Here is a 69723-nt window from a genome sequence, read left to right on the forward strand (position 1 = left end):
GCAGCCATCAGCAGCTCACTGGCAACAAGACGTGAAAGATTAAACGTCTTGATTCCTTGACGGCACAATGAAACAAGCTGCTGATTCATCTCTTTCAACTAATCAAACTTGCTTAACTAATCTGTTTTCTTTCAACAAATCCACTTTCCCTCAGCCTAATCCATTTGTCCTAGTTAGCCAGCCAGCCTGTTAGCTAACTCCTGTTTTTCTTAATACGTCTCTCATCCATATGCCTGCAGCCTGCAAGCGCAAGGAGCAGGAGCAGAGCAAGCTGGAGCGCAACCAGGGCCCCAAGCGCACCAGGCTGGTGTTCACAGACCTGCAGCGGCGCACGCTCATGGCCATCTTCAGGGAGAACCACCGCCCCACCAAAGAGCTGCAGGTCACCATCTCCCAGCAGCTGGGCCTGGAGCTCTCCACCGTCAGCAATTTCTTCATGAATGCCCGCCGACGCAACCTCAACAAGTGGGCAGACGAGGGGCGCCCCTCCTCCACCGGCTCCTCGGGCTCCAGCGTTTCCTCCTCCGCAGTGTCTTGCAGCACTGCGTGACGACAGGCCGCCGAGGAGGTGCACTGGGGAGGGCACTGAAGGAGCAAGGGGGCACATAGACTGGTCTGGGTGGAGATCAGCAGTTACAAATGTCCTCCTCGTTATCAGAAGGAGCGACGGAGCCAGCAGTTAGAGATGATTTAACGAAGATGAAGCTTTGTTTTCCCCAAACCAAAGTCGATCGCCTCTTTGAAATAGAAAGAGGCGATGCCTAGAATGATACGAGTGCAGGATATGAGTTCCTGCTTGTATAGTCAAGGGTGCAGAGATGATTCGACTGAGAGAAGATCCACACCCGCACATAGGCCCATCGCATTGCATTATTTTGATTATGTAGGTTAGACACAATGAGGGTGTCACAAATCAGGAGGAAGCATATTTTGATGAACCTTCATGAACTTTTATTCTCATCTCTCCAAACGTGAAGAATCAAGAGGAGAAGTCTGCTCACACCTGGAGAGCTCCATTTGTAACCTTTTAATCAAAAGTGGTCACCATCATCCAAAGATGTTAATCTACCCCCTAATGTTCCCTTTTCCTCCTCGAGAATCAAGGAGGCAGAAAAGGCTTTCTTTTTTTTTAATTCCTGTTTTTTTATGTGAAGAAATCAATTCCCCTTTCTTAGCATGTGTTTCCATGGTGATGGTTCCCAGGACTGTTTGGTGCTGTTCGGAGCCTGGAATAATCAGGAGGGTTCTGTAGTGTCCGTAAACCCCCGACTGTCAATCACTAACCGTCAACAAGAGCATCTACGGCGTTTTGTCAAAATGGTCTCGCCTTGAATTAATCAGAGGTTTCAAGAGGGATCTACAGTTTGGTGCATCTCGACATACGCCGGGATAGAATCAATAAACACAAGTAGGACGCCCAAGCAGACTTGTTGATGCAACCGTTTAGCTTTAAGACTCTCGCCGAGCTTCCAGAGGAAAGCTCCACAGCCATTTTCGTTTACTCGAAACCAAGCCACAAAAAAAAAAAAAACCCCAGAAGGGAGCAAACCCGTCGGAACAGAGAGGTTTCTAGAGAAGACGTGTATAGTGACATTTAAGTATTTTTTTCCAAATCATTTCCAAACAACTGTACGCACCTCTGCTCCATTCTGAAGTCTTTTTTTACAGATGTCTAGAAAAATGGAGGAATGTGATTCTTTCTGCCCTTTTTGTACAGATTTCAAGCACATTGCTGTATTTATAGAAACACGTTGGAAGTGCGGGGCCGTTTGTTTCAGCCCCGCTGACGTTTAAGGTCGTTTTTATTTATTAATTTATTTTTTTTGGGTCCACAAAGGAAAGGCTTTAACACGCCTCCTTTTAGCCGGTAGATAAATCAAACCTTTCCAAATGCAATTACTGATCTGATCACCGTAATTATTTCTGCATTTGTGTATTTATTGTTTTCTCTTTTCCCTTCTGTATTTATTTGCTAATTTATTGATGCTATCTATATGCTGTAAGTATTTATTTAACACTGCTCCGTATGTCTGTGTGATACTGAAGACTTTTTTCTGATGGGCACTTTTAGCTGTAGAATCCCATCGTAATACCAAAGATTAACATTGCCTCCCTGAATGTACGGCCTGAATCCCCGACCCCTGATCCCGATCCCGACCCAATCCAACCACCCCGTGATGTTGAGTATCTCTCGATCTTATAGGCCTGGCCTTTCTCTTTTTGTTGTATTTTGTAGGTTATTGGGGAAGACTTGCAAATGTCTCTGCCGTCAGATCTTAATGCCAAGGCCAAAGCTTGTTTGAATGTTGTGATATTACTTATAATTAATAATCCTATGAATAGTAATGACGACAAAGATGGCGTGGCGACGCTTGGGCTTTAGAAGTTGTGAGGCTGGATTTGGAGCGATGCCATCTGGAGGAGTGTGCAAAGTGTCTGGGGACCCGCTTAGAGTCCTTCAGGGTCACATGCAAACGTGTGTGCTGCTGTTTGTCTGCTTGGCTAAACGTGCATGGTTGTGACAGCCCCCCCCCCCCCCCCCACGCCGTACCTGTGGAGTGTGGACACTCACGTCCAACTCAGTGTGGTCTCACTGTCTCCCCCGTCTTCATCTTAAGCTCTTCTGCCAGTTGTCTCAGTTCCACCAGGATGCCTCTTACCTTTCTTTGTTTGAGATATTGTTTAGATATGTTCCTCTGTTATTCTTAGAGGTGCACTAAAGCCAGTGTCTCTCCGGGGTGCGATTATGGACAGAACATTTCAAGAAAAGGTGCAAATTTTTGATTTCACTCATGCTGTTTTGGGAGTTTCCAGGTCACGTGGAGCATGTGACAAACTGAGAACCAACTGTAATATTCATGGAATGCTCATGCAGAAGTTTTTGCTAAAATTTTGCTGCAAAATGTCTTAATTATTTTTCAGTATGGTCAGAATTTACTCCTGAGTTCATTTTTTATGGGTTTTTTTGTTATACAGGGTAAAAGGAGCTCATTTTTACCTTAGCTAACATGTTCCAACGTCTACAGCCGCCATCGTCAGAGCTATCCCCGATATTGTTGGCGTCCCTTCCGTTTATCTGCGGGCAGCAGAGGACGATGTCGCCCTCCACTGCCTGCACCCCCTCCGCTGATCACAATGTCCCATGAGTATGCATACTCTAATCTCTAATCCATAATGGACTGGGAACAGAAATTCAAAAGATGGATCAGGAAGGCGATCGAGATAAGGAGATGTGGATCCAGAAGTATGAGCAGGGACAAAGGAGTATCCACGCTGGACTTCTCACGGGACATAGCGACCAACGGAGGAGACGCGGGCAGTAGTCCGCAGTTAAACGGAAGTGACGTCACTAACATCGGCAATAGCTCTGACAAAGGCGGCAGTAGACGTCGGAACATGTCAGCTAAGGTAAAAACAAGCTCCTCTTACTCTGTGTATAACAAAGAACCACAAAAAAATGATGTTACTCCTAAATTGTTTGACATTTCATAAGGAAACCCCAGATTTTTTTTTTGACGGAATTGTGTTTTTGTTCAGAAAAATATTGCCATCCACACGATTGAAACAAAAATGCTGAAGTACTCACACCACAATATTTCTTTAACAAACCATCAAAATACAGAGAAAAAAACATAGTTATGATAGTTTATTTTCATTACCGATGCCCATATGTAAAGGTCACGGTCAGCCGATGGCTGATATGTGCTGTCGATTGTTGTGGCCCATTTTCATAGCCGATATCTAGATGTTTTCCACCCTATTTGCATGTTAAAATGTCACTAATAACATCAGTTGATGTGCAGAATTTCTGACGACGAATCGGTTTTGGGCGTTGAATTTAAACAACTGTAAAAGTCAGATATTTAACTAAAGTTAGTCAAACAAATCAGTTAATGGAACCAAAAATGCATTTTAGTTAAACATTTAGAGCATTCATTATCCAAATGTTAGTCAGGAACGTAAATATACTTTTAAATTCAATTCTGCAGCAGCACCAGGGTGTCCAGGGATGTGCCTGACCTTAAATTGGTTTATTAAGGGGTACATCAGCCAACTGATAGATCGGTCTATCCCTAAATCTTAGCTTGACTAAAAACTTTTTTATTTCTTTCATAATATTGTTTACTCGTTTTCATTGCTGTCTTTTGAGTGATTTAAAAAATGGATTTGCATGAAAAAGCCTCCGTATCTCCCATCTACACTGATGCTTCACACTTTTATATCGCTACTTTGGAAGGGGTTTCTGAAAAAAAAAATTTTTTTTCAACAAAAATATCAGTTTATGTGTAGGAGAGAAGTAGTAAGTAAGGTAATTTCATTTATATAGCACTTATCACAGATATAGAATCACAAAGTGATTCACACAGATCAAAACTAAATAAAACTAAGTCATTAAATCATAACGATCACAATACAGAAATAGATCAGATCAGAAAAATAAAGTCATAAAATTATAAAATTTCATAAACAGATGAAAGATTACTAATTTGAGTTAAACATGAGAAAATGAAAGATTTAGGTAAAAGCAGCTTTAAATAAAAGGGTCTTTAGCTGTTTTTTAAGTGTCCAGACTGTCAATGCTACATAAGGATAAAGGAAGATCAAACACATCAGAAAATCCCAGTTTTAAGAAATATCTGCAGTAGTGTGGATTGAGATAATCGTGTACCTTTTTCAAGCATGTTAAAATAGCGTCAACAAGAGCGAGGCCCTGCAATTAAAGGGAGTGTCAAGTGTTTTGAGACAACTGGAGCTCGCCTCCCAGGTTCCAGTCAAAGTTTGCCGCCAACAGTCTCAGCCCAGTGAGATACTGGTTTGGATTTGAGTGTTTCTCTCCAGCCTTCTGTGCTATTGATGTTTAGATCTTCCTCTTTTTGGAGCCTTTAGTATCTAATATTTGTTTTGCACAGACATAAAGCACCAATCCTGATCATTTCGATCTCCTTGAATGCTTCCCCTAGTCCTTCGAGGTTCTCAGAGCAGCTTTGCGTAGCACAAATGTTTAGATTTTACGTTTTGTGTGATAGAAGCATAAATCAGGACCAAAGACCTTGCTCTCTGACTCTTGTGTAAATGTTTCCAAACAGTAACGAGGCTGACACGGCTGTATTCCACCCTCGCTCTCCGTCTCATTTTCTCTTCTCTTCAGCGTTAGAAGAGGCGGTTTGGTCTAGCCCCCTTCACAGCGTGCACTTGAAAGACGAGCGGTCATTAAAGAGGCCATCGACTTTTTCGCCGACTTCAAAGGGGAGGCTTTTTTTCCCCCCGTCTCCTCTCTGGGTCCGTGGGCCGAGGTCCGCTGTTGGCCAGACCTGTGGGCTTTAGGGGGGCATTCAAAAAGGGGTGGGCGGGGGTGGGTGGGTGGCTGGTGTGAGAGATCAGAGAGGAGGCAGAATCATCCAGAATGAGGATGGTAGTTGTGGTGTGTTTGTGTGTAGAAGGAGTAGAAATAGGAGGGGGTTGTTTGAGGAACAGGAGGTGTTGGAGTAGCGGGGCATGGAACTGGATTAAACTTTAATGAGTGACAATTGTAAGCATGCTGAGAGCTAAAGGGGGGTGCTGGAGAAGGGGTGAGGGTGGAGAAAAATTAAAAATAAAAGAGGTTGAAGGCCGACCCCTGTCAGGGTATCAAAGCTGAGGTGACACCTTTCAGGTCTCCCTTTGTCTCTCTGACCAGGAGCCTAAAATGGAGACAGAGCCACCTTCTGCTCTGTGTCAAGCAGGGAAGCTCATCCTTCTCTGAGCATAGGAGGCAGGAGGGAGGGGGGTGCTGCAGGTGAAACCGTTTGAGCCTGCAGCACCCCCTGGTGTCACGTCCAACCAAACCCTGAAGTCAGGAAACAAGCCAAATAGTTTCGAGTATCTTTCAACCAAAAAGGAAAACTACCAAAGAGGAACCGGTTGTTTTGAGCAGCTTCCTGTCAGAGCTGCAGTAGCACTCAGAGGACTTTCTGTGGGTAGAATCAGTATCATAGAGCTGGAACTGAGACACTGACACAAGGCCATGTCTTCAGATGGACGTCTTTAGACTGTAAGCCCCGGTGTCTCCGTGTCTGTCCCCATGCCTTTTCCCTTCGTGTCCACAAAGACTTTACCCATCTACCTCAACTGTGTGAGATGTTGTGTGAAAAAGATATTTCTTAACCAAAGAATCCATCCTGTCAGGGTGTCTGTCGATCTAAACTATCTGTCTCGTCTGTCCATCCGTCTCTTCTTCATCATGCCTTGAACTCCAAACCAAATGTGCTGGAATCAATCCAAAACAGGAGCCAAACGAGGCTCCCGTCCAGCCAAAGCTGAAGTCTAGTACGCTAGTGTCCCATCCATCCATGTTCTGTATATAAATCTAAAGTCATTCTCAAGACCAAAAAAACCAAAAAAGGAGGTGACAATCTAAGCAAGGAGGTTCTTGCTGTAATCAACGTTGCCTGTTCCTTGTTTTCCATAAAAAAAGGAATTAAGCCCAAGAGGCTCAAGAATCAAGCTCTCATCCTGAAATAAAAAAGGTCAAAGAAGACAAGAAGCTATTTTTCCACATTTGTAAGCCGCCCCCCACCCTTTCTCCCTCCCCCGTTATTTCCTGATGTTTAGTGTAGTAGAAATACTGTTTGATCCCACTGTTGTAAGTAGGAATTAATGAAATCCATACAAAAAGCTTTAAGTGAGGAAGAGCTAGTGTTTGGGTCCGAGCCCCCACCCCACCATGCTTTACCGTGCCATTCTTGTCCTTGTGTTAGACTTCCTCTTATGAATGTGGCTAACCAACCAAAGGCTTAAAGTAAAAATAGAAAAGATACACAACACTTTAAACATCAATCATGGTGGGACGTTTTGTATCAACAACTAAAGAAAATCCCTTTGAATACCTCATGTGAAAATTGTTTGTTGTGATGTTGCACTAAAAAATAAAAATGACTCATTTGTAACCCAACGCCATGACTCTGCTGATGTTATTTGGTCTGTTTTTGTAGAATTTGGAAACAAAGATTTGCAGGATTTTATTCTACTAAATGGAACATCGATCAATTCCGTTTTTGAAACAGACTTTAAAGCAGCAATCTGGAGATTTCCCCCTTTTGGGAATTGTGTGATTTTTTTAGTAACACTTTAGGGAACACAAATTAACCATTAAGTAGCTGCCAATTAATATGCATATTAGTGGACTGCTAAGTCTGAACTAGTCAATATTAAGCACTTATTAAGAGCTTATTATTAATGCCATAATTCTAACATTAACAGGCCCTAAATTAAGAGTTTTATCAAAATAAGCCATTCATAATGGTTTGCTAACTGAAAGTAAATGGTTTGTTGCTGATTAACACACATACTAATTAGCTCAAATCAATATGTGGCTTTTAACAAAGTAATTCACGGGGAACATATTCTTGCATTTAAGTGGTTAATTAATACTAAAGGTAATTAGGTATGAACAAAATCTGACTTTAGAATGGGGAACATATTCTTGCTTACAAGTGGTTAATCGATTGTTGCTAAGGCTCTATTAACATGTGGAGTTTGGTGTTTATTTACATAATACCAGAACATAATATTTTTGGTTATTAACTATTCCCCATGAATTACTTCTTTAAAAGCCACATGGATTTGAGCTAATTAGTATGTGTGTTAATCAGCAACAAACCATTTACTTTCAGTTAACAAACCATTATGAATGGCTTACTTTGATAAAATTCTTAATTTATGGCCTGTTAATATTAGAATTACAGCATTGGTAAAAAGAACCTAATTATAGCTAAATAATGACTAATTCAGACTTAGCAGTTCACTAATAAGCATATTAATTGGCAGCTAATTAATGGTTAATTTGTGACACACATTTTGTGTTCCCTAAAGTGTAACCAATTATTTTTTGCTAAGCCCGCCCCCGTTCCGTAGAGCACCATGTAATTTGATTTGAAAGTCGCTAAGCATTAGCCAATAGGGTTAGACACCTGTTTATGTACAGATGTCAATCACAGAGTGTGGCCAGGCATTTGAGGATGTAGACTAAAGCAGAGTCTGCAAATTTCATAGATAAGAGAGTGTCATAAAATATATATATACATATATATATATACATATATATATATATATATATATACATATATATATATATATATATATATATATATATATATATATATATATATATATATATATATATATATATATATATATATATATATGCATTTGCTGTGGCATTGTTTCAATAAGCTGCAAACCCAGATGATAACACTGCCCCCGCAGGCTTGTACAGTATGCACTAGGCATGATAGGTGCATCACTTCATCTGCCTCTCTTCTTACCCTGATGCACACATCACTCTGGAACAGGGTCCATCAAGACTCATCAGATCAGTTTCTAATAAAGAGTTGGACAGTTCTTAACCCAGTTTTAATCATTTCTATAATCTCCTTAGATGTTTTCTCTGCTTGATGCATGCTAATAATGTGAACCTTCTCAAACAGACTAACAGATTTTCCACGACTACCAGATGTGTCTTTCCACATGGTTGTTAAAGACGTGAGAAGCAACCCATTGCACCAGTTGTAGGTAAATAACTTGCTGCCATGCAGTAATTATCCAATGGGAGGCTTTTATATATTTGCTTAGTTAATCCAGAAGGTTAAGACCACAAAACAACAGTCAACACCTAGAAAATTCTTTTGATTTACTGTTTTAAATCTAAAGCATGTCCCATTTGTTTACATGGAGGCAAGACTTTACATTTATACTAGAGCCAGCCCAGTCAGGTGTCACACATAAATACAGGATCATTATAATTTTGTCTTCGCTCTTGATTTCATTCTAAGTTCCAGGATTACTAGTTGACTATAACCTCACATTTTTTACATTTATTAAAAATATCTCTGATGTGTCTTTCTGTAAGAGAAAAGTATAAATCTGCCACATATGATAACTGCAAGTGTGAATCACTGTCTCGGCAAAGAAATCAAGTAGTTTTTCAAAAGTAAAAATACTAAATTAAAACATTAACATTACTTAAATTTTAACTGTTGAGTTGCAGCTAAAAGAAAATGTTTCATCTAATTCAGTTTGGCTTCAGCTACATGATGGGGTAACATCCGTAAAGAGCGATGCCACACTGATTGTTCTGGTCGCGTGCCATCCGGATGTATCCCTGATCTCCAAAGGAAGTCCCCCAGCTGGAAGCACAGAGCAAAGGGGAACAAATTAACTGAAATATTGATGAATCAGTAAATTTGTCTATTATAGATGAAAATGCTGGATGTAGAACAACACAATGTTCCAACAAGTTCTCTTCAAGTAAAAACCCAATACTGACTACATCAGTATGTAACTTTAGATGAAATAGGGATTTAAAAATGATATATTTTAAATAAAGTAAAAAAAAAAGATTGGTGACACAGAATTAAGTAAACTGAAGGGGGAAATTAGAAATTAGAGGTCGACCAATGTTGGTTTTTCTATTGCCGATACCAATGGCGATAAGTAGGAGACATGGTCAGCCAATGGCTGATATGTACTGACGATTTTCATGGCCAATATCTAGATGTTTTCCACCTTCTTTTCATGCAAAAACATCACTAATAACCAGTTGATGCACAACATTTCTGAAGCTGAATCAGTTTTTCAACACTGAGTTTAACTTACTGTTAAATTTGAACTTTGAGCACTTCTCAGTAGGTTGCAGTTTTTGGCCGATCACTGATCTTGAAAAAAACCTTACTTGCCGATACCGCTTCTTGCCGATACCGATTTTTGTTGATACAGATTTTGTCTTGACTAGAAGCAGGTTAGGTAGTTGTTTCAATTTTCTTTTATTAAAAAAAAACCCCAATATGAATACTCGTGAAACAATACCAGTTTCAACTGGACACGAGGTAATGTTCTCAAATATAAATGAGCATATTAGCATTGCTGTTTGAAATACAAAATCATATTTGTTTCTTTAGACTTTCATTACACTTTCATTTTTCTAATTTTTAAAACAAAACTTTTGTACCCATTTTGACACACTTGTCCAAAAAATGTATTCTATAGCAATGATTTGCTTTAACATTAACTAGGGGTGCACCAATTGCAGTCTTTCGCCGATCACTGATCTTGGAAAAAAAAAAAAAAAAACAGAGATCGGGGCAGATAGATCAGAGCACCCCTACTTCTCAGTATTAAAGTCAGACACCTAAAGAAAGTTAATTTACAGTATTTATTATGCAGATTTTATTACTGAACATAAAAATGCATTTAAATTCGACCCTGCAACAGCATCGGGCTGCCCGAGGACTTTAAATCGGCTTTACTAATGAAAAATATCGGCAGATGCCGATGTAAATATTGACCCAATATATCGGTCAACCAACTTATCGATCTACTCCTAAAGGAAATCAAAGAAAGCGTACATTATAAATTTAAGTTAAAGTCCCACTAGTTGTCTTATACACTGATGTGTGTGCAAAATTTGTTCTTCGAACAAACTCTGAAACCTTTTGGTGGTTTAACCCCCCAATCCAACCTCTTAAAGCTGAGTGTCAAGCGAGGAGGCATCGGGTCCCATTTTGTTAAAGTCTTTGGTATAACCCAACCGGGATTTGAATCCTGATCTCTCAGTCCCAGGGTGGACTCTCAAACCACTAGGCCACTGAGCTGGTAGCAAACAGGGCAGAGAAGATGCCTACCTGTTCTTCACCAGCCAATAATTTTGTCCGTTCAGAGCACCGTAGCCTACAGCCAACACTCCATGGTTCACTTTCTGGGTGCAGGACGGGTCGTTGTAAACTCCTGAAAAGACATAAAGGTGAATAAATCAAACATTTAGCAAATATGCTTTTCAACTATGACAGATTAGCTCAAATAGACAAGATGTTGTGACATTCTGCAACAATCTTACGTTCATTCCCGTCTAAAAACTTGATTTCATCTAAAATTCTGATTCAAATTCAGATAGAACATCAATAATCCCCCCAGAAAGGTTCCTCTGGGGAAATTCAGTTTCCAGCAGTAGTGCATCATCAGGAAAAGCAAAAAATAGTTTCACAATAAGGAAAAGGTCGAGATGAAACAAAGGAAAGAAGCATATAAGCAACACAAGAAAAATGATTAAAGGGGGGAAATCTGAAAATAACCCAGCAGATCACAAGATCGTGATCATCTATCATGTTCATTTGAGATTTTTCCTGGTCTGCCACTTGGAGCCTAAACTTGAACTGTGCCTGTGGTCTTCCATTTCCTCAATATGTTCCTAGCTGTGGAAACAGACAGCACACAGAGTGCATTCTGTGTGAATGGCAGTCTGTCTGGAAGCCGTACAGAAACCCGACCGCTTTGTTCCGCAGTCAGTGCGAAGAAGGCGTAAGAATGTGTCATTCACAATGATTGGAGTACGTTTTTCCAGGATTATGCATTTAGAGGTAATCAAAATTATTCTTTTCTTTTTTGACGAAACATTTAATTTGTTGGTTAGTAGGTGAAGAGGATTTCAAGCATTATAGCAAAAATGCTCCAGAAAAAATAAATACACCTGACTGCACCTTTAATATCATTAAAAGTAGGGCTGCACAATATATCGAAAAATTATCATCATCGCGATAACAGGACGTGCGATAGGCCCATCGCAAAGCACGTCAAAAACGGCGATAAATGTTTGGTTCAAATATTTCCATCCATGTCATACATCAACTTTTTTTAAACCAGCTTTGTTTTTTACGCGGAAGTATAATTTGACCAATCAAATGTAGCCCTTCTGATATGCGGCCAATCAGATGGGTCCGTTCAGGTAATACGCCCGCCCCCTACGTAGACCCATAGGATGGGTGGAACGCAACACCCGAACTGAGTTAGCGGCGCCATTCTCTTGTTCGTCATGCTGGCCTGGCTCAGATTAACGAACGCACTTTGTGCTGAGGTTTCTGGAATCAGCGCTGCTTTCAAACGTGAACGTGAGTCCGCTCTGTGTCGTCAAGCAGCTGATAATAACCGGGCTGACTCCGACACGTGCCGGTGAACCAACCCACCGTTGCTAAAAGGCTACAGCACTCTCCTCCCAGTCCCACCCTGCTAAAGAGGGCCTGGAAAAGTTCCCCCACACATCAAAGTGATTTTTCATTTATGAGCTTTTATAACATTGTTAATCTGATTTGCTGCTGCACATAAGCTGTCAGTCAGAAGCTCTGATAGCCGGGTATCTTAGAGGAGCTAGTTCAATTTGTTAGCTTGTCATCAGAATCATAGTTGCAGTTTCATCATCTGAGCTGCTTTTTAAGATCTAGGTAAACTTGTTCAATTTGGGGTTAAAAACAAACGTTTTCATATATTTTCCATGTAGTTTTTTTTGCCAATTCCTCTTCTGAAAGGTAGACAATTGTTTTTCTCTTTCCCTCAGACAATCTTAATATTCTCCTAGTTTGGCCCAGCACAGTTCACTTCCCAATAGCAGCAAAAACCTTATATCATAACCACATAAGTGGAGAAAATGCTCAGTAGCAATGAGAGAATTTGCTGTTGCATTTAAGTGATGTTAACTATGATTTAACATTTAAACTTATTTTCTGATTTTTTTTATTTATTCAAAAAACCCTGGTAAGGGATGTTTTTCTGTATTTGGAGCATCAGAAAAAGTTTTATGGTGGAGGTGATGTTTTAAAGTCACTGAGAAACTGCATGCATGCAGTTTGTTGTTTTGCTGCTAATACAGTAGCAGGTGCAGCTGCATGTTTTTTCAATAAAAATGTTATGTTGTACTGGAATTCATGCATTAGTTTTTGTTTGCTTTGAACCCAGAGCAGACGTCACATGCCAGACGACATCAACACCGCATACTTTAGTATTTGTTCATTTATCGTGAGTAATATTGATATCGCAATACTAAGCACTGTTATCGAATATCGCAGGTTTTCCTAATATCATGCAGCCCTAATTAAAATTCACTGTTATGACCCAGTTGTTGGCTGATGTCAACAGCAGCTGGAAGACAGCTGGTCGGGCTGTCGAAGTGTAACTCACCACTCCTGTAGAAAGCAAATCTGGGCTGCCTGGCATCAATGGCCACAGAAATGGGTCCGATGTTGGCAACCGCCTCCTTCAGGGCTGACTCATCCCCCTCAGGCAGAAAGCTGTAGCTGGAGCAGTTGGCTGCTCTGTATGCTGGGTTGTAGAGGCACTGACCATCCTGGAGATAAAGAAGAAAGCTAAAGCTCTAATGGGCAAAGAAGTGAACACTGTAAACAAAACAAAGATGTTTGCTACACCTTTGACATTAATCATCACATTTTAGAGAAATTCTTTTAGAAATGCACACAGTAGCTTATTCAGACATAGAAATGTGCAGATGGCTCCAGATGCTGCAGATGTTCCTTCTTTCGATCAACCAAATTGTAGATTTGTAAATATTTCAATATTCTGAAACATTTTCTGCTTTTTTCCCCAACATGCCATGCAAGTGTCACTGTTTTTGGTTCCTGCATCTGAACAGATAAAGTTTTTGCATTAATGTTTTAAACGCCAACAGTAACTTGTGAGCGAGACTGGATCAGAGCTGCCCGCCTCCTCCACGCCAACAACAGCAAACCAGCTGAAGCCTGGAGGACAAATATGTTGTCCACTTCGATTAATTTATTGCTGCTCCAAAGAGACATTAACAGGAGACCGCAGACAAGTGAAAAGTGTTGCTGTCTACAGCCCGAAGGGTCTGACTTCACTTCGTCCTGCTGTTGGTACACCCACACTGTTGTCTCACACAGCCACAAACCGGTTTCCATTCTGGATTCTTACGTTTTTTTCTACTTTGAGCAAAAAACTTAAAGGTTTACTGGTGTAAATGTTTCAAAATAGCTGAATGAATGCCTCACACCTAAGTAGTTTTATTTAAACCATTATTTCTTTAGTTTTACTCACAACTCCCTTGTATGGGTATGAAGCATCGGAGTCAATGCCAGGATTTTTGATGACGTATTCGAAGGCGTGATGCATGAATCCACCGTTGCAGCCGTGGTTGCCGTACTTCGTTGAGCAGTCCACAAGATTCTGGGGACTGAGGTCCACCAGCTTTCCTGTCTTTCTGGCCAGCTGACCCTCGAGAGCACCCGCAGCACTGAAAGCCCAGCAGGAGCCGCAGGAGCCCTGGATTTAAAAGACAACGTTTACATTCACGTTACAGCTGACAGAAATAGTGGAAAGAATGATTTAATATGTGCACGTGCACCTGCAAGCACAGAAGCTCAAACGGGAAACCTTCTTGGTGTAACATTGCTCTAACCCCCAAACCTTCAATGCAGCCATTGTAATTTAGTCAAACAGGTAATTTATAGAAACTTAACTGTTGATGCACAAAAACATCCGTTTCATTTCATCTGGAATCACGTCCAAAACATCCAATGATTGTGTTTTATTTAGATCTTGGCATCAAAACAGTAAATATCCATCAGATAGGAAGTTTGAAGAACTAAATCAGGTGTGGAAATGTTCTGACAACACTTAAAGAACCTACAAATAATAAAAAGAAACTTGCAAAATTGCAAAGTCTTTGACTTCCTGTTCAAGAGGAACAAAGAACAGGATGCTTTTAGGAAATGAGATCAGGAATGATGACATTTCTGAATGAGACGAGTCGTTCCTGCAGAAACACATTTAGTCTTTTCTCTTCTTCGTTTATTTAAACAAGTCACTGATTGTAAAGCTGCCACTTTGAGTTTGTGTTCCTCTTCATTCAAAGTATTTTTACCTGCATTTTGACTTTAGTGACACAGTCCTTCTCTCTCCAGTCCACTGTGTCTGGCACTTTAGCACCCGTGGCCCCAGCGAAGGGAGATGGCGCCCTCTGGAGGTTGGTGGGAGGAGTGAGCGTGGCAAAAAACTGCAGAATCTCCTCTTCTGTCTGAAAAAGGAGGACGCTTAGTGTAATTTGTTAATAATAAGAATTTTTTAAGTTTTCAGGAATTGGTTGTGTTGAAGAACCAACAAAGTGCTCTTTGCTTGGTAAAGAGATGAAGGCGTTTTTAGTCCTTCACTGAGACAGAGCACGCTGCAGACTTTGGCTGCAAACCGTGTTTAAAGCCTGGTTGGGCTGCGAGCAAAACTCATCTCATTATCCGACAGATGTCTCAAAGGCCACAGCGAAGAAACAGCAGCTTCTCAGGAGGAGAAATGGTAAAAAAACTGAGCCTTCAGCAGCAAAACTTTCTAATTTACATTCAGCACAGAGTGAAAGAAAAGTCACGCTTCAATATTTTATCTGTATTTTATGAATTATTCAGCTTAACCTGTGAAACTTCAGCTACTTAATAGATTACTTAAGGAGAAAATTATCTATGAATGTACTAACTTTCAAGGTGTGTTCACCACACCTGCATTTGTCCTGACCTTAAAGCTCTCGCTCACTTGTTTTTTTTTATACATTTGCAGTGGTCTCTAGGATGAATGAAGGTCTTGTGATTTGTTCTCTGTGGGAACAAAAGCTCTGGTGCTCCTGTTTCTTGAACTAGAAGTTAGTCGGACCAGAAAACGTCAGGATTTGGAGTCTAACGCTGGTTTCACACTGGAAGCATCAGTGGCGCGAAGCGGTTTACTCGTGGACTTCAAAGCAGTCCTTTTCACACCAGGAGAGTCTTGGCGACTTCCTCGCTGTGCTCTTTGCTGGACTTGCGAGATCACATGATCCCTCGAGACTTCAGGTCACAGGTTTGTTTATGCAATCCGCCATTAAAACCAAAAAGAAGGAAATCACATGCACTTCTGGAACGATGCTGTTAGTAAATAAGCCGTTGGGTCACGTGTAAGCTTCATATATATGAAAGTACTTTTCACATATATGCCGTATTTTAATTTTGAAATTTACCAGTGATTTTACACTGAAACCGTGTGTCATTTCCTGTCTAGCCATATGTTAGCTACGGAAAGCTCCTGGACGCGCCTGGATATTGCCACATCGCTGCTTGTTTGAAACACTCCATAGACTGTAATGGATTCTATTTGAATGAGTGGTGTTACGCTGCCGCCGATGCTTTCAGTGTGAAACCAGGGTTACTCAAGTGTTGTGATATTCTGACATCTCACTTCTGATTGGCTAACAGCAATGCAACTCTTCCACTGCCTCCATTTGCTCTGCAACGCTGATGTTTTATCTCCACAAATAACACAAGCCTGGAGGAGTTCTGCCGTGTTGTGGAGGTGCTAATGCTAACGGTTAGCTTCTACTAGCCGAGACATGCTCTGCTGTCTCCTGGACGCTAAACCAAAACAGCCTTCCTCGTTGCGAGTCAAGATGGCTGAGACCATGAATGTTAAGTTACAGTGTGACGTAGGTCAGTGTGACTTTTACTGACCCGAGTGTTGCTCTGTCTATTTTCTATCGGTGGCTAACGCAGGAAATAAATCTTTTAGCCTGCATTTTAAACTCAGAGATTGTATTTCAAAAATAAAAAGTTAAAATAGTTTCTCTGCGGTCTTGGCCTTTTAAAGCTGAACAATTTTTAAGATTACTTGATTGTTTTAAACCCTAAACAACCTTTCCTTTTACTCCTTTTATTACAACAGCTGACCTGGTCATAAAGATTAGGACTTCTTGTTTTAATGAGTTATTGTTGATCCAGCCACCATGTAAAGCCTTTAGTATCAATAACACTATAGATCTTAATTATTTATTCTATAAATAATAAATGAAAACCAGGAGAAAATCTCACCAGGTCTCCCATGAAGTTCATGCTCAGATCGTAGGTGTGAAGCCCCATCGAGGCCTCCAGGTTGTGTTTAGTGATGAGCATCAGGTTCTTCTCCCACAGAACCCGGCGGAAAATGTCCTCCTCCTAAACACAAAGGGGAAGTTAATGGATTTGCTGCAGAAAAGTCTTCCTTATTTACTGTTCTTTAATCACACACCTGACTCTGGTACACCTTACTGTGTGTTCCTTTCCACAGCTCCCAGTGGTTGTCAAACCTGCTGTCAAACATGGCCGCCATCCCCTCACACAGGGTGATGAGCAGCAGGCTTGCCAACATCAGGCCTGTAAACACACAAAGAACACAGGATGTCACGTGACCTTTGACGAGGCAGAAATAACAATCTGTCTGACGGAGATCTAACCACAAGTCGAAGACAGGCACATGGTTCTTTTTATCAATAAACTCACAATCAGCATCTGCTGTCGTTCTGACTTAGCCACAATACAAATTAATGATTTTAATGTATTTTCTGAGCAGAAAGGAATTTGTCAAACTGAAAAAGGAGGAAGTGACTTTTAAATGTAGGTCTGAACTTCCTGTTAAGAAACAGTTGGTAGAAAATATGAAACAGTCTTCTCAAGCACTCGTTTCTGTGTGCAAAAGGAGAAAACATTAGTCACCATCAGCGCTTTCAGGATCTCCATGAAGAGAATTGCTAGGGAATAATACATAGAAATGTAATTTCTGTTTAAATTCACTGAATTACAATCTATATTTACTTTCTGGAGTTTTTATCTGCAAATACAAAGAATCAACTTTTATTTGTTCCCCGGCTGTTAAATGAAACGTGTTGAGTTGGGAGGGAATAAAAGAAACAGTCACACTGTAAAAATAAGCCATATGTCTAACAGTGATAAACTCTAAAACAATGACAGAACATGTCAAATCTGTCAAAAATAAATGTATTGGTGAAAAAAGTTAATTTGTAAATTTTTCTTTGTAAAAAATAAATAATCCTACTGTAACGCACTCTTGCGTAGTTTTTTAACGGAAAATTACCCTAAAATTTATAATTGTAAAACACTAGGATTTTTACATTTATTTGATGGAAAAAATACAGCCTTTAATTACTGGTAATGGTGTAAGGAATTTACTTCCTGTTACCCAGTGTGCTTAGCAGCATTTAGGTGAGATCTGGCTGAACCGTTAGTCGGAGGGAAGTGTCTGTTCAATACTGACGTCATTACTGACTCAACGCTCTCGACTGCTACAATTTTGGGGGCAGCAGTAGCTCAGGAGGTAGAGCAGGTTGCCTCATGATCAGTCATAGTCATAGTCATAGGTCAGGGATATTCTGCTGTTGTGTCCGTGGGCAAGACACTTCACCCAACTTGCCTTGTATTGGTGGTGGTCAGAGGGCCTGACGGCGCCTAATGGCAGCCTTGCCTCTGTCAGACCGCCCCAGGGCAGCTATGGCTACGTAGTAGCTGGCAGTGTGTGAATGTGAGAGTGCATGGAATAATCTTCGAGTGTCTTAAAAAGCGCTATACAAGTTTGATTTATTATTGTTATTATTATTATTATTATTATTATTAATTACACACAAATGCAGTTGAAAAAGATGGACAGCTATTAAGCAGGCAAAGCTATTATAACTGGTTATGAACCAGTTAATTGGTTTTTTATTCTATAAATTTAGTGTATGCAATAAGGAAAACCTTTTGATTTTTGATTTTAGTGTGAAAAATTTTGTTTTTAGTAGCACAAATGTTATGTTCATTTTAAGGTAAAACAATGTTTTCCCCAGTAAAACATTTTTTTCTATAGCAAAATACAGACTTCAGTACTATTTTTAGCTGTAAAAACAACAATAAAAATACCTTCTTACCGTAAAAGAAAAATGTTTTGCCAGTAATTTTACAGTACCATTCCGGTAACCCCAGCTGCTGGCTTTTTTTACATTAAAATCTACGTATTTTTTTACAGTGCAGAACAGGATTTGGGGTCTACCTGTGCACTTTCTGTTTGTACTGACTTGTTTAACTTGTCATGACATTAAAGCCAAAATGCTGCATCTCAGACACTCAAAATGTTCCCTAATTCAAATATTTGACAAAATCTGAACATCTGAGACATAAGTGGACATGGTGATGAAGCTTTCTGGAATAAAAGTCTTTAGAGAACTTCCTTCAGGGTTGTGGTTCATTTTCTCTGTCTTAATTTGTTATTGTGTTACAGACATAAAGTCTGTGGTCATTTTATTGTATCCATTTAAATGGAAATGCAAAAATATATTAACAGGGATGTATTATGCAAAACTCCCCATGTGAGTGTCTATTACCTCTATAAGCACTCTAAATGTGAAATAAAACGTCCATCAGTTTTCTGTCAATGTTTTGTTGTATGACATATGTGCCTAAAACGAGCCATTTCAAACAGTCCCCATTTGTGATGTCATTAACGGGGAAATTAGAATAGAAAATCTCATCTTTCCCGGCTAGAGGAACAGCAGCTCTACTCTGACCCCTATTCTGATATCTGAGCTCCTCACCTTGTATAGCAGCCAATCAAATGATGAGTGGGAGTAGCCAGAAACAGCTTGTTGATTATTGCTTAAACATGTTTACGAAGATTCTTTGCAAAAACCCCTCTCAGATAAAGAATTTTCGACATTTTCAGTACCTTCAAGAATGAGCCATTTTAGAGCTCTGTCACTTTAAGTGAAAAAAGCTGGTGAAGGCAATGCCCACACAACCCCTAATTGGCTGTTATAAGCTAAGATGCTCAGGCATAAGGGTATGGGGTCAGATGGGTGCCAAAACCCGTGCACGCGGAATACACATAAGGTAAGGAGCAAAAAAAAAAACCGTACCAACCAGAGGACAAAAAAGATCAGCCACAGGCCACGCCTCCAGAGTGCCAAAACCCCCAACAGCTGAGCAAGCAGAATCAGAACCCGAGTGCACAGTGAGGCTGCTGCGTGCATGCTTTCCTCTGCCATGTGCTCATTGGCCAACGTGCGCACGCAGGTTTGTCACTTGTGCACATCCTTCTGCACTCACAGACACAGTTTGCTCCCTCTCGGAATACGCGTGCACGGGTTTTGGCACCCATCTGAATAACGCGGCTGTTACTCCCACCTGTGTGTGTGTGTGTGTGTGTGTGTGTGTGTGTGTGTGTGTGTGTGTGTGTGTGTGTGTGTGTGTGTGTGTGTGTGTGTGTGTGTGTGTGATGTCACAATTGGAACTTCTGAAAAGGGCTTGATTTAGGCAAATAATTCCTGGACTGGAGAGCAGCTTCCTCAGGCAGCACATCCTGTATTAATGGATATTTAAAGCATTCGGTTAACCGTGAAGTTGTTAGAAAACATTTAGTAAAGTTTAGAGCCAATCAGATATATGAAAAATGCTGAGCAGATACAAAGATCATGTACTAACAGACACATTTATTTTGTCATGCATTTATGGGGAAAAGCTGATGTAACGTAAAAATAATCAGTATTAGAATTATTGTGAAAAGATATTGGTGAACATGTGTTCTACGTTCCAATACTCCTCTTTGTTATAATTAAAGAGCAAGTCAACCCCTACCAGAGTCTAACTCCACTCCCACTTCATGTTTGAAAAATGCAACACATGCTGTTGCCTGGCAGACCGAGAGGGCGGAGCCGCTAACAAATACACACACACTCAGGCTCACGACAGCATTGTGACATCATAATGTACCAGTTTACATCATAGCATACTTCTTAGCCAATAGCGGTGGCAGATTTAAATTAAAATACAGTGCAGAGTTTTTACCTGACAACGGCACAACACTGCCAGTTTTAGGCAGAATATTTAAATTTTAACTAAGATGCACTGAAGTGTCAAATTATTGATGACACGTGTCTGCAGCACGATTAGACACTCGTTTATTTAGTTTATCAGCAAAAAAAAGTTTATTTGGGGGTGACTTGCTCTTTAAAGTTAATCACATCTTTTTATTTAGCTGACTCATCACTGTTTGATTGTTAACCCATCTTGGTGTCAGCAAGTAACACTTCTTTAATTGTATTCCTCTTGAAACTGTACAAAAAACCACAAATAAGCAAAACTTCATCTTGTGACCAGATATGAAACTAAGGGAAGTGCAAAGTGTCCTTCAGATGAGACCAGTCAGGCCATGTAACACGTTCTAATAGGCTGGATCCATAGAATACAATGTAGTATAATAGAGTTTTAGTGTTTTCTGAATGGCAACATTTGCTAAACATTTGAACTGTTAGAACCAGCAGGATGAAATCTAAAATATTGAAAAAGTTATTTAAATATAGTTAAAATTTAAGAATGCAGACATTAAACCATATTCAAACAAATAAAAATTTACGATTTACACATTGATTTCATTAATCTGATCGCTGTAACACAAATATATAGTTTTTTTCATGTTTTTATTTTGAATGTTTCATAATCTTGTGCTTTGTGTAAAAAAATAAAAACACGTTTGACAAAAAACAATCTCAATAATAAATGCAGGGTTGAAGTGGTTATTAACGCTAAACATAAACTCAGGTTTATTTAGTGACCACTCTTTCATTTTTGTGGTTAAACTAAAACGTGAGTGAACACAAAAGAAGCGACGCAAAAACAAAGAAACGAAAGTAAAAGTAAATTTTAAAAGACCTCAGTGTGGACTACCCTATGTATTTATAAATAAACCACATTAATAACAGGATGAGTTGATGAAAGAGGTTTAAATATTGATTTGCTCACCTGTTTGTGTCGAACTCATCGCTACTGCTGCGGCAGCACTTCCTCTCAAAGTCTTCCTGCTTGGTGTTTTAATCAAGAAAAAGGTCACGTGGTCTGTCGTAGTTCTACTCTTTTGAAGCAGAAAACTTGTGATAATTCACCACTGGGGAGAGCAAAAAGATGTCTGGGCAAAAATTGAAAATCAGCTTTACAAGAGCAGTCTGTGGAAGCCCATTCCTGCCACATCAACGAAAAAATGTCTTACAACATGTCATAATTATGAGTTTCAGGGTAATTTTTTTAAGAGTCATAGTGATTATTGTGAGTTTAAAGGAGATACAATCTCATTATTATGAGTTTAAAAGTCATTATGAGACACAAAGGTATAATTATCAGTTTGTATTTCATAATAATGACTTTTATCTTATACAAGTGACTTTCAGTGTCAGACTTTTGTGTTTGTATTCAATCAATCTGAGCTTGAAACTCATATTAACCCTTTGATGCATAATGGTCACTGCAGTGGACAGGTACTCAAAATTGTTATTACATTATTTTTGCTATTAAGCACAGCTGTTGAAGACTTTATTGCATCTGAGCCCCTCCATTTGGACTTCAGTAAGTCAAGCCACCATTTTTCATGTTCAGAATGCATATTGTCAACTGAGATGGACATGTAATAAATTATTTGTAAATTAACAAAATGTTACAAAAATATTTGTTGAAATTTGTTTCATTCACACCTAAAGATGGATGAAAAAAATTGTTTAAAAAATCATGGTTGAAAATCTCACAATTCATGCATCAGAGGTTTAATGGCTTTAAAGGGATATGTTGCAGTTTTTTCTTGCTTTTCGCTCCCCTTGTCCGTTAGTGAAACCAAAAAGTGAAACGTATCTCTTTGCTGTGCGTTCGTCTTTTTAGCATCTTAATCTAACAGCTGAAATGTCTGCTCAGCTTTCATTAGTGTCTACATGAGCAGATAATCACTGAAGCAAACAAATCAGGTATGTATCTAAAACATGCAGGAAATGTGCTTGAAGCAGACTTTAGTGCCAGGCATGTCAGCGCCACTTCATTAAATCCAACAGGGACCAGACCGGCACTCTGAAGTTGCAAGTGCGGTATTCTGGCCACTGGGGGTGGTGGGGTTTGAGAGACTTTTCATTAACCCTGTAAGGGTCATTTTAGCACGTACTGGCTCAAGAAAATGATTTAAAAATATGAAAAAGTGGCTTAGTATGCCTATAAATCTCACAATAATTTTTAAACTCATAATGTTGACTTTCAATTTCAAAATAATCATTTTTAAACTCATAAATATGACATACCATTTTCTTTCTTTTGTCTGGCATAAATAGGTTTCCATAAAACTGATAAGGGGAGAGCTGGATTAAAACAAAAGTTCTGATTGTCAAACAAATGTAATCCCTACAGCTGAAAACAAACAGCGAACTAACTTAAAATGTAAAAGTTACAGAGATGTATAAACAAAACATGGAATATGAACCTACATTAATGTTGCCTTAATATTAATTATATTTTACATCATTATTACAACTTTATATTACCATGAGCCTGGCTGTCCCAAATAAAAGCAACAAAATACAAAAATAAAAAAAAACTTAATTATTATGTTCTTCTTTAAGTTCACATTGTAAAATGTAACCCTTTAAATACAGGTACATGAAATAACAATCGGGGAAAATAAGTTTTAAAAATCTATTCATATCAATAAAACAGTCATACAATTTGTGAAAACGTTTTGTAGGCAAACATACAATATTAAAACAATATTTTATCTTACAGTTTAACCAAAATGAAATTCGCACTTATCCTTGCAGTGCTTAAATATTCCACAAAGAGGCAGGCCACTTGCACAGAATGGAGCCCCAGTTCAAGGAGTACTAATCCTGGTTTAGAGATCAATGTCCAAGAACCTCAGGAGGATTTTTTTTGCAAATATGGCATTAAAAGGTAAACTTTTATTTTTGCTTTTAGATAATAATTTCTCTGTTTTATGATTTTTTTTTTTTTTGTTTGCCATTTTCACAATGAAAAAGCAAAATTTTCTGGCACCAAGCAAAGGTCAAAAAGTTCTCTACAAATGCTCTGAGGATCCCCCCTCCAGTAAGTGTGGCTCTATGGCTGCAAGAGGATCCGGACCAAGGTCAAGATAAACGTTTGACCCGTTAAAAGTTCAGTCTGAAAGGTCAAGAGTTTGCAGAGTTTTCTGAAGGTCAGTTACAAGATGAACACGGGGAGAATGTACAAGCGAGTCCTCAACAGGGCTGAACCTCATGTTACACACATGTGCTGACAGCTATGGGTTTTACAAAGCTGGGATAAAATGACTATGATATTATTTGCTTTTATCATCTAGATCCTCAAAACAAAGCAGACAAATGATAAAAGTCATACAATTCAGTTATGTTTTATGTTGAACATGATTTTGTGAGATGTCTCCAACATGCATGAAGCTGTTGCGCCTCAGGGACAGACTGCTGCATCCCAGGAGCATGAAGGGATTTTATTATATGTCCTTCCTCCAAAGCAGCTGTCAGGCTCTATAACCGGATTTCTACTATAGGAGTTCTGGGAAATTTTTGGGAAGTGGACAAGTGACCGGGAAATACAATGACTCGGTCCAATCAGCTGTTGTGTCCCAAACAGAATCAGCCCTTTCAGGACTTTGCTAGGACGTCGACGTGTCGTGACCGTTTTTTAAGCGAATGATGTCACTGATCAGTGCCAAAAGGTGTCCATGGAAATTTATAACATTAAAACTGTTTAATTCTGTCAAAGTACACCTAACGTTTAATCATTTAGGGGATGAGGAGAGTGGATGTGTGATTTAAAATGAAGCGTTCCATGACTGGAAGAAGAGCTGGGCTCTGTTGAACGCTACAAAGCGTGTTGTGAATTATGGTATTATTGGAGGATTTCTGCTGCATTTTTCAGTGTTTAGAAGATTAGAACGGTAAATCTAAATCAGCATGAACACTGCTGATAGGCTTTTCCTTCCATTCTGCTTCACCAGAATCTCATCCAGTTTTAAAACTACCATCTGTTTGGCAACATCTGTTTATATTATTTACCACTGAGTTTAAACTAATCAGCATGAGTTAACCAAGCCCTGCCCAGCGACTCAACCGGGCCATCCCAACTTAAGTACATACCCCAGGTCAAGTACTGGGTTGGTTTCTGAAAAAGGCCAAATGACACAGGGACACGCACCCCTTGAAGGTCTTAAATGTCACCTGGAAGTTCTGATGGTTCCAACAACCAGGAACATTTTTGGCATTTCTGCTGCCTTTTGTTGCTTACAGTTTCTTTTGTTTCTCTGCTAAGCTTCATTAATCCTGCTTTTGCACCATGTCATGCAAAATTAAATTGTATGTTTTTTTTACAGCGGCAACTTAGTGAGCAAAATTTTATTTTAAAAGAGAATTATTGTCAGAAAGGGGATTTCATTGTCTCTAGCAGACAAAATCTGCTTGCTTATCGAAACGGTGTATATGTTTTATGTCTGATAGAATGGTTTTCTATCTATCATTAAGTTAATGAAAATTTTTTTATGTTATAATATTTTAGCAACCACAATCAACAGTAGAAATCATTATAATTAATAAATCCAACAATGCTTTCACCTTCAAAACGAAAACTTTATTCAATTTCACATAAACACCATAAACACTTAATTGTTTAAAAAGTGCTGAAACATTAGAAAAATAACAACACATGACCTGCAGAATCAAAGTGACATTTTTAAGGAACAGATGTTCTAACCACAGGAACGATGGAACTTCTATTGTCCAGCAATGGTTCTCATATTTTATCGATTACGTTTTGTTTTGCCTGTTTTTACTCAACATGCTTTAACTGAAACTGTAAATTACTTTATTAAAAGTGTTAATGTTACGGTGTTGGACAAAAAAAAACCCATCATCAACATAAACCAGCATCGATCTCCAGACGTACAAAAACCCAGATTATGTTTTTAAGTTGATGTTGCAGAAAATACTGATGGTTGTTTCATCATTGTGGTGCGTAGTAGTCTAAGTCTCCACTTCCGCCACACTCATCTGATCACATGATGGGGTAGCTGGCCAGGTTAGCGATGCCACAGAGGTTGCCACGGTTGCGTGCCATCAAGATGTAGCCGTTGTTGCCCCACTCTTCACCCCAGCTGTCGGGATGAAAACAAAAGAGAGGCTGAACGTCACCTGGACTCAAATCGACACTTGAAATTAACTATTTATTTTCCGTGACGCCCCACCTGTTCTTGACGATCCAGTACTTCTTCCCCTTGGGGCTCACACCAAAGCCAACGGCCAGCACGGCGTGATTGATGTCCTCCTTGTTACAGTTGGTGTCGTAATAAATGCCTGGTCACATGACAGAGAAAGTACAAATATGTAAACTTGAGATGTGAAACAATCCATAGAGGAAGGAGATATTATCTACGCTGTGTTGACAATTTCAACATCTAAAGATGGTCATATCAAACCTGCAATCTGGAGTCTTCCCCTTTTCAGGAGTTATGTATACAAGTTTTAAGAAATCATTAAAACCTAGTCGTACCCTGCACTGTGCTATAATGGAAGCAAAATGTCTTATGTTAATTTATTTAATTAATTTTGCTATTAAAAAATTAATGTTTTAGCTCCGTTGCCCGGTTAGAGGCAATGCCAACTTTGACAAGAAATTAGAATTTAGTTTTAAATAGTTTTAAAATTTTGTCACAATTTAGTCGTCCAATGTGTTTTATTTTAGTCTTATTTTATTTGACTAAAATGTATGTATTTGTCATCTGATGCAACAATTTTCTGTAAAGGAAGTCTTAACTACTTTAAACTGTAAAGAAAAATTCACATTTCACATTTTGCATCAATAAAACTATACATCTAGTTGTCTAAGTGACCATAATTATTGCTAAATACCAAAGTGAACACTGACAATTAGAAATTGTGTCTCCCAATATTAATAAATTAAACAAATCTGTATAATGTGCAGTAATATTTGTAAACCTTACATGAAATGACATCAAACCATTAAAACACTAATATGTGTTACTCTAATAATGTGAGGAGGTAAACTAAAGGTAAAGATTGTTTTCGGGTGTGTTTATCAGAGTTTTCCCAGGCAGGTGGGCTGCCTGAACAATTTTCTGGACCACCTGAATGTTTTTTCTTCTTCACAGAAACACCACTAGATCACCAGACGCTGATATCATTGGCTGTACTAATGCCATGAAAATGTTAAAACCACCAGTTTGGTTAAGCTCCTCTCCCGCCCCTGCTAGCTGCTACCACCGTAACACGTTTAAAACCAAGCTGTGGACATTTTGTCCTTTAAGATGTATAACTGGTAGCGGAAGCTTGTTCAAACATGGCCAGCTCATCTAGTCTCGTCTTTCCATACGGTGATTGTTTCTTTTTGTCTACATTCTACCATCATTACTGTTTTAACGATAGGATTTTCGTTTCTGTCAATTTTTGTTGTTGTCTTTTATTCGTCATTATTTAGTTTAATTAGAAGTGATCATTTAAATGTTGTTGTGTTGCCCTTAAGGCTTTCTCTGAATAAATAGGTTCATAAGTTTGAAATAAATAATTCTAAAAGGATTTGTCATTAAAAACATTGATATGTGTTGTTAAAATGAATAATTCATGCTTTATATGTGTTTTAGTTAAAAAGAAAATATCGCTAAAATGTGCTTCCTGTTCTGGCGGTGCACTTCCGGTTTTGGTCAAACACTGTTTTCGCGGAGAAACAGGCGCTTCATGCAGAAGCAGTGTTGCCAGATGTACGATAATTATCGTATTCGTACCATAATTTTGGGCTCTACAATGTACGATCAATAGTTTAAAAAATCCTCAAATGTACGATAATTTCACATTGCAACTAGTAACACCGTCTTTTGCTGTAGCTTTCCCAAGTCAGTTACATAATTTTAAACTGTTCTGAAGTCAGATTTCGCCTCAGTGCTTACAGGTTTATGCTATTGTGTCTATTACAAAAACTGACTCTGGGTCTGTACTATAAATAGCCCAATCACATCGATAGGGCCTACTCTCGTGAGAAACTGTAAGGTTATATAATGTGGCAGTGTCCCGCCAGTTTTTGCTGTTTGCCCGCGAGCACGCCGAGTTAAGTCTAATCTAGGATGACAGAGCAACGAGACAATGGCTTCTAATCTTAAAAGAAAAACCTATGTAGAAATGAAATAAATAGGACTGCGCAAATGTGCATATTGTGTCAATGCGTGGAGGTCGGAGTGGTGCTGACACACTCTGCACGTTTATAAGCATTATATTACTGGTTTTAAAGATGTTTATTTAAACAGGGCAATATAAAACACCTTCTTTGTTATATTATATTGGAGTGAGAAGTTGTTTATAGAACGTTATTATCAAATTTATAATGTACGATAATTTGTACTGAAAAACGATAATTTAAGCCTCTCTGTACGATATTGTGGGATTTTGGATCTGGCAACACTGTGCAGAAGGCAGCGTGGAGATGTAATCAGATGCCATCTTCTCTGAATTATCAGGCTGGAACGCCGTAAGTTGCTTTATATGACAGTTTATACTAATAGCTTTGGATATTAGTGTATATTTTGCTAACATGAATGTTTCAGTGAGAGTAATGCACTTTTTGGATGTAAACATGCTTCTATCTGTTAAGATGGAGTCTATTTTCTGTCATTTCAGTTTTCACCACATGTTCATGAGACAATTAAACAAGCTGCAGCTAAACTCCAGGGTCTTCATTTGTGGTTTAACTCGGTGTCACCAACATTCCTGTTGAAAACACTACAGTGAAAAGGCGACTACTGACGATTCATCACGGTCAAAATGGCATCGAGTAACAAGTCTGCACGCAGTTTGAGGACGAGCCGCTCATCTGGATCAGCAGTAAGCGCTGCCCAGGCTCGAGCTAAAGCAGAGGCTGCGAAGGTGAGAGCATGCTACGCAACAAAAGAAGCACAGTTAAAAGTTGAAAAAGCTCAAAGCGAACTGGAAAAGGCAAAAATAGATGTGGAATTAGAAGTGTTAACATTACAGAGGGAAGCTGATGCTGCTCTAGCTGAAGCAGAAGTGCTAGAGGAAGCTGAAGCAATACAAGAAGAACCCGAGAGTAGAAAATCTCCATCAGAAAGTGTAAAATTAGAACGTACGAATGAATATGTACGATCTCAAATGGACACCAAGCTATCTCCCAGTCCACGACAATTACCAACCACTGCTTGTCCCAGAGCAAGTTCACCCAACACATTTGTAACGTGGCATCCATCTGAAGAAGGCAATTTAGAGCCACAACCCATCAACTCTGAAATGAGGCTTACCAAAGCTAATATCGCTGCTCTAAATTACCCCAGCCAGCTGAAAGGTGAAACAAAACCTAAAGTGGAGAAACAAAATACCTCTCTCAACCCATGCGGCTCACCATTTATACCTCAGCATAACTGTAACACCGCGGCCAGCATTTTAAATCCAGCAGAGCCCTTTGCTCAATACATGGCACGTCGAGATTTAATAATCTCAGGCCTTTACCAGTTCGACGACAGGCCAGAGAATTACAGAGCATGGCGCTCTTCGTTTACCAGTGCAACAGCTGAGGTCCAACTCACCCCCATTCAAGAGCTAGATCTCATGACGAAGTGGTTAGGGAGGGAGTCAAGTGATCAGGTGAAACGCATACGTTCAGTATATGTCAACAACCCCACAGTAGCTCTATACAAAGCATGGGAAAGACTGAATGAATGTTATGCAGCATCAGAAATAATCGAAAGGTCACTTTTCCAACGGTTGGACAGTTTCCCAAAATTAACAGCCAAAGATCATGTCAAGCTACGTGAACTAGGGGATTTACTGCAAGAGATTCAAGGCGCCAAGGAAGACGGCCATCTGCCTGGTCTACTCTATCTGGACACTTCTCGTGGAATAAGCCCGATCGTAGACAAACTCCCGTATGGACTTCAGGAGAGGTGGATGTCACACGGCTCTCAATATAAAGAGAACAACCAAGGCTGTTTCCCACCCTTTGAGTACTTCTGTGAATTCATATGTAAAGAGGCTAAGAAACGCAATGATCCAAGTTTTCACCAGCAAAACTTAAAACCAGAAAAACCTTTTGCAAAAAACTTCAATTCCAGCAAACCAATTACGGTACACAAAACCAATATTTCTCCCCCTAACAAGGACATTAACCAGAACTGCCCACTGCATAACAAGCCACACCCGCTCAAAAGATGCAGAACATTTAGGAATAAACCACTGGACGAAAGAAAGTCCTTCCTCAAGGAAAAAGGAATTTGCTTCAGATGCTGTTCTTCAGACACTCATCTTGCGAAGGAATGCAAATCTTCAATAAAGTGTTCTGAATGTGACAGCACGAGTCACGACGCAGCCATGCATCCTGGTCCTCCACCACAGACCAACAAGGCTCCACCTCCGGCACAAGAGAATGGCGGGGAGAGAGAAAACAGTCACGACACGGTTGATGTCACAACAAGCTGCACAGACGTGTGCGGTCCAGGACAGTGGGGACGTTCATGTTCCAAGATATGTCTCGCATGGGTGTACCCTGAAGGTTACAAGGACAGAGCTGTTAAGGCATATGTAATATTAGATGATCAGAGCAACCGTTCTTTAGCCAAGCCTGAGTTCTTCGACCTTTTTGACATTAAAAGCAAACCTTTCTCCTACAATCTTAGAACATGCTCTGGTGTTGTAGAAACATGGGGTAAAATAGCCGAAGGTTTCCATATCGAGTCACTGGATAGGTCAGTAGTTATCCCTCTACCATCGCTCATGGAGTGTCAGGACATTCCTAACAATAGGAGCGAAATCCCAACTCCCAGCGCAGTGCTACACTGCCGCACCTCCGAACCATCGCAAAGTACATCCCAGAGCTAGACCCTAAAGCCGAGATACTCCTGCTACTAGGGCGAGATGTTTTACAGGCACACAAGGCCAGGCAGAGAATTAACGGCCCCCATAATGCACCCTTCGCCCAGCGCCTAGATCTAGGGTGGGTTGTAGTTGGAGAGGTCTGTCTGGGAAATGTTCATAGGCCTACAGTCAGCACCCTGAAGACAGTCATTCTGGAAAATGGCCGCCCTACAGTTTTCAAACCATGTAACAGCCTCCTGCAACTCAAAGAAACGCCACACACAAACAGGCCGGGTAACGCGCCCGAACAAACTCTGGGTCAAACGGTTTTTAACCAGACAGATAACGACAACAAACCAGCTCACTCAATACAGGACACCCTCTTTCTGAAAATAATGGACAATGCTATGCACAGAGACGTGGACAACAGTTCGGTCGCCCCACTCCCATTTAAGGAACCCCGCCAGCAATTACCAAATAACAGACAGCAGGCGGCCACAAGGTTCTCCTCCTTAAAACGCACCCTTAACAGGAAACCTGAAATGCGGGAGCATTATGTGGCCTTCATGGAAAAAATCCTCTCCAATGGCCACGCTGAGGTGGCCCCCCCACTGAAAAAGGGAGAAGAGTGTTGGTATCTCCCAACATTTGGAGTCTACCACCCACAAAAACCGAATCAGATCAGGGTTGTCTTCGATTCTAGTGCCCAGTACTTGGGTGCCTCACTTAACAATGTCCTCCTTACTGGCCCTGATTTAAACAACACCCTTGTCGGAGTTCTTCTCCGCTTCCGGAGAGAGGGTGTTGCAATCATGGCAGATATACAGCAAATGTTTCACTGTTTTAGGGTACGGGAAGACCACCGCAACTTCCTCCGTTTTCTGTGGCACAGGGACAATGACCTAAACAAAGAAGTTGTCGAGTACCGGATGAAGGTCCACGTGTTTGGCAACTCAACATCCCCCGCTGTTGCCATTTATGGACTACGCAAGGCCATCAGAGCAGGTTCAAAAGACTATGGTGCAGATACAGTAAAGTTCGTGGAGAGACACTTTTATGTAGATGACGGCCTGATCTCTGTCCCCTCCCCTGCTGAGGCTATAGACTTGCTTCAAAGAACACAAGCCTCACTCGCTGAATCCAACCTTTGCCTGCATAAGTTCGTTTCCAACTCTCAGGCAGTTATGCAGGCCTTCTGCCCAGAAGATTGTGCCCCTGTCATCACAAACTTAGATTTAAGTGGTGAAGAGACACAATCCCAGCGAAGCCTTGGACTCATCTGGGAAATAACAAAAGACACATTCACTTACTCAGTGGCCACCGCAAACAAGCCATTCACTCGCCGTGGCGTATTGTCCTCTGTCAATAGCGTCTTCGATCCCCTGGGCCTATTGGCACCCGTTACAATCCAAGGAAGGGCCCTACTGAGAGAGCTTACTTCAGAATGTTCGGATTGGGATGAACCCCTTCCAGAGGACAAACAAAACAGATGGGAAATGTGGAGAAATTCCCTTCAGGATCTAAGAGGACTACATGTTCCCAGAACCTACACCTCCACCTCACTAAGTCAAGCAGAGCACAAGGAACTGTGTTTATTCTCAGATGCATCTACTAAGGCCATAGGAGCTGTAGCCTACTTAAAGGCAATTCAAACAGATGGGAGGGTTGAGGTTGGGTTCATAATGGGCAAAGCAAAACTAGCCCCCTTGTCAGAACCTACAATACCAAGACTTGAACTATGCGCAGCTGTCTTGGCAGCAGAAATGGCTGACCTCATTCAAGATGAGTTGGACTTGGACTTTGATGCAGTGCACTTCTACACGGACAGTAAGGTAGTGCTCGGCTACATCTGTAATGAGTCAAAAAGGTTTTACACATACGTCCACAACAGAGTGCAGCGCATTCGCCAGTCATCAAAGCCAGCACAGTGGCATTATGTGCGCACAGAGGAAAATCCAGCAGACCATGCGTCTAGGTCATTGTCAGCATTCCAACTAAAAAGGTCCACCTGGTTCACCGGCCCACCCTTCATCTACCATCCTGCCAAAGAGATAACACAACTGAGTGGAACGTTTGACCTGATTGAACCAGATAAAGACTCAGAAATTAGACCAGAAGTAAAAACTTATGCCACTCACCTCCAAGCATTCATCTGTAAGCGTTTTTAGCACTTTTCTACCTTTAGATCTTTAGTCAGAGTCATAGCAAATCTCATCCACATTGCAAAGTCCTTCAATGGGACTAATCCAAACAAAAAATGCAAAGGCTGGCACAAATGTCATCTGCCTCAAACCCCAGAGGAGGTCGCTCAAGCAAAGATTGTTGTCTTCAAAGAGACACAGAAGGCATACTTTGAGAAGGAACTTTCTGCCCTTGATGCTGGCAAGCCAATCTCGAAACAGAGTCCCCTCAAGAAGCTCAGCCCATTGTTACAGGACAGTCTCATTTCTGTTGGAGGCCGTCTCAAACATGCGGAAATTGAGAGTGCTGAGAAGAGCCCAGTGATTCTTCCCAAAGGCAGTCACATCTCCCTTCTGATCACTCGCCATTACCACGAGCTCACAAAGCACCAAGGTCGTCATCTGACGGAAGGAGCAATCAGAGCCGCGGGGCTGTGGCTTTTAGGCTGCAAAAAACTAATCAATTCAGTGATCCACAAATGTGTAATCTGTCGCAAACTACGTGGAAAACAAGAACAACAACTCATGGCGGATCTACCACCTGAACGCCTAAAAACCTGTCCTCCTTTCAACTACGTCGGCCTTGACGTGTTCGGACCGTGGTTCATAACAACCAGGCGTACTAGGGGTGGAGTAGCTGAAAGTAAGCGGTGGGCCATCATGTTTAGCTGCATGAGTTCGAGAGCCGTGCATATTGAGGTAATCGAATCTCTGGACACGTCCAGCTGTGTAAATGCCCTCCGCCGCTTCTTCGCTCTAAGAGGCCCCGCCAAACAGCTGCTATCTGACCGTGGCACCAATTTTATTAGCACTTCAAAGGAACTTGAAATGGACAAATCACTCCAACAGTACCTAACTGTCCAAGGCTGCAGTTGGGGGTTTAATCCACCGCATGCATCCCACATGGGAGGTTCTTGGGAGCGCATGATTGGAGTCGCCCGCAGAATCCTGGACTCCATGCTACTACAAAACAAGGTTCAACTGACTCATGGCGTGTTGTGCACACTTATGGCTGATGTTGCAGCCATAATAAATGCAAGGCCGCTCGTCCCAGTGTCCTCTGATCCAGAGAACCCTTTCATCCTATCCCCTTCAATGCTCCTTACGCAAAATCTTGCCTCCCACCCCCACCTGGAGACTTTTCGGATAAAGACCTTTACAACAAACAATGGAGAAGGGTCCAAGCCCTTTCCAATCAGTTCTGGACACGCTGGAGACGAGAGTATCTACCCACATTGCAGCAAAGGCAGAAATGGACTGGGTTGTGCAGAAACCTCCAAGTTGACGACCTGGTTCTGTTAAAGGATAAGCAGGCTGCGCGAAACAACTGGCCCATGGCCAGGGTCTCTGCCACATTCCCAAGCAAGGACAATCGAGTAAGGGAAATTGAAGTGAAGACATGCGATCAAGGGTGCATAAAGACATTTATGTGACCGGTTACAGAAGTTATCCTCCTCATGCCAAAGGACTGAATGCATAATGTTTGTTTAGCATAGTGGCCTCCCGAGGCCAGGCGGGGAGTGTGTTGCCCTTAAGGCTTTCTCTGAATAAATAGGTTCATAAGTTTGAAGTAAATAATTCTAAAAGGATTTGTCATTAAAAACATTGATATGTGTTGTTAAAATGAATAATTCATGCTTTATATGTGTTTTAGTTAAAAAGAAAATATCGCTAAAATGTACTTCCTGTTCTGGCGGTGCACTTCCGGTTTTGGTCAAACACTGTTTTCGCAGAGAAACAGGCGCTTCATGCAGAAGGCAGCGTGGAGATGTAATCAGATGCCATCTTCTCTGAATTATCAGGCTGGAACGCCGTAAGTTGCTTTATATGACAGTTTATACTAATAGCTTTGGATATTAGTGTATATTTTGCTAACATGAATGTTTCAGTGAGAGTAATGCACTTTTTGGATGTAAACATGCTTCTATCTGTTAAGATGGAGTCTATTTTCTGTCATTTCAGTTTTCACCACATGTTCATGAGACAATTAAACAAGCTGCAGCTAAACTCCAGGGTCTTCATTTGTGGTTTAACTCGGTGTCACCAACATTCCTGTTGAAAACACTACAGTTGTTTTGTGTTCATTAGCAAAAATTCATTTGTCATGAAAAAACAAAACAAAAATATTTTATCAACAAAATTAACACTGGCCAGAGGCGCACATTTGTGAACAGTAGGCGTTGCTTCCAGCCGTAATCACGGAAGCAGGGAGAAGGGTTTAAGGTGCGATACGTTTTTCTGCCTCTAGATGGTGCCTCAGAGACAAAACTCTGGATTTATGTTTTTCTAACCTAGAAATCTAGACCAACCACAGCTATAGCAAAAGTTTGCCCTGAGCCTTTTTTATTTTTTACAATGACGACAGAGCTGCAATCCAGCAAAACAACAGCAATGGTGGGAACTCAAGAACAGCACTCATTTGAAATGACTTTAGCATCAAGTTTGGACAGTTTAGACTAGGACTTTTCTTTGATGGTGGTGGACTGCATCACTGGCTGATTTTCATTGGTATGAATGCTTTATGTTGCTCTGATTGGTGCTAACACTGTCCAATAGTATCCAGAGACAGTTTGACAGACAACCGTAGATCCCGCCCCTGCGACTGAGGGTCGTGGCCAGACTATATATTTACATGTATAGGATGGCTCGCAAGGCCAAGTTATCATTAACCCAGCCATGGTTTAGGGATGTCCAAATACTCAGGGTTATTAAATTACCTCACATTCAAGTTGAGTAGGAATGAATAAAACAAATTTGTGTTTAAGGAAAAACATGAAACATTTTCAGATGACAGAATTTCAGCCCCAAAGCAGGATCAGACAACCTGTCAGCGGTTTGCTCACCTTTCCTATATAACTGGAAGCTGGGCTGCGTTGCGTCGATGCCCACCGACACTGGACCAGCTTTGAAGAGCGCCATGGCCAAGGCGTGCTCGCTGCCTTTCGGCACCTCAACGTAGCCTTTGCACTGGGCTGCCATGCCTGATGAATTGTAGCGGCATAGCTGTTCCTACACAACAATACAAGCATAATAAAATTCTACAGTTGAGGGTGGATGGTTAGTGTCACAGTAGGGCTGGGCAATAAATCAAAAATTTTTCGTAATCGAAATTTCCGACTCTTATAGAGATAATTTTCCTCATGTCAATAAATTTGATAATTAAAAAAATGAAAAGATGTGTGTAGGTTGGCAGTGTTCGTATCCCTTTAATACGTGTGACAGCCCCATCTAGTGGACAACTTTTGCTTCTGCGCATGCCTGTAGATATATCATCCATTTATCGTTATCGAGGTGAAATCCTCAATATCTCGTGATATTGATTTTAGGCCATATCACCCAGCCCTATGTCACAACAATGTTTCCTTTTGGCAAATCACATTTGACACCATGTTTTTTTTTAATTAACACTGAAATTTGTTTCTAGCACAAATGTAAACCAAATATTTTTTGTCAAAATAATTGCAATGAATATGAGATAATTTTACCAAATAAAGACACACGGAACAAGTACTTCAGGTTAACAAAACAAAAATATGTGACACAATTTTACATGAACTCTAATCAGTTTTTATAAAGCAGATTAATAATAAATTGTTCATTTTTCGTCCCTCAGTCTTGAAACTGATTGTCAAGGCTTCCAACGTCCCATCTCCTGAACCCGACCCCATGACTCTGCTTTCTTCTACTTCCCTTTAAGTGACTCATGAGGAAACAATGTTTGCTTTGCAACACAGTTTCTACCTCTGAAACACGTTACTTGGTCAACCGTTTCAGCAGCTTTACGCTTAAACAGGAACTGTTTACTTTCCTTTTCACCTACTCGTTCAAACAAATGTAGTGAATAAAGATGCTATTGTGACAAGTGAGAGAAGAACTGGCTTCCTCTGGTTTCGTTCTGACCAGTGATTCCTGTTAGACTCAGAACTTTTCTTCCCCTGGGAATTGCTAAAACATCCAAACTAAGTTCACAAACTCCACAAAGTTGAGTTCTCATTGTTTGGCGTTGTACAGTTTCACACATGATGTTTTTTAGTGAGCCAGGCGGGTGCTGTTAGGCAGCTGGAGTGGGAGTGAAAAGAAGCTAAAATCAGTATATTTAAAAATGTTTTGAGTCCTTTTAAGTGCCTACCAAATACATACATTTTTATTTCTAATAGGCCCCTTCACATAATAACAAAGAAAGAAAGAAAGAAAGAAAGAAAGAAAGAAAGAAAGAAAGAAATAAAGAAAGAAAGAAAGAAAGAAAGAAAGAAAGAAAGAAAGAAAGAAAGAAAGAAAGAAAACAATATTATAGTGCCTCATGATAAAAAGTAAGAGGTGCTTCACAAGAACAAAAAGTTCAATATAAAAAAAGATTTAAAAATATGGTTAAAATGAGGAAAAAAATAAACAAAAATTTTGTGAACAAAAAATGTAGGAAAGGGAGAGAAAAAATGAATATAAAAGATGGAAATCAGTGGATCCCAGGAAAGGTGGAGCTGAAAGAACAGAATAAGGAGAGGGTATGAAGGGCACGCAAATGCCAGCTTGAACAGGTGAGTTTAAAGGAGACCACTGAGTCCACTGATCTCAGGCTCAGGGGGAGAGAGGTCCAGAGTCTGGGGGCCACAGCAGCAAATGATCTGTCACCTTTGGTTTTTAGCCTGGTGCACTGCACAACCGGTAGGCTTTGGTCACTGGACCTCAGGGACCTGCTGGGGGTGTAGGGACTGAGAAGATCACCAATGTAAGATGGTGCTTGTCCATGTAAGGTCCTATAGACCAGAACCAGGATCTTGAAATGAACCTTGAAGCTGGCTGGCAGCCAGTGAAGCTGGAGGAGAAGCGGGGTGATGTGGGTGTGTTTGGAGGACTTGGTCAGAAGCCGAGCACAGGCATTCTGAGCCACCTGTAGACGGTTCAGGGAGGTTTTGCTCAGACACGTGAAAAGAGAGTTACAGTAGTCTAAGCGTGAGGAGATGACGGTGTGAATAACAGTCTCAAGTTCAGAGCGGGACAGAATGGGACTCAGCTTAGCAATGTTCCTGAGATGGAAGAAGGAAGAGCAAACAACAGAACTGACATGAGAATCCAGGGTGAGAGCTGGGTCAAAGGTCACACCAAGATTCCTGACAGAGGGTTTGGTGTGAGTAGCAAGCTGACCAAGAGAGTCTCTGACTTTGGGAACCAGTTTGTCTGGGGCACAGATGAGGATGTCAGTCTAATCTTCATTCAGCTGTAGAAAGCTCCCAGCCATCCAGATGTGTAGCAGCTGCAGCTTAGACATCTCGTGGGGCTTAAAGGAGATGTACAAATGGATGTCATCTGCGTAAAGATGGTAAGAGATTTGTTTAAAAGAGCTCAGGATGTGTTGAGCGGAAGCAGATAGAAGAGGAAGAGTAGAGGCCCCAGCAAAGAACCTTGTGGGACACCATGAGGGAAGTGGTGGAGGACTGAAACTTGGAGGCGGCCACAGAGATGAAACGCTCAGAAAGATAAGTGGAGAGCCACACCAGAGAAGTTCCTGATTGGCCTACCCAGTCTGTCAGCCTCTCCAGTAGCAGGTGATGGTCAACAGTGTCAAAGGCTGCAGCTGCCAGTCCTAAATTTACACCATTTACATTATAAAATTTACATTAAAATTACTAAGTTCTTAGGAATAGTTTACTTTATAATAGTGTTTAATATCCCAGTAAGTATAAGCTGCATGATGTTCTAGCTCCATACCTCTCCGACATATGGGTAGGCTTCTTCAGAGTCAATGCCTCCATTGTCTTTCACATAATTGAAGGCATTGGTCATGTATCCTCCTCCACAGCCGTCGTTCTCCTTGACGCAGTCCACCAGGTTCTGGGGACTGAGGTCAACGAGTTGACCTGTCTTCTTAGCCAGTTGGCCCTCAAGAGCTCCAGCAGAACTGAAGGCCCAGCAGGAGCCACAAGAACCCTGTTGGATGATAATACCAGTAAGAAAAATGTGTAAAATTAAGGTTTGAAAAATAATCTGCATAAGGATCAGAAAAGCTAAGCAAGAACAATGTTTAAATTACTAAAGAAGCTGTGGAGCAAAAATCTGAAAATGAATCCAAAACTTCTTTTAGTTTTTACTGACTTTAAAGTTTTAAGAAAAAAAAACTATTACGTTCTCCTAGATGAACACTAGGGGGCAGACTTTCACTAGCATTAAGAGAGCTTTCTGCTGGTTGAAATCCTGCAAACACTACATTTTATTTATCTAACAGCTGACTTATGGATTTCAATTTACAACAAATAAAAACATATTTTGTCATTTTCATATAAAAATGACAGCTTAAAATCAGTTATTCCAAAAATTCCCAAAAGAACAGAGCTGTGTTTCTGACTTTCACCACAAAACATATTAAAGCTTTAGATCATCGACTTCCACCTGGGTGTGAGTAAATTACAGCTGCAACTCTTATTCACAGAGAGAAGCCTCTAACATGCAGCTGATCTGATTAAATGATTTGACTAATCACGTCAGTCGAGTGCCAATGAAGGCTTTGAGCTTTCATAATATTCAAAATTTCCTGGATCAAATAAAACATCAAAACGTAATTGAAGAACATAAATGTGGCTGTAGATGAAGCTTGTTGGTATGCAGAGAGAGCAGCCATGTGTTGCATAATTCATGAATAACAGGGAGCAAATCAGCTGATTGTGGGGATGCTGCTACAGGTTATATGTCTCCACCAGGGGGGGACAAAGCCAACTACACAAATGGTTTCTTTCTTACAAGAAAATATAGATCTAAATCATACTTGATCCTTCTAATAAACATGCAAAACACAACAATAACGAAGTTTGTGAGGCAAAACCATTTATTGTAAAGCTATCATTTTAAAGGTGCAGTGTGTAAGAATAAAGTAAAAATTCTACAGTGAAATAATCCCAAAATGTCTCGGTCACCTTGGATGGAAGGTCATCCATCCATTGTCTGAACCCGCTCTGTCCACGAAGGGTCGCGCGGGGGTGGGGGGGGGGGGGGGGGTCTGGTGCCCATCATCATTGAGTGTGAAGGTTGTCGTGTCTCCTGCGAGCTAATGCTGCCACGCCGGCATTTGGAATTTAGCTACAGTTAGTTAAACGCTCCAGCGTTGTAATCCAAAGCAAGTAACAAGAGCGACTCAAAAGTTATTTCTTGTACCCCTAAGAAGTCACAGCATTTTTCCCCCCGTAATGTTGAGTGAAGCAGGCTAGAGACTAACTTTGATCTATCAATGCTAATGGTAAATTAGAAGCAAATAGACACGATGAACATATATCTAGCTACCTTTTCAATGACCAACAACTCAATATTACAGTGGGATGTTTGTGTGAAGTGAATAATGAGCCAACTGTGGTGTTTTACTTCCTTTAATGAGTCGTTCAGAACTATAACAGCAAGCTAACAACAATAAGGTAAACAACCATACTTCCTCTATGCTGGAGGTATTTTACCGTAATAAGTGTACTAAGTGCTCCCTACCTTCAAACACCTAAGAGTGCAAGCACCAGATATGACAATGTATTTATCTACTTATCAACTTGCTGTCCATGACTTGTCTTTGCTAGTTATCTCGAATATTCTGGTGCTTCTCCATAACTGACATCAGGCATAAAACTCACATTTGACCACAGGATGCCCTTTTAACTTAATCCCTACATAATGCACCTTTAATTCTTTAGTGAGGAGGTCAAAATTAACAATATAAAAGTTCTGATTGGTCCTACAGAAATGAGATAACTATAAAAATAAACAGACACATAATCAACATCTCTCACTGTCTGTCATTAGGTAACATGACATTATTCTGCTGTTAATTTGTCTGCAGAGGTCTCAGGTCTAAGCCACATTTCCATTTATGAAGCCAGCTTCCTGTTCTGCTGAACAATTGTTTACATAAACAATGCCAGACCGTTCAATCCACTCTTGATGACTAATTATATTAAATAATAACAGACTCTCATAACAGGGAGGACAGGCTTTTTCCTGCAGAATGATTCCACTCTTACTGGTGGTTTGTCTCACACAACATTTATGAAGCACAGAAAGGTCAAAGCTGGAAGAGCAGCTCTGAATTTCCTTCTTCCTCTTGTTTTTATGATTCTAAAGGGAACGTTTCCACCACACACTCTGAATCTCATTTAGAATTGGACCGGCTGCTTTTCTCCTGAGGTCACTCCAGCTTCCTGAAAGATGTTTTTGAATGTTTTTAATTAAACTGTCCAACTCTTATATAGATTTATGGTTCTTGGACATTTCTAATCTGCTAAAACCAACTCTGGCTATTAAATTAATTAACAAAATACATTTTTCCCAATTCTTGATTAATTTCTAAAGTCATGACTGGAAAAAAATGGAGGGTCATTTATTTCTTGAGTGAATGACCTCTGCTATTGATTTATATTGGACTCAATTTGAATTTAAAATTTATTTTATTATTCAAAATGAAAAACTAAGAAGAATTTACATATCAATGCAAAATATCTCAGTAAAAAAGAGCAGAAAAAATTTATCAATAAATAAAATAGTTCTCATTACAAACCTAATTAAACTGTCCTTCATGGTTAGATTTTCTAAATTAAACACAGACACTATGTCTGAGATGACATTTTTACTTAAAAAACAAGATTTAAAAATGTTTTTATATACTGAGTGACGGGCTGCGCAGTGGTTAGAGCTGTTGCCTTGCAGCAAGAAGGTCTTGGGTTCGCTTCCTGGCCTGGGATCTTTCTGCATGGAGTTTGCACGTTCGCGCGTACTCCGGCTCCCTCCCACAGTCCAAAAACATGACTGTGAGGTTAATTGGTCTGTTTAAATTGTTCTTAGGTTTGAGTGTGTGTGTGTGTATGATTGTTTGTCCTGTGTGTCTCTGTGTTGCCCTGCAATGGACTGGCTCTCTGTCCAGGGTGTACCCCGCCTGATTGGCCATTGACCGCTGGAGATAGGCACCAGCCTCCCCGTGACCCTACGTGGACAAGCAGGTTCAGACAATGGATGGATGGATGGATGCTGAGTGATACTGAATGTTTTATTTCTTTGTTCAGGTTGTTCCATAATTTTTATACTTTAGACAATAAAAACTCAATTTTTTTCATTTTGGTTCCTAATTTAGATTTTAGACATCAGTTTCTTCTTCAGTTTCTTCGGGGCGACGGTGGCACAAGAGTTAAGTGCTCACCTCTCAGTCGGAAGGTCGCAGGTTCGAGACCCGCTCAGTCTGTCGCTGTCGTTGTGTTCTTGGGCAAGACACTTAACCCACATTGCCTGCTGGTGGTGGTCGGAGGGACCGGTGGCGCCTGTGCTCGGCAGCCTCGCCTCTGTCAGTTTGCCCAGGGCAGCTGTGGCTACATTGTAGCTCATCCCCACCAATGTGTGAATGTGTGTGAATGGGTGAATGACTGATTGTGTTGTAAAGCGCCTTGGGGGGTTCCAGGACTCTAGAAGGCGCTATATCAAATACAGGCCATTTACCATTCAATTGAAATATCATTACTTTATGTTTGATAAATAAAGAGTTAGAGGGATCTTTATAGTTATAAACAGTTTTGGTCCAAGGACCGACCCTTGTGGCACTCCATAATTCTGATTTAGAATAATCTATCTAACAAACTGTTTTCTATTTTCTGAGTACCTCTTTTTCCATTGAAGTGCCACATGTGCCTATTATCTCATTCATGTGCTGTTGTATTTTACTTTGTAATAAATTTCCCTACAACCCAATGAAAAGTGTTTTCTCTGCATGCACGCTGCAGCAGCAATTTCTATACTTCAACCGTTTAAAGCACTAACCCTCAGTTTGCATATCAAGTTGGTTAGGTTTAAAGGGAGAATAGGCAGTTGTGGCTTGCTTTTAGCACTCCTTAGTGTCCGTTTAGTAAAACCAAAAGAAAAACGTATCTCTTCTTTGTGCTTTAGTCCTTTAACACCTTAATCGACCTGCTGAAATGTCTCCCCAGCCTTCATTAGTGTCTACAGAAGTGATTCATAACTAAATCAAACAAATCAGCTGTGTTCACAATTTAAATCACGCAGGAAACTTGCTAAAACCAGACTGCAGCACCAGGCATGTCAGCTCCATTAAAAATAAAAAAGTCCAACAGAGTGGTCAGTCATTCTGAAGTTGCAAATGCAGCATTTTGGTCACAGAGGCCGGTGGGGCTCTGAGCGACATGGGTCATTTTAGCACATACTGGCTCAAGAAAATAACCCTCCCACTGTCTTCATGGGTGACCCCTCGAGGAAAGTTGACCGTTGAGCAGGATTGATGGTTTATCCATTGAGGTCCATGTGGCAGGTGTGAGGTGGTGCTCACTCCTCACCCCTGCCACGCGAACCCAAGGGATAAACCATCAACCCTGCTCAATGGTCAACTTTCCTCGCGGGGTCACACCCATTAGGACAGTGGGAGGGTTATAAATATGAAAAGTTGGAAAGCACTCCTTTAAGGGAAATAAATACCCATCCCACTTTTATTTATAAAGCACCTTTAACATGGCACTACAGCCAACCAAAGCGCTGCACATAATAAAAATAAAAAATAAAAAACCCACAAAGCATAAGACAGTCACATCATAAAAACAAACTAAAAATAGTACAACAAAGTACGGCCAAATCATTGTCGATTATGTGACTTTGTCTTAATGCTCCAATACATATTTTATTATGAATTCCTACCTGGTTCTTGACAGAGGACACCATGCCTTTTCTGCGGTAGTCGATGGATTTGGGAAGCTTGGAGACGGACTCATTCAGAGTCATGGTGAAGCTCTGCTCACGATTCATCGGCACGAGTAAACCAGTCATCTTCTCCATCACTTCCTCTGAAGTCTGCACAAACACAGACACAATTGCTCAGGTTTCTCATTCAGAACGTGTTGCAGATGATCCACATCCAAGTAATTAAAGGGTAGGAGCAACAGTTTCTAGGGAGAAGAGCTAATTATTGTGTTGTGTCGCCCAGATTACAGATGGTTTCTTGTTTTTTAGACAAAACTGAAAGATGTGTAAAAAGGATGTCTTTTAGGCTGGTGACAAGGTCGTGAAAAAAATGTTGGAGAGGGAGGGATTCTTTCTGCAAGGTGACAAAGGATGACAAGGAATTTATGAAGAGGTGGCTCTGGCATCCACTACTCCACCATGAAATGTCATTTTTCAAAGCAGAAATGTTGAAAGGGAACAAAGGAAAAGGCATGCTAGCGCTCTGTAGCTACAAGAAGACATAAAATAAGAGCCTTAAAGAAGACCGATGAGAAGAGGAGTCTGGGGATTTAAACCCGGGAGTTTGGCTGTCCTAGGAAACAGCATGCTTTGTTGTATTTGGCAGTCTTTTCTACAAAATATTCCATTTAGTCTTATTAGAATTCTGCAGGGCTTTCAGCACTGCTCTGTCTAAAAGCAGAAGGAAGGACTTAAACCAGACCATCTGTTGATTTCTCTCATTTAAGTGTCTCTTGTACAAAGAAAATGAAAAGACATCCTTCATTTACAGCCACCTGTTCCTATAGATATGAACTGGCCATTAATCTGGTGCTCAGATGTGTACACATGTTCTGTCGCTAATGAGTGCATCAAATCTCAGGTACGCTACACCTCACAAAGATTGTTTTTCACTGATTTACAACACTTCAGAGCTGTGCATTACTGATGCACAGACAACTAATCAAAAGACTGAACCCATAGCCTAAATGTCCTGCTAGTAAAAAAGTAAAAAAAATAATAATAATAATGCAGTCGAGCTTCAGCTTCTTTAAAGTGTGGACTGTTTTAGGTCATGTATGATGGCCAAAGGGATCTTGTGGGGCATTTTAGAACATAAGAGCCCTTTAGAGATACCTGGTGGAGATGATTATTTTCTGTAAAGCTCTCAGTCACGCTTAAAAAAAAATCTTCTGTCTAGTATAAATTAATGCTTTTTTATTTGTTCTCTGTGGTGAAAAAGCTCTGGCACCTCTGTTTCAGGACATGTAAGTTAGCCAGAGAAGAGGGAAACAGAAAACAACAGGATTTGGAGTCTCACTCATTAGTATTCATGATGGTTTGATATCTCGTCTCTGATTGGCTAACAGAAATGCAACTCTTTTACTGCCTTCAGTTGGTTTGCAATATTTATGTTTTATCTTCACAAATAGCATAAGCCTAAAGGAGTAATGTTGTGTTGTGGAGTTGCTAATGCTAACAGTTAGCTTCTACTAGCTGAAGCATGCTCTACTCTCTCCTGGAGGCTAAACCAACAACAACTTTCCATGCCTTGAGCCAAGATGGGTGAATCCATGAAAGTTAATTTATAGTGCGATGTAGATCTGTGTGGCATTTTCTGACCCCAACGTTTCCCTGTCTATTTTCTTTTGGCAGCTATTGCAGAAAGTCATTTTCTTGTTCAGCCTGCATGTTAAACTCAGAGTGCCCAATCAAATTCCTAAAATAACAAGTAAAAAAAAAGGTTTCTCAGTAAACTTGCTCTTTCACAAAATGGAAAAACATAATTTTTTTCTTGGGTTTTTTAATGACCTGAATACAAAATACAAACAATGAAATGCAACACAGGGCAAGTTAAGAGAGGGAGGAAACAAAAACATCTTTTATTTTCCAATTCAACACTTGTGATAAAATAATCAAATACAGCATTTGATTATATGAATTTAAACACTGGAATATCATGTAGAAGGAGAGTTAAGCACACAGCCTCAGACTCACCATATCTCCCAGGTGGTTCATCCCTAGCTCGTAGGAGTGCATACCCAGTGCCGCCTCCTGGTTGTGAGCTTCAACCATTCGCATATTCTTCTCCCAGATGGCCCTGCGGATCCCCTCTTCATCCTGACACAAACAAACTCAGCTCAACCCAACTTTTTTCATTTCTAAAACAAAGTGACTCAACTTCTAGAGCTTGAGACAGACTCTCAAATCTTTAGCATTTTCTAAATGCATCAAAATTTCTTTAAATAAACTAAATTCTCAGTTTCAGGGTTTAAAGGGGACACACTATGCAGAACTCACTTTGTGCTGCAATGTTGGTCCCTATAAACAGTCAAAACGTGAATAATACTATCCAATTGTTTTCTGTCAGTGTTTGGTTGTAGGAATCAAATGCCTCAAAAACCTGTTTCAAAATGTCCCTGTTTGTGATGTCACAAACGGAGAAAATAGAATAGAACCACCTCTCAAATTCAAGAGAGAGCTGCGAATAGCAGCAGCTCTACTCAAAGTTCCTCCAGCTTCTTAGCTAATAGCAGCTTAATTGGGGAATAAGTGGGCGTGGTTAGCTCCAGCTTGTTTTTCTTAAAGTGACAGAGCCTTGAAACGGCTTATTCTGGAAGGTACTGAAAACATCAAGAATAAAACAGCTGAAAATGCTTAATGTGAGAGTGATTTAGTGCAAAAGACTTAATGAACAGGTTTTATGTCAAACACATACATATTATAACTTGGGAGAAAAAGTCATAATATGTCCCCTTTAATGCATTTTGTCTATTTATGCAGTAAAGTTCTGTTTAAGCACAAACACAGCAAAAAGTGGCACAGTGATTTGCTTTCCGTTCCCTTTTTCCCAGCTTGAGCAGTTGCTTACTTACTTTAAAAGCTCACAGCTGCAGGCATGAAGCCATAAAACCAACAAAGCAGGCTGTGCAGGCAGACTGGGCTGCTCTCAGAAACACTGACCTACATACAGTTTCTCACCCTTTTGATTAGGAACGTTATGAAGAAAACACAACAAAGTGCATCTTGATTAGAATTTCATCAACCTTTGCAAATGTTATTTAAATTTTATTCCACTTCATTCGAAGTAGGAACAAAAGTCTTCCGACCTTATAAAAACCAGACAGCTAATAGAAATGTATCTGAGCAATTATCGGAGTAACTGGCACATTTTTAAAAGGCTTGGTTAATTAGGCTGTCTTGACCATGCACACAAAGATCTCCCTTTTGTACTGCAAACACAGAGGTGTAGAAATAATACTTAGCAGTTTGATGATGTCAGTGTAAAATAATCTCAATATTAAGCTATACCGTCAGCTAAACTAATCACACTAATTGACTGCTGCACATTTAATTTATTACAGTAATAATGAGAATTTGAAGAGAGCCAAATCTGAGGATTTGAATACTGATAATAATCTATGGTATAAGTATTATATGCTCATAAACCAAGTAGAACATGAAAACACACAAACTAAGATGGCAGACAAACAAACAAGCTTCACACACAAACACTCCACAGCTGGGGACCGCTGACCTCCAGCCTGAGGTGAAGTGGAGGGAAGACAGATGCTTGACAAGCTACACGGAGGTCAATCTGGAGTCAGCTTTTGCTTTTTCACCAGCAAATTACACTTACCTCCATCCTCACAGCGAGAAACTTCACAAATAATGAATGTAGACTAGGAATTTTAAGAGACAGAGAGCAACAAAGGGAAGAAATGCAGAATGGGAGTCACAGATGGGGGAATTTCCTCTGTTGACAATTTTTTTCACACCTGCTCTTGTGATCTGAGCAGAGACGACCCAGATTAACAACCAAACCAGTAAATGGGCTAATTAAGAATATCCCTTCATTGGCTGCCCATCACTTTCAGGGTCCAATATAAAATATTGCTTTTTGTCTTCAAATCCCTCCATGGTCTTGCCCCCGTGTACCTATCTGATCTTCTTGCGATTTATACTCCCGGTCGCACACTCAGGTCCTCTAGCCTGTTGCTCCTCGAGGTACCAAAAGCGTGTTATAAATCATGTGGACAAAGAGCTTTCTCTGTTGCCGGTCCTAAAATGTGCAACGAACTTCCAGCCGCAGTTCGACTGGCATCTTCCTTGGCAGTTTTTAAGTCTAGACTAAAGACACACTATTTTACCCTTGCTTTTAACAGTTAGCTGTTATTTTGGTTTTTACTACTCTCATTTTATCATCCATTGTAAGGTTTTTATCAGAACTTTTTTATTGGCTTGTTTCTTATCTGTTGACTGTATTTTATTGCTCTGTTTTATGTTTTTATCTCTGTTATTTTGCGACTGTACAGCACTTTGGTCGGCCGTATGGCTGTGTTTTTAAAGTGCTATATAAATAAAGATGGTATGGTATGGTAATTATATCACTAATTCTGGATATGGCTATTCTACTTTAAATCTGAAAAAGTGACATTTACATACACCTAATTTAAGATAAAAGGTGTCAGATGGGTGGATTAATTTTATAATCCACTTATAAATTATCATGAACTAGTTTTATTTAGCGTCTTTCTTGCTTGTTCCCTCCAGAAACCAAAACAACTACTCCTTTTGTTTTATGCTTTCACATTATTTTCCACAGCAGTGTAAAATATCACCATGGCACGTGTGTGTGTGTGTGTGTGTGTGTGTGTGTGTGTGTGTGTGTGTGTGTGTGTGTGTGTGTGTGTGTGTGTGTGTGTGTGTTCACCTTTAACTGTAATTGTGTGTGAATACAACACAGTATTTGACGGGGAATTCCCACTAAACACACACAACGATGTAAATTTTATCAACATCTCCCTTTTTATGTAACTTTCCAAACTGTCCCATTGAAATATGAACTCCATTAAATGGAAAAGCCCAAAATAATGTATATTATGTGGCTCTGTAACATAATTCAGTTATTTGCAACTCCTCAAAACACAAACAATGATTTAATAAAATGATTAAAATCAGTTTTTATGCTGATGATGTAAAATCATAAACTATTGTTGTAAGTCAACTAATAACCTCGAAGTTGACATGAGATCAGAACAAAACAAACACTGTTGTTTTCGGGATCCTCACCAGGCCATTGTACTCTTTACTGTGAGTCATCTTCCAGTGTTCCCACTGGGCGTCCAGTAAGGCCTCATCCAGATGACCCCGAGCTGAAACCGCCAGCAGCAAAACGCACACCAACGACAACATCCTGAAAGCGTAAAAAGAGTCTAACTTGAACCTCTGATGTTGAATGATTACTCCTACTGCACAGCTGTATAATTTATAACAATTCTGTGGAAAATGTGATTTTTAAATGACAGCAAACCCCCTGATCTAAAGTTTCCTGTTTTGTGGTTTGTCACATGATGCTTTCATTTTCAGAGTTTAGATCACGTGTCGCTTTGGACAAAAAAAAGAGAAAATGCTTAGTCAGCTGAATCTGGAGGGAAAACTTCATTCCACTCACTGATTTAAAACACACAGCTCACCACTGAAGTCTGTTTCCATTTACGTGGAAGACTAACTGAGAAGAACACAGAAAACTTGTGATCAGCCATCTGCAACTCATCAATCCCTGCTTCTTATTTGCATTTGTGCATTTCCCAGTGAGGACCAGCAACTCTCTAAGTTCACCACAAACTAACGAGTTTCCTTTGTTTTGAGGGAACAGAAAGCCCCGTGCTCTCTGCAGCATGCTTCCTACACACATTGATTATATATACAGCACAGCTTCACCTTGGGGTGAGCTGATGGAAAGCTTTGTTTTAACCAACAAATGTGCATTTTAATCTACAGCGTAGGTGTTGTCTCTGGATGACTCATGTGAATTCCTCTCATCATCTCTTTACTTTGCATTTTTCCCACATATATTTTTTACATTTATGAGCAGAACTCAAAAAAACTCCAATCTTAGTAAGTTCAATTTATTTCCATATAGGAGGAGGAGATATTTATGTTATATTCTTTGTTGAAATTCTCTGGTCAGTCTTATGTGTGCCTTAAATGAACGGCATTGTTACACATCAGTTAGTACAGTTTGTACTTCAGCTGCAGTAAAACAAATCCTGGTAAAGATAAAACGATGAGATCAATGCGAAAGTAAAACTTTGGACCAAAAAAAAACAACAACAGTAAAATAAAAACGTACCTTAAGCTGAAAAGTCCAAATCGAGTTTGAGGTGAGTCTCAGAGCTGACAGTTCCTGTGCTGCTGAAGTGGGTCAGTTCAGGGTTTTATCGTCAGGATTTTAAGGAAGTTTTAACGGGAACTCCATGTCTGGGGAGGAGTTTGAGGAAGTTACATCTGGTTGTCCTTGAGCAGATGAGGATGATGTCAGGTATTAGGTTACAGAGGAATGTCTGGATGTGGGCAGAACAGAACACACTCATGTTTTAATGATAAAAATGAGGAGCGTGCAAACTGGACTTTGTTGGAAAAGGTACTTGTGGGTTTATCTACTCGTTCACATTGATTAATTATAACCCTCTTCAATGATGAGCGTCGGGTTCTGTCAGTAAAAACAAAAATGCTGCATTTTTTTCCCTTAAAAACCACACATTCACCATAGGTTTCACTTGACATTTAAACTAAAATGGATTCATCTATTTTGACATAAAAATATAGTACATTTGTTTAAAATAACTTCTGTGACATAACCGTACAAATTACAAACACCTAATAATAACCCCCCACCCCCACCCACCCCACCCACACACACACAGACAATGAGCAACAGTTTTGTCCTTCTGGTTCTAGATGGTAATTGTTAAAAATCACATTTTGTTTAGATTTTGTGGAGCTAAATGCTTTTAAATGACTATAATTTCAGATTTTTCAGCAGAGCTTTTGTAAATGAACATATGATGTTATCTTCAGCAACAATTCACTGAAACAGGTTCCCACAGCGGATCAAAAATAGATCCCTGCCATTTTTACATTACGTGACAGGTTTCCTGTCTGGTGCTCTGGTTACTTCCTCCTTCTGCAAGTCATGTGTGTATATGTGAACATGCCGTGTGACTTCTGTAGTCATTCTGATGTCTCGAACATGCAGTCACTGATCTATATATAAGAGCATCCCATGTGCGTGATATGTTCAGTGATTCATGGTTGTTTCTGAGGCATGAATGAACTGCAGACAAACATGCGCCACAATGGGATGAATTTTGAGAGGTACACCTTTTTCACATTCACTTTGCTCTGCAGCAATGTCCAGACTAACACCAATTTATCATTTCTATACACATTTAATGACTGTTTTAACGATTGCAGTTTCAATGTAAATGACTCAACAAGAGTCAGCTGATTCTACAAAGCTTCAACGTCTTTAGTTGCTAAACGCATGTGAGTATTGTAGCCAAAGACCTCACCTCACAGGTAGCACTGAGTGACCTCACATCTGATGAAGATCCTTGAGAGACAGGTAGTCAACCATCTTCACCCTCAGGTAAGCTCCTCATTGGATCCAGTTCAGTTTTCCTACCAGCCCGGCATTGGGCAAGGTTGCACATCTCTCTGTGATAAACGATTTGATAAGCATCTAGATTCACAGGTTACGATTCGATTTAAAAGCGATATCCTTTTATTACAGAACGACTCATTTTGAAACAATTCGATTAGAATGCACCATGAGAACAGAACGATTTGATTCTACAGTTAATATTTTTGTAGATAATTGATGAAGTAAAGATGCCAAGGGACAATGTTGTCTTTTCAAATATGTAAAAGACCACATATCACAAAGCATTGAGGCTATCTGGCGCTTGCAACAACGACAACATCAAATAACTACATAACAAAATCACGTCAGTGTATTTATTTTATGAACCAACAAAAAGTGGCTATATCTTTGGATGGGAACTCCATAGATAAACAGCACATAGGTGCAACATTTCAGCCTGAGCCAAGTGATTTGAACACTTTCAATGTAAACAAATTACACACCTATAAACAAACCAAGTTCCAATAACCTTACAGTGATGGAGGTCATTCCTTTTAAAATGTAGCCTCAGGCCTGGGGAGCCGGAGTGGAAGAACAAAACAGCAACCACGTTCTTGTCTCAATACTTGACACAGTGACAAGTGCTTCATGTAAATAAATGATGGGAAATAAATAAATGTGTATAAAATAAATCAAACCTTTTAACCTGTTAAAGGTACTCACCACACTCCCTTCTTATAAAACCCAAAAACGGTCCAAACTTTGGATTTTTGTTTCCCCGATGCATTGAAAAACTGTCTTGGTGCATTGTCACCTCCATCGCTAAGGATAATGCTGTTGTTCTTCACATCCTCCATTTTCCATGTTGCCATTTGCATATCACGCATGCTAACGTAAACAAGACACACAGCAAGTAAACAAAACCCGCCCGTACGATCTCGAAACGACGCAATCCTCCCCCGACCATACTGACTCAGATGTGTGAGCGGCTCTACAGACTTTCGCAGGCAGCTTGGTTGGGCGACAATGGCACAGGAGTTAAGTGCTCGCCCTGTAATCTGAAGGTTGCAGGTTCGAGCCCCGCTCAGTCTATTGCTGTCATTGCGTCCTTGAGCAAGACACTTAACCCACCTTGCCTGCTGGTGGTGGTCGGAGGGACCGGTGGCGCCTGTGTACGGCAGACTCACCTCTGTCAGTGTGCCCCAGGGCAGCTGTGGCTACAATGTAGCTCATCACCACCAGCGTGTGAATGTATGTGTGAATGGGTGAATGACTGATCGTGTTATAAAGCGCCTTGGGGCATCCCAGAACTCTAGAAGGTGCTGTATCATATACAGGTCATTTGTAAAGTTGTAAATAAAGAGTTTAAAAAAAGGTGTGTGGGCAGCTTTAAGCTCTTGCGTTGTTTACGAGATGCTGGCACACGTGTGATGCCACCATCCAATTCAAATTCTTGCGAGACCCGATCCATGACTCTCCAACCGTTTCATCTAGGAATTCATGGATAATTTCTATCGAGTGAGGAGAATGCTACCGACGCACTGGCACGTCTCACTTGTTGAACGAAATATCCGGTCACATCGGTTTACTCGTCACAACCCTGGCGTTGGGGTGGACAATCCGTCATTTACCTACACCGAGCTCTGACTCCACTGGAGAAGTCTGGAAGCACTGTGAAGATCATGTTATTTTTATTTCTCCAATGTCGTTAACACCATCCGTGCTGGACTTCTTAGGGACAAGCAGGAGATAGCAGGAGTTGACCACCACATGTCACATCCTCAGCTACCCCACAGAACACCCACAGTTTGTTAGATCACATGGCTGTGTGTCTGATGAGCTGATCTGCAGTGCAGAAGCACCTCAGGGAACTGTGCTGGCACTGTTCTTGTTCACCCTCTACACTGCAGACTGATCCATCAACTACCCAGGCTGCCATCTACAGACCCTCTCTGATGACTCTGTCGTTGCCAGCCTCGTCACAGATGGGGATGACTCAGCGTACACACAGGGGCACAGAATCACCCCCTGATCAAAGCGGGAAAACATGGAGGGGACTGGAGGTGGATTTCCGTAGCCCCGGACCCTCTACTTTGGTACCAGTGAATATCTAGGAAACAGACACTGAGACAATGGAACCTTAATGGTCACCTAAACGGCAAGTTAGACTGGAGCCATTTCTATTTTTAGGAAGGGTAAGAGCAGACTTGAACTCCTGAGGACGCTGAGGTCCCTTGGAGTGCAGAGGGTGCTTCTATGGATCTTCTTCGACTCTGTGGCGACATCAGCCATCTTTTACGTTGCGGTTTGTTGGGGCAGCAGCTTGTTTATGGTAGAAAGATAAAGATTAGACAAGCTCATCAAGAAGGCCAGCTCTGTCCTTGTCCCCTTGAACCAGTGCAGGAAGGACATTTTTATTGCACTATATAAAACAACATATTCACATGCACATCAAGAAATAAACAACTTTTAAGAAAGCAGGATTTGGAGTAACTTTAGGCTCATTTACATATTCCAGGACATTTCTACTAAGGGACTACATGGTTGTTGACTGACCCAGATGACTTGGAGTAGTAGACAACTCCTTTTACCACATTTGCTGCTGACTTCCTACGTTTAAGTTGTGTTTACATGACCTTTAAAGGGTAGCACCGGGGCTGAAGCTTATTTCAGCTGTCACGGGGTGAAAGAGGGGGGACACTCTGAGCAGATTGGCAATTCATCCATCACAGGGACAAATAAAGTACGTGATCACTCGCCGCTGAGGTCAATTTAGAATCACCAACTTTCATGTTATGTAGACTATGGGAAGAATGTAGAATACCAGAGGAAAACACCGCATAGAGAGGCCAGATTTCAGTCGTGAGACTTCATCTAGAATTCTCATTTGATCACATTTTCGATATGTTTCACACAGCTGTGTGCAGGTGTGTAGTAGAACAAGGGCTTCTTATTATTATTTTCCACATGATGTAACAAGCAGTGATTGCTAGAGCTACTGTCTGTCATCACTGCTTCAGTTTTGTCTCGTCCACATGTTACTAAAATAAAGACAGAATCAGATTAAAATATCACAGCTCTGAAAATCACTTTCACTGATGTGTTGTCAACACGATGGGAATTTTTCAGATTCCCTCAAGAAGAGTTTAAATATCTTGTCTTGTTGATGAATGATGGTCGGAAGGCGCAAAAGATGCATTAGTGGTCTGGGACTTGGTCCAAAGTCATGATGGTTTTGCTCTGATCCGTCTTAAGTTCAGTTCACATGGTCTATTGTTTCTCTATTGTTACTTATCTATGTTAAACGGGAAACACCTACATTAAATAGAGGGGAAGGTCTCAGGTTTCATCTTTCCATCACCTATAATGCAGTTCTGAACCTAATCCCCAAACAGTTTCAATCTAGGTCACACCCTCTTACATTTAATCAATACAACCATTCCCACACAATAGAGGCTAATGACCCTGATGACTCATCAGGAGGTGTGTGTGTGCGTGTGTGTGTGTGTGTGTGGGGGGGGGGGGGATTCATATGTAGTTTCAGTTTGTCAAGCAACAATAGACAGCTACAGTTTATAAGCTTGCCCCTCCCATATTCCAGTCAGAATTGACAGAGCTCATTGGATGAGAAGTGAGACGTCTTCAAGAAACCAAAGAAGTCCTGTTGCCTTCATTTGAACGCCTTTGGATTGCACATGGTTACCCTAAAGGCTCCAAAGATAGTCTTTTCAGACATTTCTGCCATGTTGTGTGTTAAGAGCACTCTGGTCTGCTCAGAGAAATGCCGTCATTGCTTTGATCCTAAATCCAGGCTTTGAAACATTTTGGATTGTCCTGATCTGATTTTTCGGGACAAACAAGCGTGCTTCCTGACGTGTGACATGTAGCCAATCAGAAAGCAAGGTGATGGCAGTATGGTGCACTATACTCCACTATGTTTGTTTACTTCAAAATCATGGTGTCTAGTCTTTCCTCTTGAACTGATGGAATGAACTTTAGACAAGATTTAGAAAATGGATAGACGGATGGACGGAGACTCAGTAGTATGCTGCAACATAAGTAGAAATTCTTAAGTCTCATCATAAAAACATCTGTGAAGAAGGATGTTTTACTTTCAAAATTGCTGGTAGAGTAGAAGAGTTTTAATGAATAGATGTATCAAAGGAGACCAGCACAGAGTAGCCTAATAGCTGGACGGATCAGCCGAGAGTTTTGTGTAACGACATTTCTCATCCAAATGCACATGAGCGGTCTGTATGATCCATTCTTCCCATGTTGGGCTCACAAGGACTCAGAGACAATAACAAAAGCAAATGCTGTCCCTTAGTTTTGTGCACAGATGAACATTTAATTTTAAAGCATCTCCACAAATTTCCTGGTTTCTGCTCCACTGCTCCTGGAGGTCAACAAGTCCTGGGTGCTGAGATCTTTGTTGAGTTAAGTGCAGAGCAGGCGTGCAGCTCCAGGCATTAGCTTTCATCCCTGATCGCCCTCTGTCTTTTTCTTTTCTGTGTTGGTTTGCTGGCTTTCACCAGACTGGAGAGCACATCTCAAGCTGCTGTAGGAGTCTTCCCTGAGGTTACGGCCACTTTAAGTAATGAGATTTATGAACGGTTCGCTCTCTGAGCTGATCCATCACTCAACAACCATAGAGGGTCGTGACATGTGTGAAGATAGATTCATCTTCTAACGATCCATGCACGTGTTTCTGATGAGATTGCTCCTTGGGGGCATTTTATTGTTGCTCAATTTCATAAAACAAAGTTATCTGAGCTCCTATATGACTTGTTTTCTTCTGTATGAAGTTTTCTATAAGTGTACCATAACACTTTCCACAAAAATGGAACCAGCCCAGCTCCCAGACTTCTCTGCTTCTGCCGTGTGATGAATCTGCTGACTCACATCATCATGGGGTATCAGCTTCCTGTTAATACAAAACCGATTTGGCTCCACTATGATCTTACATCACTGTGGCGAGGCACTGCAGAGGAAGTCCAGTCCCATCTCATTTTCCATATGCATCTATATGACTCACCCTGGGACAGATCGTGTAATTCTAACTTTGCCCCTCGCTGAAGTTAATTGTGCCTAAGTGCTGGAAAACGCCATTCCTCTGGGGGTTTTAAATCCCGATCCTGGAGACTTTTCACTGACCAGTTGAGAGATTAGTGGAGCCACCAACAGAGGTTTTAAAGCTTGTTTGGATTCAGATTAATCGCTGTTGTCTTTTTTCATTCAAAGATTAAATTGTTTGTTCAGGAAAAGACATTACTAATGTTAACTGTGGTCAAATCATTTTTGTTGTCTGAGCCTTGTCTGTCCTGATTTCTTTGTTCAAACTTGTGGCAGCATGAAAACATTTATGATTTAAAGCATATCTCTTTTGGGGTGAAACTGATGGACTGATCACTGAAATGTAGGGATGGACAATATATCGGCATCAATGTCGGTATCGGCTGATGTTAGTAATTTTTTTTAAAAATCGGTATCGGTTTGATAAATAAAACCGGGCCGATATGTTTTTTTCCATCTTGTCTCCATTTTTTTGCCTGTTTCAGAGGATGAGGGGGTGATGGCGTGATGTGCAATTTTTTAGTCATGTGACAGTGAATGAAATCATCTCAGAACCGTAAATGTGTGTGTTGTTTGTACATAGTAATGTAAATTCAGCTTTAATCATTTTTATTCTACACAAAATCTGATTATTTTAGAAGAATTAATGTCAGGAAATCGGTATCGGCAAATATCGGTTATCGGCCATAACAGTGATCTTAATATCGGATATCGGTGTCGGCCCAAAAATCGGTGCATCACTTCTGAAATGGGTTTCTGTGGGCATCATTTCTCAAATGCAAACAAAACAAACAAACAAAAATAACTATTTTAACTGAAATCTATTGGAATTTTCTGACTTGTTCACCCAAAGAAAAAGAAAAGTTAGAGAACTTGGTTCATAAAATGCAACAATCAGCTCCAAACAAAAAAAGTAAAAAACAAAATGAAAAAGAAACTGGTGCAACTCTGTGACTAGTGTTGCCAGATTTGATGTATCAATTCAAATCATTTCAATTCAAAAATACTTTATTAATCCCAGAGGGAAATTGATTGCTGTAGTAGCTCAGAATAATAATAATAACAAAGAGTTATTGTATATTACAATGGCTGTTGGCCAGCTGTTCCCCCATTAAGGCCCGTTTTTAACAGCATAGACATTAAGGAAAAGCAGCATTGACCGCTACTGCCTGCTGGACACCAACACACCACACAGTACTCATGCATCTTGGACCTAAGACTGCTGTTGTTTTAGTTTATGTCCATGGCAGTGGTTCTCAGTTAGTGGGGCACCTCCACCGCGCCCCTGTCGGAGAACTCAAAATAGATGCCATGCTCAGCACACTCCCTCCCCTGCTCTGGAGACTGACATCAGATCAAGGGTTTGTCTGCAGAGGCCTTTGCCCACTTCCTTTCTGCATTTTTCTCACGTGCCCATGAGAAAATTATCAACGAATCCCATCAGGGACTGGCGGCAAAACAAAGTCATTCATGTTTCCTAGCATCTAATCTCCTTATTCGACTTGGATGCTGTGCATCTGTGATATCCGTCGATGCACACATGTGCCATGATGTTTAAGGGATTAGCATTTAGTCTAAGCAGCAAGAGAAACTCCCTTCATTACACACACACTAAGATGAAAGCCCGATTCACAAACACAAGCTGGAGGCACACATTCATGATTTTTTCAGAGGTTAATCCGTCACATGCTGGTGGCTGTCTGCGTTAGCTGTGCAGGGATTACCACTCGGCGTGGAACTTGAGAGCGGTAGTGTATTCTGTTCTTTAATTGATTTTTTTAAGTAAGGGTTAGCGAGAGACTGCTGATGCGCAAAAATTAAATGAGCTGAAGGCTTGGAGAGGGTGACTCTTTATAGTGGTGCCAATAATTTAACCCTTCAGAACAGAGCAAGACTTAGTCGTGGTTGGATTCTCGATAGAGCAGGCAACAGCTGAGGCTTTAACATGTGCCTGAAACCTAAATGGTCTATTTGTGCCTGCATGCTTTGATCTGTGGAATGAAATTAATGCAACCTTTGAAACGAGTTGACACTCCATCACAGATTCCATTCTCAAAGACAGATTTACACAGACAGGTTAATGGGAGCTGAGCTGCACAGTAGCTTGTTTTCCTTTTTGTTGAGTCAGTTTCTCCTGCTTGAAGAAGACGTTTGAGTTCTCTCCCACTGGCAGCGTGTTTCTGTCCAATGCTTCGAGGGTTGAATCCTGAAACACTTTCACAAAAGTTAGCAGTTATTTTGCAGGCTCATTCATTTTGACTGGAGCAATATTGTGGAACTCAACTTCCAAACAGGTGAAATCAAGCCAGTCCACCTCTGAATGTGAGTTGTTACTTTGGGGTTTGGAGCCTGTGATGTGTAATCATTTGAAAATAAATATTTTTGCACCCGTGTGTCGTGTTCCCATCAATGTCAACAGGAGTCAGAGGAGATGAATACTCCCAACAACTGCAGTCATTTGACACATGACTGAATGCTGATTAATTGATTTTCCTTGTGAGATGGTGTTTTAACCAGTGGGGAAAAAAGCATATTTAAAGAGCAAGTCACTCCAAATGTCTTTTTTTTTTTTTTTGCTGATAAACTTTATGAGTGTCTGATCATGCTGGAGACAAGTGTAGTCAATAATTTGGCACTTTAATGCATCTTAGTTAAAATTTAAATATTCTCAGTGTTGCACCATCATCAGGTAAAACCTCAGCACTGCATTTGAATTTAAATCTGCCATCGCTATTGGCTAAGAAGTACACTATGATGTTAGATGGTACATTATGATGTCACAATGCCGTGAGTGTGTATATTTGTTAGCAGCTCCACCCTCTCGGTTTGCTAGGCAACATCATTTGTTGCATTTTTCAAACAGGAAGTGGGAGTTGAGTAAGAATCTGGTAGGGGTGACTTGCTCTTTAAAGGGGAAAAATGCAGTTTTGGCTAGCTTTTAGCACCCCCTAGTGTCCGTTTGTAGAACCAAAAGCAAAATGTATCTCTTTGCAGTGCGTTCACCTTTTTAACAGCTTAACTGCTGAAATGTCTCCCCAGCCTTCATTAGTGTCTACAGGAGTGATTCAACACTAAATTAAAGAAATCAGCTGTGTTCATGATCTAAAACATGCAGGAAACAGACTGCAACCCCAGGTGTTTCAGCTCAATTTTTTCCAACAGAGCAGCCCACCAGTCTGAAGTTGCAAGTGGATAATTCTGGCCTGGACCCAAACGCTTCCTCTTCTGTTTTCGTTTGACAGCTAATGCAGAAAATAGGGGTAGATGACAATTTTCTTGTCCAACATGTATGTGAAACTTCTCAAACTCAGTGTACCTACTCTTTAAAAGTGGACTTTTCTGTGTCACAGAAAAAATAGAATGGATACAATCTCCATAAAATAATTATTCCTCATTAAATATTCATGGTTAGATGACCCAATTTTTCAGTAAGTCTGCTGTTAGAAAAGTAAATAAAGACAACTACCAAATATGCCTCATTCACAGATGGACGATTACCTGAATACTGTTGCTACGTGCAGACCCCTTACCCCTGTGTAACAATACATTTACCAACATCTGTAGCCAATCACACAAAACAAATCTACATAAGAAAGACTAAACAACATCATGTTTTTATTAAATACTTTGAAGGAAAGTTCCTTTTCTTGAGTTCAGATCAGGCGGGCCGTTCCTCCCAATCACACCCCTCCAGGTCATACTGTCATTGTTTTTTAGCAAAAGGAACATTTAATCCAACTGTGAACCCACTGTGTGTGTGTGTCTGGGGAGGTCATTCAAACAATTACACGGTTCAAATATCTAGGCATTATTATTGACAATACATTATCGTTTAAACATCAAGTGAGAAAGGTAGTGCAAACTGCCAAATATAATCCAGCAAACTTTAGGTAAATAAGAAACTGCTTGACAACACCTGTAGCTATGCTATACATGAACACTATGATATTCCCTCATCTAACATATTGTATTACAAGCTGGACCCAGGTGTGTGGTACAACATTAAGGCCTATTCTATCACTTCACAAACAGGCATTTAAAGTCTTAGACAAAAAATCCAACCTCTATCATCACTGTAGTGTCCTTACCAAATATAATCTACTTAGTTGGGAAAATATTTTAAAACACAGTGATGCATGTTTAATCTTTAAGATTATCAATGGGAAGGCTCCCCCACCACTGTACTTTTATTCAGCAGAAGCTATCAAGCAGCAGAACCACAAGGTCTGCACTAAGAGGGGACTGTGTAGTTCCTCATAGGTCTAGTACTTTTAGACAGTTATGCTTTTCTGTGAGAGCCTCTAAACTGTGGAATCAGATACTATTGGACACGAGAAACTCCACTTCACATCGTACATTTAAACTCAGTTTTAAGAACTGGCTTTTAAGCACACAAACATGTGAACACCCTTCATGATCATTGTATGTTTGTTTTTAGACTTTATTTATTTTGTAACCTATAGTATGTATGATAGATACTGCAAACTGATGTTTGCTTACTTTTGATTCTCTAATGAGTTGTACGGGTATATGAATTATTTATTTCTTTTTTCTATTTTATTTTTGTTTTTGTGTGTTATGTTTAAATGAAATTGAATGTAATGGCATTATGATTTATTGTTGTATATTAATTAGTTACTATGCTCATTTAATCTGTTTCTTTCTTTCTTTCTTTCTTTCTTTCTTTCTTTCTTTCTTTCTTTCTTTCTTTCTTTCTTTCTTTCTTTTCCTTCTTTCTTTCTTCTCCTTAGCCATCGTGCCTAGTATAACATCTTGCCACTGGACTACAGTTGAAAATTAGCCTGCTGGCTAACACTGGTACATTTACAGAAATGTTTATTAATGTGCACGGTCCTTAAATAAATAAATGCAATGAATGAAATTGCCCAAGTGAGCATTGAAGTCCCCCAGCAGGACAATGGAGTCCCCTGATGGAGCACTATCTAGCACTCATCCCAGGGACTCCAGAAAGGGTGGGTACTCTGAACTGAAATTTGGCACATAAGCACAAACAACAGTCAGGACCCGTTCCCCGACCCGAAGGCACAGGGAAGCTACCCTCTCGTCCCCCGGGGTAAACCCCAACACACAGGCAGAGAGTCTTTGGGCTAACAAAAAGCCAGCCCTCCGCCTCTCACCCGGAGCAACTCCAGCAAAGGAGAGTGTCCAACCCCCCTCAAGAACTTGGGTTCCAGAGCCAATGCTATGTGTCGAGGTGAGTCCGACTATATCTAGCCGGTACCGCTCAACCTCTGCCACAAGCTCCTGCTCCTTCCCCACCAGCGAGGTGACGTTCCAGTTTCCGTTCAGTTAACCAGTTTCCTTGTCCAGGGGATCGGACCGCCAAGGTTCCCGCCTCGGTCTGCCACCCGATCCAGGACCCATGGGCGAAAGCCCGGCCACCAGGTGCTCGCTCACGGGCCCCAACCCCAGGCCTGGCTCCAGGGTGGGACGCCGGTAACCCTCCGGGCCGGGTACTCCGACTCTTTGTTTTTACTTTCATGAAAGATCTTCTGAACCGTTCTTTGTCTCACCCTTCACCTAAGACCCATTTGTCATGGGAGACCCTACCAGGGGCACAAAGTGCCCCAGACAACATAGCTCCTGGGATCATTAGGGCACTCAAACTCCTCCACCACGATAAGGTGGCGGTTCAAGGAGGAGGTTCAGAAACCAAATGTAACTCATCAAAACCAAATTTGATGTACAATCCTTACGTACAAATTTCAAAGCTCTGAAACAAACATATAAAGTACAAAATAAATCAGTTTTTTCTTTTTCCAACTTTAATATTTCCATCTAGGCTGTACGCTGGCTTTTGCTCATTATGGTTTCCTGACATGATTACTTTATTCTAATTAGCTTTGGTTCACGTCGTTCATCTCAGACTCATCTCTAGGAACTCTAATGTAATTAAACCCATGGGTAAAAGTTATGGTGCACACACACACACACACACACACACACACACACACACACACACACACACACACACACACACACACACACACACACACACGGATGTAGCTTTTTCTAGATTTCTTTCTGCAGACAGTTATTGACGTGTTTCTGAAATAAAAAAATCATAATAGCACAAGTTGAACATCAGACTCTTGTATTATTCTGACACGAACCCTAAAAAAATGCTTTCATGGATTAAGGGTTTTGAGTGTACGTTTGAGCTTCTTAGAATAGATTTTAAGACCCAACTTAAAATTGTGACTGTTTTAAAACTGAGCATCCTCTTGCACCATCCTGAGCCATCAAGTCAGGACAGGACATGACATGAAGACGCGCAAGGCTGCCTTGCTACATTCAGTGAACCCGGGGCAATGAGGATTAATTAAAATGGAATCTGAGCTTTAACTTCAGGCAAGCATCACCTCCTGGGAGCTAAATGGAAAGCTCAAATCATCCTGAAAATCTGCTTATGGTCTGCAAAAAACATTTTCAGTATGAGGAAAATCCCTGATTTTATTTAACTCCTTGGTGGCTGAAAAGTGGATCATATGTCTCCCTCATCATAGTTGTTTGAATAAATTTTCTTTGTCCAGATCAACTTGATGCACTGTGTTTGTGCTATAAAAACAGAACAAAACTAAAAACACTTTTTGGTATTTATTTTCTCATCAACCACAAAGAAAATAAAATCTGCTTATAAAATAATTACCTATGAACTTCCTTTGATGAAAGAGTCACTGACTAGTGTTAGTCTTTACTGCAATCCTCATACTAAGCAAGCATGTAGCGACAGTTGAGAGGAAAACTCCATTTTAACAGGGAGCAAGCAAACGGTCAACATGGTGGTCAGATATGTAAGATACCTAGAAGCAACAGAGACATCTTCACTTTAACATCTTTATTATTGCCTGGAAGTTACAGCAGAAAGTGGAAATCAGGTCTGTGCAGTTACTCGTATTTCATTTTCAGACCAAAAAAGAAAACATGTAATTGACAGAAAATATTCTTAAAACCAATTTGTCGCATTCATTTTTGCAAGCATCTTTTTTCGTGTTAATAATACCATATAGAACTGAAAATAGGACAACCCCCCCTTTCAAAGACTAATCTTCAGGAAAAGACAAAAAAAAAAAACACAGAAAAAACAATTTTTATTGAAAATTTGAGAAAAAAAACAGAGCAAAAATCCCATTTAAAGGGACTTTACGGAGTTTTGAATTTTTATGCTCGCGATTGCCCCCTCAGGCCAAAAGCGTAACGGCAGTTTCAATAGGAGGCTCGTGCACGAGGCGCGCATGCTGCACGTGCACACTCCTTAACGAAAATAACAGCTGAGACAGTCCCGTGTGTGTGTGTGTGTGGGGGGGGGGGGGGGGGGGGGGCAGAGGACAGAGGACAGGAGAACTAGCAGCTAATTAATAAAATAATTTGGTTCTGTACCTTTCTCTTCAGCACAGCCGACAAAGGTTTAAGATGGGTCAGTCCTCCTGCATGCTCAGATCATTCCCTTCCCTTGCTTGAAAAATTGTTCCAAAAGGAAAGTTGAACCCACATCTTTTTTACCTGTGAATTCAACTCCGTTCGACGAGTCTCAAATAAAAATTTGGGCATCTTACTGTACAAAAATATCATTAATGTAAAAAAGAAACTCTAAATAAACTTTGTTCACATCAAGAATTGAATCTGGCTCTTCTGCACGAAAGCCCAACATCTTACTAGACGAGCTAAACCACCAGTGATGTCTTCTGTATCTGTAACAATTATATTCTTGATGACAGCTGAAACAACGTTGAAAGAACGGTTCAGAGGGCTATGCCTGAGCGTGAACGCGCATGAAGCAGCCTGCTTGACCCGAGCAGCTCTCTTTTTCTGTGATTTTACAGAAAAACAGGCAATCACAGTAAAAATGCCAGGGCTCATTCTACAGGACCAGGGCACTGCAGGAGAATGTATTAAGAAGACATTTATTATTTCTATACATGTTTTGGCTGTCAACCTTCCATAATGCTCCTTTAATTGCAAATTATCAGAACTTTGCTGACATGTGAAATCAAAAGTCAAATGAGGCTTTTATTCAGACGTCCTCTGCCTCGCTGTACTCACTCCCATGCTGCTGCGGTCCTGGTGTACCATCAGATCGCTACACCTGCTGACTCCTCCCAGAACTTCATCCTCACTGCCATCCAATGCATCCATGCATGCAGTGTTTGACGCCTCTGCTGAATTGACCACCGTCATCTTAAAATTTGACTAACTCTGCCTTGTAGCTTGTTAACTTGCTCCACTTTCGGTCCACTCTGCTCCGGACCTCTCCTCTCCATTTTTTTTTCTCCTGTTGAGAATACACAGTCTGTCGCCCTCAGCTGTTAAGGGCTTGCAATGACCCCAGCCAAATATCAGACCCCGATTATAAGACGACCCCACATTTTACAAATATTTTCAATGAAAAAAACTTTGCCTTCAACACGGTACTCAATAATACTTAATCCCTGTCTTAATGTCTTTTTTGCACTCTGTTTTCCTGCTTGGACATCTGAGCTCCTACATCAACTCTTCTCTGCTTTTATAGCAGTGCTGTCGGTCCATATGGTGTTCATGAGACTGATCAAGTAAATTACACACCTCAACTCTGCTCCTGCTGATGTAATCCAGTGTGTACAGTCTCCTTAAAAGTGCATTTTGTAAGAAAGAAGTATGATTGACATCCTGTGGTCAAATTTGGTTACTGCAGCCCATTTTCTAAACACATAGAGTCACTTTCTCACTAATGTTCCGTGAGTTTTGCGGCTGTTGTGGATCAGCGCCAGTTGTTTCTCTATGATGTGCGAAGATGAGCCATACAGAGTAAGTTGATGTGTTTGCCTCTAGCCTGCTTCACCCAATATTAGAATAAAAAAAAAAGATGCCGTGGCTTCTAACGAGTGCAAGAAATAACTTCTGGGTTGCTCCTGTTACTGGCTTTGGTATTTTATTGCTGGTGTCGGCGCATGCTCTGCAATCCCGTGGACTTACAGATTGTAAACTGTAACTACGTCCCTCTTTGGCCATTTTGAAAAGAATAAAACTGACAACCCCCCAGCCGGCTGAGAAGGAAATCTGTTTTAATGTCACCTTTCTTCCAACATGATTGAGACATTATACTGGTTTCTGTTTATTTCACTGCACAATTCTTAGATATTGTACCTTTAAAATGTGAACTCTGGGAAGTCCTCAAAATTGGCAAAACATCAAATAAAAGGATTAATTTTCAGTTAAAGAAATCTGTAGGTTTTTTTCTCAGATACTACCATCTAGCTAGCATGAGAAATAATGTATTGCACCTTAAGCCCGTCTCCCTACTTCCAGCTGGGAGCAACGCCTCATTTGTGAATGCACACCTCTAGCCGGCCAAGGTAAAACACACGGTTTTACAATTAATATTCTCACACTATGTTGTTTAATCTTACATTCAGTTTTTAAAGACTTACTTGTCCATAAGAAGTGTTGCAATTTCTTTGACTATCAATCTTCTTTTGCAAACACACACACACTCTGTGATTGACATTTGTATATGAGCAGATATCTAATGCTATGAAGCTCATTTCACATTGCATGCAGCTCTACGGGATGGGTGATGTGCTTAACAAGAAAAAAATTGACATATTGTCTGGAATATATCACAGTAAATAAAGGTTTGCAAGTGAGAAAACTGTATCAGAGCAGCCTGTCTTTATAGAATCCAGATGCTGTTCAATCTAGACATTTGGCTGACCCGTGTATCCCCCCCCCCCCCCCCCCATCTCTCCCTCCAATCTGTGTTACTAATGTGATGCCCTGGAAACATGGCAGCACTCACGCTGTGTAACAGATAAAAAAAAATCACAAATCCCTTCAGAGCTGACAGCTTGGGGATTTTGCCACCCATATTATCATTATTTGCACATCTCCTGCACCCTGTTCCAGAAGACGCTTTGTGGACAACAAGCTGTGAAGACGTTTTGGAGTTTTTTGTGATGCACTATTACACTGAGAATAATAGGATTATGATTTGAGAGTGTCTGGTGAGGGTTAGAAAGTCGCAAAAAGGTCAAAATGTGTTTTCTTCTTAGGTAAAACTCTCAAATGTGGAATTGGCACCATGCCACTATGGAGGCAAATTCTACTTTTTTTTCCTAAGCTTAGGAAAGAAAGTCAAAATGAAAAGAATTTTTAAATACGAAAACTTCTATTATTTTAGAAACAAAAGACTTCTGCAATAAAAGAGAAGTAAATGAAGACACAGAAATGCTTCTTTATTATCAACTTTACAGCTGGAATGTTGATTTGTGAGGAATGAACCCATCCGCTTTTCAATGATTCAGATTATGGGGGGATGGACGCACGGCGCTCATCCAGCCTTAAATCTGCATGATGGGCGAACGGAGATGAGGAGAGACAGCATCAGTAGCATCGCGGTCAGAGCGCCGCAGCATCAGCATCAGCTCCTCCACAGCATCACCGCACACATCAAGTCACAAAGAGCCGACCTAAATTATTTTAGCGCCATAATTATCTGGAAACTCCCCGAGGTGTTCGACAGTCGGAGGAGGAATTAATGAACAAGGAGGGTGGAGCGGATTGCGCGACTTTGCCGTGACAGATGTTGGAAAAGTCTTGTTGAATGTGGCGAGAGGAGGAAGAGGAGGGAGAGGGAGTCTGTCCTGAACAGAGATGAGCGAGTTCCTCTGTAGACGAGTGATAAAGGGGTGAAGGCTCTGCCATGATTTCCTCTGTGAAAGCATCAGCTGGTGAGTTTTGCTCCTGAAATAAATCCCCAGTTTTACCCACCTGCCAGGTGTACATTTGGAAGAAGTCAAGTTAGATGTTTTTCTCATCTTTTGCATGCTTGTTTTTGTTATGGAACCATTAATCCTCTGATCGCCTATTGACATCGTGCAGATCTGGTGGTCTACCAACTGTTGTTTATTGTTTGTTTATGCTTTCTTTTCTTCAGTGCGTATCGATGCCACCGATCCACAGTTTCCTTTTTCTGAGACTCAGCCAAAGACAGAAAACAACAAAAGATATGAAGTTGATTCATTATTTAGGAATTTTAAATGGTAATTTAGCATTTTTATCTTGCTGAGAAAACCCTGGTTTATAATTTTGCCAATATTCCTCTAATCTAATTAAACAGCTTGAAGCACGGTGTCTAAAAACCCCAGACAAATATGACTTTGTTATTTAGCCAGTTGTTTTATGGAGTGACCCTGTGAGAAATAATCCTGTGGATAGTTTGTTCCACAAACCTAAAAAGGGCTGCAGCAGGCTGTGTTTTTACTGAGGAGGATTACAGACAACAGGAACTGCAGCCTGGTTTCCCAGTGGAACGCTGCTTTTCCCTCACACCAACTCTCACCAAAACCCTTCAGGTTGCTCCGGTTTTAAACTTCACGTTGGAATTTTCATCCCTTATGCAGTGTGATGATGTTGTTTGGAGGTGAACTCAGGCCAGATCCAAACCGTCAATCGTTTCCTGTCATAATCAGGACACATCAGGAGGGCACATCTTTTGGCTCCTCAGAAGGAGCAGATCATCGTCATCAAGGGAAAAACTGAGGATTTACACCTGGGATTTAGCCAAATGGGCAATTTAATCAGAGAGCATTTCTTTTAGCCTTCTTAGTGAATGATTTACTCAGACTATTATATTCAACAGCTACTTTAGACCTCAGCTGATTTCAGCCTCCGGCAAGGAAGAGTAGGACATGTCTTCAAACGTCTTCCTGTCTGTGTCAGTGATACAGACGTGACTATCTACTCCTAAAGTTCTTCTTTTATTCTAACAGTTTTAGCATTTTGTGCTGATCAGCTTTTTAAATAACTTTGATTCGCTTTATTAAACAGCAAGTTCACAGAGAAACCTTTTTTTGTTTGTATTTATGAAATAAGATCATTAACATGCAGGTTAAACTGGAAAACAGTTTCTATCCCTATTTTCTGCATTCGCCTCCAATAGAAATGTCATGGGAAAATGCTCGGCTCAGAAAAAGCTGCAGAGATCTACGTCTCACGGTAAATTAGCATTCATGAACTCCCCCATCTTGGCTCGTGAACGGTAAAGCCCGTTGTTGATTTACATCCAGGAGAGAGCAGAGCGTGACTCACCTAGCAGAAGCTAACCATTAGCATCAGCAACTACCAAACATGGCAGAACTCCTTCTGGCTTGTGTTATTTGAGGAGATAAAAATCAATGTCGCAGGACAAATGGAAGAAGTGGAAGAGTTGCATCGCTGTTAGCCAATCAGAGGCCAGATGTTTGCACATCGAGAATAATATTTAGTTTAAATCTTATCTTGCTGTTTTCTGCTCTCCACTCCGCCTAATGTCTACTTCCTGAAACAGAAATGCAAGACTGCAACAGAAAACCACTCACAAGGTATTTGTTTATAATAAAAACCACCGCAAGTGTATAGAAAAAACAAGCAACTGAGAATTTTAACCTTTCAACTAGCAAGTAAACTGCTCAATTAAGTCCCTATTTTATCAAAGTACTGAACACTACAGCAAACAATTACTAAACAAAAAAATAAATAAATAGAAAAAGAAAAAAAGAAAATAAACATTAAAATGTTGATTTGGAAGCTGAAATATTTGCTGTTTCTGCCAGGAGGCTTTTTACAAAATTAAAACAATACATGACTAAATAAAGTCTGAATTGTGCCAAACTCATTTGACAGGATAACATCTAAATATTTTTTGGGGAGTGAGAACAATAATCCTTCATGTTTCAAAGCACATAATCTTTATTTAAAGCACTAGATTTGGACATTTTTAAGCCACAAAACATCTGTGCACAAAAAGCCACGTGCATATGTTTATAAACTCATCAGTGCAGCTTTGACCAACCTGCAGCTTAATGCCGGGGTCAGGATAAAAACAGACAAAAGATCTTCAAAACAGAACATGTCTGAATTGTGAGGGAGGTTTAAGTCGTCACATTTAACCCCATTTCTTTTTTGTTTTAACATCTGCAGGATTAAGTTCAACGCTGAACTTTTATTTTAATGCTGCAAAGAACAAATCAGATTTTTCACAAGAGGTCTGAGCTGTGTGCAGGATGTTTTTTCATCAGAGTTGCAACCGCTTTAGGAAGGATAGTACATGAAAACATGTATTCAGGGAAGAATCAGTAATGTACAGCACTTTTGAACCCGCTGTGAAATTTAGGCCACACAGTCATTTGAAGTGTGTTCGTAGATGAATAGAAACATCGGATGTTCTACAGTCCAGGCATGAATACAGAACTGAATACCTCTGTCCCTGGGCTCGAATCAACATCAGCATCTTTACATTAGAGAATCTCTTTCATGCTGCACTTTTCAAGATGCATGCTGGTTCTTTGCAGCGAGTTTCTATTAATTTGACGATGCATGATCTAACAATCCATTCTTCCACATTTTAAAGCAAACTGGGTTAGTCCACAAATATGTGTTTTCAACTGTAAGCAAAAAAAAAAGCTTCAAAAACTTCAAGGTTTATTTATTTATTTATTTTTTACTGAGCCATGAATGGGAACAAAGGATGACCACTGAATGCGACTCAGGCCATGTACACACAGGTAGCCAGGTTTTCAGTGTGAGCAGAACGCTGGCGCTGCTCATGATGTCATCACTGCCCACTGCCAAAAGGCAATCAGTAGGCTATGTTTTTGTTCATTTTTCAGTTACATTTTTCATGAACAATAATTACATTAATTAGATTACACATTACTGTGTAAACCAACTTGTTGTGACTGAACATTTATAGAGCTGCAGCATGGGTTAAGAGAGGAGGCTCACGTGTTTTCTCAAACACCGCATCAGTCAAAGCCAGGCAGTTTGTATTTTCTTCCATTTTAGTAGCGGATAGATGAGCGTGGTTCAACATGGCTTTGCTATGTGTGTCTGCTTGAAAGGTATTCCAGGAACTCCTACACTGACAAAAGTTCTGCCTTGAATGAAATGCAAGCTGTGATGAAATGCGTACTATATTTTATTTAATATTTTCATCATTTATTCTTAAATTAATCTTTTAAAAATTACACACACACACACACCTATATACATACACATATACATATATATATATATATATATATATATATATATATATATATATATATATATATATA

At 40.4% G+C, this 69723-nt stretch overlaps 4 protein-coding genes across 4 annotated transcripts in view; 2 read left to right on the plus strand and 2 right to left on the minus strand.

The window, feature by feature from the left end:
* Window positions 1-2990, plus strand: part of onecutl (one cut domain, family member, like) — an 11461-nt gene extending 8471 nt beyond the window's left edge. The window contains exon 3 of the mRNA XM_015949884.3: window positions 240-2990. Coding sequence (XP_015805370.3) covers window positions 240-550 — 311 coding nt within the window. The 3' untranslated portion in view covers window positions 551-2990. The remainder of the gene's footprint in view (window positions 1-239) is intronic.
* Window positions 2991-8576: 5586 nt separating this feature from the next.
* ctss2.1 (cathepsin S, ortholog2, tandem duplicate 1) lies at window positions 8577-21541 on the minus strand. The gene is made up of 8 exons (XM_015949885.3): window positions 21390-21541; window positions 16852-16976; window positions 16656-16778; window positions 14699-14851; window positions 13873-14097; window positions 12982-13147; window positions 10659-10761; window positions 8577-9164 (listed from the first exon to the last, which is right to left on the minus strand). Exons 1-8 carry the CDS (start codon window positions 21406-21408, stop codon window positions 9065-9067), a joined length of 1014 nt encoding a protein of 337 aa, XP_015805371.1. The 5' UTR covers window positions 21409-21541; the 3' UTR covers window positions 8577-9064.
* A 3471-nt stretch (window positions 21542-25012) lies between these two features.
* ctsk (cathepsin K) lies at window positions 25013-49401 on the minus strand. Its single transcript, XM_015949886.3, has 8 exons — window positions 49265-49401; window positions 48202-48325; window positions 45127-45249; window positions 43108-43260; window positions 38158-38376; window positions 35295-35460; window positions 25648-25756; window positions 25013-25557 (listed from the first exon to the last, which is right to left on the minus strand). Exons 2-8 carry the CDS (start codon window positions 48322-48324, stop codon window positions 25458-25460), a joined length of 993 nt encoding a protein of 330 aa, XP_015805372.3. The 5' UTR covers window position 48325; window positions 49265-49401; the 3' UTR covers window positions 25013-25457.
* Window positions 49402-65997: 16596 nt separating this feature from the next.
* Window positions 65998-69723, plus strand: part of lingo4b (leucine rich repeat and Ig domain containing 4b) — a 21619-nt gene continuing 17893 nt past the window's right edge. The window contains exon 1 of the mRNA XM_015949891.3: window positions 65998-66357. The gene's annotated coding sequence lies outside the window, so the exon portion shown is untranslated. The remainder of the gene's footprint in view (window positions 66358-69723) is intronic.

Source organism: Nothobranchius furzeri, chromosome 5, assembly GCF_043380555.1.
Source record: "Nothobranchius furzeri strain GRZ-AD chromosome 5, NfurGRZ-RIMD1, whole genome shotgun sequence".
NCBI lineage: Eukaryota > Metazoa > Chordata > Actinopteri > Cyprinodontiformes > Nothobranchiidae > Nothobranchius > Nothobranchius furzeri.

Coding starts and splice junctions, on each gene's coding strand:
- ctsk (XM_015949886.3), bottom strand. CDS start 48,324: ATGTTGTCGTTGGTGTGCGTTTTGCTGCTGGCGGTTTCAGCTCGGGGT. Junction 45,250..48,201: donor GTAAAGAGTACAATGGCCTG/GTGAGGATCCCG, acceptor TGTTTGTGTCAG/GATGAAGAGGGGATCCGCAG. Junction 25,757..35,294: donor CTTCCAGTTATATAGGAAAG/GTGAGCAAACCG, acceptor TCATGTGACCAG/GCATTTATTACGACACCAAC.
- ctss2.1 (XM_015949885.3), bottom strand. Junction 14,098..14,698: donor TCACTAAAGTCAAAATGCAG/GTAAAAATACTT, acceptor TTTTAAATCCAG/GGCTCCTGCGGCTCCTGCTG. Junction 10,762..12,981: donor ATTTGCTTTCTACAGGAGTG/GTGAGTTACACT, acceptor ATGTCTTTTCAG/GAGTTTACAACGACCCGTCC.